Here is a 72,089-nt window from a genome sequence, read left to right as displayed (position 1 = left end):
TTGGAGAGAGGCCTGAAGAAAGGAATTGTGTTGCACAGCACTCTCTGGCCTGGGGGCTGTGGGAAACAATAGCTAAAGGTAGATTTCACTACTGCCTGAGCCAAACTTGCCCCCATCTCCTGAAAGGACTTGTGTTACGAAGGCCCCTCTGACCTGGGCACAATAACTGCTGTCCAGAAGATGGATTTTCACCTGTTGCCTGAGCCAGGCTTGCCCCCCACCTCCTGCCTGTAACAAAGGCCAACGAAGAAGAGCATGCGCAAAGGCTCGCCAAGGGTCTTGAGGTCACTCAATGGACCAGTAAGAGACCCCTGAACCGAGGTGACCCAGGCACAGACGGGTTCTGGCAAATGAGGCGAGGACTCTTTGGGCCTGCGCAGTTAAGCCTGGATTGCCCAACAAAGGTGGAGATTGGCCTCAATCTATGGGAGTGAGAAGGGGTGAAGAAGCATAAAAGACGATTCCCGACTGGACATCATTGAGATCTCCTGAACGAAGGATCCCGGATCACGACAGAGGACCGGTAGGACTCTTCTAACCAGACCTGAGACCAGAGGGATGCCTTTGGGACTCGTTCGGTGGTAGATATAGTCTTCTTTCCCCCTTTATCCTTTTGCCTTTCCTTTTCTCTCCATCTCTCTCTATCGCATGCCGCTTTATGGACAAATTAATAAAGTAACACTGTTTGATTGAATTATAATCCCTTGGCATTTTGGTTGCCTTAATTTTGCACTTCGAGATCAAGGTAAACGAACCATCACGAGTCCATCACCGAATGGACCGTGACAGACTGCTCACATGACTGGAATGTGGTCATGCATGGCTATGCCCTTGTCAGAAAAGACAGGCCAGCAAGGCGAGTTGGTGAAGTTGCTCTTCACCTGAGAGAGTATCAAGTAGTGTCCAGGGGCGGATGAGGAGCGGGTTGAGAGTCTGTGGGTGAGAAGTAAGGGCCAGGCTGGCATGGGTGACGTTGCTTTGGGTGTCTGTGACAGGCCACCAGATCAGGATGAGGAAGTTGACTAGGCCTTCTACAGGCAGCTGAGAGCAGCCTCTCAATTACAGGCCCTGGTTGTCACGGGGGATTTTAACTACCGTGATGTTTGCTGGAAGGACTACTCAGCCAGCCGTCCACAGTCCAGGAGGTTCCTCCAGTGCATTGATGATAATAACTTCCTGATGCAAATGGTGGATGGGCCAACTAAGAAAGGAGCGCTGCTGGATCTCATCCTCACTAACAAGGAGGGTCTGGTTGAAGCAGTAAAGATTGAGGGCTGCCTTGACTGCAGCGACTATGAGATGGTGGTGTTCAGGATCTCATGTGGCAGGAACAGAATAGCAAGCAGAATTGCAACCCTGGACTTCAGCAGGGCGAAATTTGGCCTTTTCAAGCAATTGCTAGGGGAAATCCCATGGGCAAGGCTGCTTGAAGGTAAAGGGGCCCAAGATAGTTGGTTAGCATTCAGGGACTGCTTCTTCCAGGCTCAAGATCAGAGCATCCTGACACGTACGAAGTCAAGGAAGGGAGCCGGGAGACCTGCTTGGTTAAACCAGGAACTGCTGGGCAAACTCAAGTGGAAGAGGAGAGTTTACAGATCATGGAAGGAGGTGCTGGCCACTTAGAAAGAACATAAGGCTGCTGTCAGAGGATGTAGGGAGGCAACTAAGAAAGCTAAGGCGTCCTTAGAATTAAACCTGGCAAGAGGGGTCAAGGACAACAGAAAGAGCTTCTTCAAACACATGACAGATAAAACTAACACCAGAGGCAATGTAGGACCACTGATGAATGAGGTGGGTGCCCTGGTGACAGAAGATACAGAGAAGTCAGAGCTACTGAATGCCTTCTTTGTCTATGTCTACTCTGCCGGAGGCTGTCCTGAGGAGCCCCATGCCCCTGGGGCCCCAGAGGAAATCAGGACAATGGAGGAGTTTGCCTCAGTTGATGAGGACTGGGTTAAGGACCAATTAAGCAATGTGGACATCCACATAAATCCATGGGTCCAGCTGGGATGCAGCCACGGGTGCTGAGGGAGCTGGCTGAAGTCATCGCTAGGCCACTCTCCATCATCTTTGTAAAGTCCTGGGAAATGGGAGAGGTGCCTGAGGACTGGAGGAAAGCAAATGTCACTCCAGTCTTCAAAAAGGGCAAGAAGGAGGACCCGGGTAACTACACACTGGTCAGCCTCAGCTCCATCCCTGGAAAGGTGATGGAACAACTTATCCTTGGCACCATCTCAAGGCATATCAAGGAGAAGGGGTCATCAGGGGCAGTCAACATGGCTTCACCAAGGGGAAGTCATGCTTAACCCACCTCATAGCCTTTTATGAGGACATAACCCGGTGGATAGATGATGGCAAAGCAGTGGATGTGGCTTATCTCGATTTCAGTAAAGCACTTGACACAGTCTCCCACAGCATCCTCGCAGCTAAACTGGGGAAGTGTGGACTGGACGATTGTGGGTTAGCGAGAGCTGTTGCCTGGGCCTGAGGCCTGTATGCTAAGTGTTGGCATGGAACACAACATGCCCGGACAAGGCCCAGGAACAAAGAACTTGTGGTTATCAGCAAACGCCTAAGCCCTAGGACAAAGAACAACACGTGACCACAGGTGGCGACTGATAGTCGCGGGAACATCTCCTAATCAACAAACTTTGTTTAAGTAGTCTTGCTAGTCTTGCGCATGTGTTAGAGTGTTTAACCAATCACCTTAAGACACGCTTAACTTAGAACATATAAATGTATGTGTGTTAGTTCAATAAATCGGACATCTTGCTTGCATCAAGCTGCGTCCCCGTCTCTCAATCGCGACAAATTGGTGACCCCGACGTGATCGCCTACGGTGAGACCGCCGAGGAACGAAGAACCGCCTATCTGGTGGCAGGTCGCGAGTCCCGCAGGACGTTGAATGAGCTGCTGAAAGGAAGCAGGATAAGCCGGCCGGCTACTTAATCCCTCCATCTGGAACGAGAGGTGAACTGCGGGAAACTAAAAAAAATGGGGAATCAAGCGTCTTCCCCTGAGAGAGACGTTTATGAACTTATGAAAGCGTTGGAAACTAAAGAAATGGGGAATCAAGCGTCTTCCCCTGAGAGAGACGTTTATGAGCTAATGAAAGCGTTGCTTAAAAAGCATGGGAAGAAGACCCTCTCAGGGCAGGATCTTAAGTTAATGCTCAAGTGGGTGCAGGTGAAAATTCCCACAGTAACTGCCTCTTCGATTTTTACACGTGAGCTTTGGGACGATGTGGGGGTTAAATTATGGGATGCGGCTACGGCGGGGGACGAAGAGTCGCAACGTATGCTCCCTAGATGGAGAACTGTTTTTGAGACTGTGAAAGCACAGGAGCAAATGCAACGGGGCTCCTGCGAGGAAGAATCAGCGCCTTCCCAGTTACCCTCTGCCTGTCCCGTAACCTCTCCCGATGCTGCTAATGGGGTGAAGCCTTCTGCGCCACCATTAGCTTGCGCCGCAGGGTATCCCCCTGAAGGTGATCCCTTTGATCCGGGGCCTATCGACCCCGAGAAGGAGCCTGACTTATTTCCCCCTGACCCTCATGATGTTTGGAGAGAAATTAAGCGCCAGGCGTTGAAGGAAGGAGAGCTGGAAGTAACGAGAACTATAGTCGCTCCTGTAATATATCAGAGACGGGGGGGGGCCCAATGGGAAGCACTCTCTTTCTCGGTTATCAAAGAGTTACGTCGTACTTTTACCGAGCACGGGCTATCCTCTCCCTATTTTGCGAGTCTTTTGTCTTCGGTATTTGACACATATGTTATGACTCCACACGATCTGAAGTCTCTTGCGCGGTTGTTATTGACTCCGACTCAGTATACGATGTGGGAATCTCAATGGAGAACAGGATTGCAAACAATTTTGCTGGGGTATGCGGGACATGCTAATGCTGCTTTAGCTGCGTTGACCATAGAACATCTTACAGGGACGGGACGGTTTTCGGACCCTGTCGCTCAAGCTAGGGATATCCCTCGAGAAGCTTTAGAAGCACTCCGAGAGGAAGCGAAAAGGGCCCGGCTGAAAGTTCCTGATTCAGGCAGACCCCAGAAAGCATTTACTACTATAACCCAAGAACCTCGTGAACCGTATATGCAGTTTATAGATAGATTAAAACAAGCCCTAGAAAGGCAGATTGATAATACGGAAGCCCGAGAAATTCTACTCCTTAAGTTAGCCGTAGAAAATGCTAACGCTGACTGCAAAAAACTCTTAAGGTCTCTCCCGAATCCGAATCCTACCCTAATCGAGATGGTGGAAGCCTGTAACAGGATCGGCACCATGGACCATAAATTTGAGGTTATGGCTGCCGCGTTCGCGGCCATGCGTGGGCAGTTAACCCCACTCCACCGCCTCAAAACTGTTACGGCTGTGAGAAGCCAGGCCACCTTAAGAAAGATTGCCTCGCTACGAGTGCTTGGAGGCGTTCCCAAATACCCGGGATCTGCCCTAAATGCCAGAAGGGACGGCATTATGCTAATCAATGCCGGCCTAAGTATGACTCTCAGGGACGTCCGATACAGGGAAACCGGTCACAGAGCGCGGGGCCGCGGCGCGTGCAGACACAAGTTCCGCGGATGGCCCCCCCGCGGGCGCAGGGGGGGCGGCAGCGTTGCCGACCTCTGCCCAGCAACAGCAGGAAGTGCCGGCTTGGACCTGGCAACCTCCTGTGCAGTAACGCTACTTGATTCCTCAGTCCATCTGTTGGCCACGGGTATTGTCGGCCCTTTACCACCCGCAACGCAGGCATTGTTGTTAGGAAGGTCGTCTACAACGCTATCAGGGCTTTTTGTATTACCTGGGGTAATAGATGCTGACAGTTCTCAAGAGATTAAAATCATGGCTTGGACTCCGTTTCCTCCTTGTATTATACCGAAGGGAAGTCGGATTGCACAACTAGTTTTAATGCCCAAAGTTGATAATTCTCTGCCTAGTGACCAGTTAATGCCACAGAGGCAAGGAGCTTTTGGCTCCACAGGAGAACCGCAGATTTTATGGGTCCAATCTATCACGCAGAAACGCCCCACATGTCGATGTACTCTTATTCGTGGGAATCAACGGGTTGTACCGTGCGGAATTATTGACACGGGTGCGGATGTTACTGTCATTTCTCAAGCCAAATGGCCTCTCCAATGGCCCCTAGCAGATGTTTCCCAAGCGTTAGCTGGGATAGGGGGATATGGAGCTAGTCGACAGAGCTTAGAACTAATTCAGATACAGGATGCAAGCGGCCAGACAGCATCTGTCAAACCGTTTGTTTTACCTGTCCCCATGGTTTTGTGGGGGCGTGACGTGTTATCCCAATGGGGTATGTCTCTTCAAACTACCCAGGCACATTTTTAGGTGGGATCATTGAGGGGCGTGAGACCCTAAAATTAATCTGGAAAACTGAAACCCCTGTTTGGGTCGATCAATGGTCCCTACCTATAGAAAAACTTCACGCCCTCCAAGAACTAGTTGCAGAACAACTATCGAAGGGACATATTGTGTCTTCTAACAGCCCCTGGAATTTGCCGGTTTTTGTTATCAAAAAACACACTGGCAAGTGGCGCTTGCTCCATGACCTCCGGAAAATTAATGACGCTATGGAAAGCATGGGAGCCCTACAACCAGGACTTCCATCACCTACTATGATTCCTCGTGATTGGCATTTAACGGTCATTGACCTTAGAGATTGCTTTTTTAATATTCCCTTGCATCCAGATGATGCCCCTAAATTTGCCTTTTCTGTACCAAGCGTCAACATGCAAGCCCCATTACAAAGGTACCACTGGGTTGTGCTGCCACAAGGAATGAAAAACAGTCCCACAATATGTCAGTGGTATGTAGCTAAGATACTTAGTCCAGTTAGAACCATGATGCGTCATGTCTTACTGTATCATTATATGGACGACATTCTAGTAGCAGCAGAACACCATGAAGTCATGGAGGAAGCCGTAGCCCTTGTCATGGTTGCCATTAAATCGGCAAACCTCTGTATTGCCCCAGAAAAAGTACAACGGACGCCACCATGGAAGTACTTAGGGTGGCGCATACGAACTCAAACTGTTATTCCTCAGCCTTTACAAATAGCCACGGAGGTAAAAAACTTACATGATGTGCAAAAACTGCTAGGAACAATCAATTGGGTTAGACCCTTGCTTGGCATTACTAATGCAGACCTAAGCCCATTATTTGAAATGCTCAAAGGAGGCTCAGATCTCTGTGCCCCATGGAATCTTAATCCTGAAGCTGTTAACGCCCTACAGAAAGTTGCCATAGCAATTACCAACAGACAAGCGCATTGATGGGCACCTGAGTTACCTTTTCAACTCATCATTTTGAATCCTTCACGGCAACCTCATGCGCTGCCAGACCCTTTGCTGATTATTGACGATAAGTCTGGACATTGGGACTCTGATGTAGAAACTGTACAGGGCTCTCCTCAAATAGCAGAATTGTCAGCCGTGGTTCGCGCCTTCCGGAAATGGTCTATCCCTCTCAATGTAATTACTGATTCTGCTTATGTTGCAGGAATTGTTCAACGAGCAGAAGCCTCAGTGCTCCGTGATGTTTCTCATGCAGTCTTGTTTACCTTGCTACAGGAGCTTGTCTTTCTCTTAGATTCTCGCCATCATTCCTATTTTATTATGCATATTAGATCCCATACCTCTTTACCTGGGTTTATGGCCGAGGGAAACCGACAGGCTGATATGCTTACGCTACCCGTACAGGTATTACCCGATCGTGTAGCACAAGCTTGACTTAGCCATTCCTTTTTTCATCAAAATGCTGGAGGTTTAAAACGACAATTTAACCTCACCACGCAGCAGGCAAAAAATATTGTTGCTGTGTGTCCTGATTGCCAAAGACATTCTTTTACATCCGTTGCCGGAGGAGTTAACCCAAGAGGGTTACAGAGTCTGCAGCTTTGGCAAACAGACGTTACGCATTTTCCTGAATTTGGTCGTTTGAAGTATATACATTCTTCTATCGACACCTTTTCGGGTGCATTGTTTGCCTCTTGTCATACAGGAGAAAGAGCGCGAGATGTTCAAAGGCACCTGACGCGAGCCTTTGCCACTTTAGGAATACCCTCACAGATTAAAACTGACAATGGCCCTGCCTATGTCTCTTCATCAATAAATTCCTTTTTAAATTCTTGGGGAATCTCACACACCACCGGCATTCCTCACTCCCCCACAGGCCAATCCCTAATAGAGCGCTCGCACCAATCCCTCAAGTGTTTGTTACAAAAACAAAAAGGGGGAGTAGTAGGGACTGCTACCCCAGAAGAGCGATTACAGAAAGCCTTATATGTCTTTAATTTTTTGAATTGTTCTTTGTTGGACAGTAATCCTCCTATAGTTCGACATTTTAGTACAAACACCCTCTTGGAACCCAGAATCAAGCCACCGGTGCTAATTCGGGACCCTGAAACAGGTAAAGTAATGGGACCCTATCCCCTCGTTACATGGGGTAGAGGCTATGCTTGTGTCTCCACAGAAAGAGGCCCCCGTTGGATCCCAGCGAAAAATGTGAGGCCCTTTCGAGAGGCACTACAGCAGCAGCCCTCTGACGACATCTTGAATCCAGATTCTACGCCCGGTGAAGAGCACACCGCCCTCGAATGAACTCTGTTTTAGAAGCTACGGAGATGGGCAAGGGAATAGTTGTGGTTGCCCTATGGGTATTTACATATGTCAGCATGGGATTTGAATTGCACCAAGTTGACCCCCGTACTAATGTATGGCTTACATGGGCAAATCGCACTGGGGTTACAGACTTTTGTCTGTCCCTGGCGCAAGTTGGCGATTCGTTTATGGAAATGTTAGTTAGAGAAGATGTTCTTGAGTTAGTTGGTCATCGACCTTAGGATAGCCAAAATGTTCAATTAAAACAGAAAGGGGGAGATGTGGGTTAGCGAGAGCTGTTGCCTGGGCCTGAGGCCTGTATGCTAATCGAGTGTTGGCATGGAACACAACATGCCCGGACAAGGCCCAGGAACAAAGAACTTGTGGTTATCAGCAAACGCCTAAGCCCTAGGACAAAGAACAACACGTGACCACAGGTGGCGACTGATAGTCGCGGGAACATCTCCTAATCAACAAACTTTGTTTAAGTAGTCTTGCTAGTCTTGCGCATGTGTTAGAGTGTTTAACCAATCACCTTAAGACACGCTTAACTTAGAACATATAAATGTATGTGTGTTAGTTCAATAAATCGGACATCTTGCTTGCATCAAGCTGCGTCCCCGTCTCTCAATCGCGACAGACGATCAGCTTGCAAGGTGGACTGTGAACTGGCTGAAGGAAAGAAGCCAGAGAGTCATGGTCAATGGGGCAGAGTCTAGTTGTAGGGCTGTATCCAGTGGAGTGCCTCAAGGGTCAGTACTGGGACCACTACTGCTCGATATATTAATCAGTGACTTGAATGAGGGAATAGGGTGCGCTGTCAGCAAGTTTGGTGATGACACCAAGCTGAGAGGAGTGGCTGACACGCCAGAGGGCTGTGCTGCCATCCAGTGAGACCTGGACAGGCTGGAGAGTTGGGTGGGGAAAAATTTAATGAAATATAACAAGGGCAAGTGTAGAGTCTTGCATCTGGGTAGGAACAACCCCAGATTCCAGTATAAGTTGGGGACCGACCTGTTAGAGAGCAGTGTAGGGGAAAGGAACGTGGGGGTCCTGGTGGACAGCAGGATGACCATGAGCCAGCACTGTGCCCTTGTGGCCAGGAAGGCCAATGGCATCCTGGGGTGGATTAGAAGTGGGGTGGTTAGTAGGTCGAGAGAGGTTCTCCTTCCCCTCTACTCTGCCCTGGTGAGACCTCATCTGGAATATTGTGTCCAGTTCTGGGCCCCTCAGTTCAAGAAGGATAGGGAACTGCTGGAGAGAGTCCAGCGCAGAGCCACGAAGATGATGAAGGGAGTGGAGAATCTCCCTTAAGAGGAAAGGCTGAGGGAGCTGGGGCTCTTTAGCTTGGAGAAGAGGAGGCTGAGGGGTGACCTCATTAATGTTTATAAATATGTAAAGGGTGAGTGTCACGAAGATGGAGCCAGGCTCTTCTCGGTGACAACCAATGATAAGACAAGGGGCAATGGGTACAAACTGGAACAGAGGAGGTTCCACTTAAATATGAGAAGAAACTTCTTCATGGTGAGGGTAGCAGAACACTGGAACAGGCTGCCCAGGCAGGTTGTGGAGTCTCCTTCTCTGGAGACATTCGAAGCCCAGCTGGACACATTCCTGTGTAACCTCATTTAGGTGTTCCTGCTCTGGCAGGGGGAATGGACTAGATGATCTTTCGAGGTCCCTTCCAATCCCTAACATTCTGTGATTCTGTGATTCTGTGATTCTGTGCACAGCATTCCCCCTTCAATGAAATAAACTGAAGTAAATGCTCAAATATTTCCATGACCAAGGCCTGAATTTCTTGCAGTGCCATATATCTGATGGTAGAACGAAGGCAAATCTGCGAACCTGTCTTTCTCGTGTCTCTGTTTCCTTAGCTGTGCTACCAGCTGAGCAGGTGAGGCTGGCACGCAGAGACCTGGCTTGCGGCAGGCAGGGTGGCCGCCCAGTGCCCAGCAGATGAGACCGGGCCTGGCTGTGGGGGCTGCAGGGACCGGCACGCAGGGCAAGACCCTCTCTCTGCACCCCGACAAACCTGCCTGAGCACATGGAGGTGCAGAACAAAAAGGCTTTATTGGGGAGAGAGGTCAAAAGGGCAGCGGCCCCTCGCTGACCACGGTGAGGATCCTTCCCGCTGCATATGCCAAGTTGTGGTAGGTCTCCTCACGCAGCATGTGCAACAGGAGGCGGTAGAGGAACTCGGTGTCGCAGCAGGAGGCGTAAAGCACTGCAGCAGCCAGAGCAAAGATGGCAGCCAGCTCCGGGACAACAAAGAGCACGCAGAGCATCCTGTGGGGCAGAAGAGGCATGGCAGACAGGGCAGGGTGGACGCCTCGCAAGCCCCTCTAGATATGGGATGGAGGGGCCCCTTCTAGGAGCCCCACAGGCCTCCTTCCCGGCCGTTTCTCATTGCTTCCTTGAGCAGGCTGGGACATGAGACTCCGCAAGCCTGGGAAAACACCCCAGCCCAGGGAAAACTGACGCTGAGCACTTCTCAGCTGCAAAGCCCACAGCCGGCCAGCAGCTCGCCAGCAGCCTGGCTTGTGAGCCCCACCGGTTGGAGCAGGCGTCCAGCCCCCCATCCCAACCACGGCCCAGGAGCGGGCCCCAGGGCACAGGGGACCCAGTGGGGACACTCACTGCAGCCAGTAGATGAAGCCGCGTCTCCTTGCTCTCAGGTCCCTCTCCTGCAGGTCAACACAGAGCAAGGACACTTGTCAAGCAGTGCCGCATGGTCAGGACAGCTGGAGTTACACGGTGCCAGCGGCCTCGGCCTTGCGCAGGAGCCTAGCCCATGGTGGCTGTGACCTGCACGGACCCCTCTCCCCAGGGAGACCCAGGCTGGCCGGGGGGCAGGGGCTGGCACACGCTCTCCCCCTTACCATCTGTTCTTCTACCAGCTCTGGCAGCGCAGTCTCTGGTGTCTCAGCCTCCTTAATCTTCTGCAGTTGGCTGGGGGGAACAGGGTTGGTTGGATGACCTACAGACTTCCACGGCCACGCAGGGGCTCCCCTTCCAAACACACACCACCGCAGGCAGGGATTGCGCTCCCCTGGCACACCCCCACTCCATTGCCCGGCACCAGCACTGGCAGCCCCATCACTGCGGGTGCTGCAGACACACCCTGGAGACCCGTATGGGGCGAGGGGCCCAACTCACCAGGCCTCTTCCTCCTCCAGCTCCTCTTCAAGATTCCTTATTTCCCGACGCAGCACCTGGGAGTAGGAGGGGTTGGCGAGTTCCTGAGCGCGCTGCGGCCCTCCGCCAGCCCCTGCCCAGGGCCTGTGGGCACCCACGCATTTTCCCCCTGCCCTTTCGGCATTACCTCGGTCTTCTCAATAGCCTGATGCAGCAACGCCACTGTCTTAACGTAGCGTTTTTCCGCCTGCTAAACAACGGGTGCATCATGTGGGCGGCTGGGCTGAGACCTGGACACCCCTGGCCCTCTCCAGCCCCAGGGCCGTGCCCACTCGGGCCTCCTTCTCCCCTCTACCTGCTGCGTCTCCTCTTCCCCTCTCACGGCTGCCTCCTGACATGCCGCCTCGCACTGCTCCTGCGGGAGAGGAGGGGATGAAGAGCAGCCATCAATCAGGGCACCGGGACACCCCCACGAGAGCACTCCCCTCGCCATTATCCCCTGCAGCTCCCTTCGGGCACCGCCTTTGCCCTCAAGTCCCCTCTCCTTCCCAGCCCTGCAAGCACTGTGGGCAGACAGAGGGACCCCCATGCCCAACTCAGGACACAGTCCACGTCTGGACATGGTCCTGAGCAACTGGCTCTAGGTGAGCCTGCTTGAGCAGGGGCATGAGGTGAGACAACATCATTTCCAGAGGCCCCTTCCAAGCTCAACCAGTCTGGGATTCTGGGAACTCACCTCACACTGGGCCAGCAGACCCTCCAGCTCCCTGAGCACCTGGCAGCAGTTCTCGTAACAGGACGCCACGGCAGAGGTCTGTGAAGACGAGCCGCATGGAGGCACTGAGCCCCTGACACAGCCTCAGCTGCTGCAGCTGGGGGACCATGGGCAGGGGAGGGGACACTGACCTCATTGCTCAGCAGCTCCTCCTGCTTCTTTGCCTGCGTGGGGAAAGGAGGGGTCAGGGGCTCAAGTCTCGCAGCCCCAGCCTGCGTGGACAAGAGGACAACTCCACACCTACCAGACACTGCAGCATCTCCCTTTGCCTTTGAGTCTCAGCTGAATACTGAGACAGGCACTCCCCGAACATGTAGAGGTCTTCCTCCAGCATGTTCATCTCCATGCTCTCACTTCTGTGTCCGGAGACTGCAAGGTCTGAGGGACACGGACGTGGGCACTGTCGGGAACAGACACGAGTGGGGACGCTTCCCAAGAGCAGGTGCAGCCGCGCTGCCTCGCTCACAGGACACGGCCACACACGTGCACAGTCACGGAAGCCCAGGGCCTTCCACTGCACAGCGAACACAGGACAGGTCGTTGGCGACTACTCTCCAAACTCCCGCCCAGCAGCACCGAAGCTCTCCTCCGGATGCGCCCCCACCTCGGGCAGCAGCCCCTTTTATTCCTACCAGGGTGCCCATGTCACAGACCCCCAGTGACATCGCGGTGACGTGTCCAGCACCGCCCATTGTGACGTGGCCATCGCCTCCCTGGGGCTGGTGCCAGGAGCTGATTTGGGGTCCAGCCGCGGCCACCGGGGGAGCAGGGCATCCCTCGCAGCACCCACTCTTACCGCACAGGCAGGAGCGAGTGCGGGTGCCACGTGTCGGCGTCTCCCTGTGGGCTTTGCCCGTTCCTTGCCCATCCGGCCGCCTCAGCTCCCCAGCCCAGGAGCAAGCAGGAGCCAGGCTGTGCCTGTGCTCCCAGCCGGCACCTGCAGACACTCACACACACGTGCGTGCACACGTGCATGGACGAGCACACCGTGTGGGCTCCAGCACAGGGCTCAAGCATCCAGCCCCAGGAGGGAACTACAGCTCAGGAAGGGCAAAAGTCAAGACCGGGGGCCTCTTCTCCAGCCTGGACAGAGCCTGCACTTGCAGGCTGCCCGGAGGAATGGGGTATCTCTCTTGCTCGGAGAGGCACAGCTGCTGCCCGCGGGGGGACAGCAGGAGGAAGGGGGGGCACACGGCAGGCAGGCAGTGATGCCCGTGCTTCAGCTGCGGCCCCGCCAGCGGCTGCGTGCGGCGGCGCTGCATTCAGCAGGTACGGGCCGTGTCGCTCCGGCCCCCATCCAACAGGGCCTTTCTCCGTGGCAGCCAGGGCTAATGGGAGGAAAAGAGACACCAAGAGCTCAACTCTGCACATGAGCAGAGCAGACTTCAGGTTGCTCAGAGAACGACTTAGTAAGATTCCCCGGGAAGAAGCTTTTGGAGGTGTTGGGATGCTTTTTAATTACCAACAACTAAAAGCATAGGACTAGGCAACTGCAAAATGCTAAAATTCTAGCAGGGGAGGCAAAAAGCCAGCTTGGTCGAGCAGGGATCTTCTTCTTGAAATGTGGCAAAAAAATAAACGGTGTGGTCAGTGGACGATAGGTCAGGCGTCGTGGGAGGAGTACAGAGGTGCTGCTCGCCTCTGCAGGGAGGAAATTCGTGCAGCCAAAGCTCAGTTAGACTTGCAGCTGGCCAGTAGTGTCAGGGGCAACAAAAAAGGCTTTTAAAAACACGTTAGTGGCAAAGGGCAAACTAGAAATAACATTTGCCCATTACTCAGTAGCATGGTGACCTTATTAACAAGGATGTAGACCAAGCCAAATTGTTTAATGCTTTCTTCGCCTCGGTCTTCAACACCGAAGATGGACTTGGGGCCCCCACAGCCCTGGGTTAGGGAGCCATGGCTGCGAGAATGATAAACTTCCAATCAATCCGGAACTTGTGCAGGATTTGCTACTCCAGCTAGAGGCCTACAAGTCGATGGGGCCTGATGGGATTCATCCAAGGGTGCACCAACGCACGCAGCGTGGGGAATAAGCAGGAGGAGTTAGAAACCTGTGTTCGGTCAGGAGATTATGATCTGGTGGCAATTCCAGAGACATGGTGGGACTGTGTAAGAGCTGGTCCGAAGAACAGTATCTGCCTGAACATCGCCATCATGGACCTGGAGAAGAGATGGCCTAATAACGAACTAATAACCATGATACAGGAAAAGGCCCATCCAACCATGGCAACAACAGATATTAAAGACATGTTTTTTATGATACCATTGCGATCAGAAGGCAGAGATCATTTTGCTTTTACGTGGGAAGGGCAACAATACACTTTCACTCGACTTCCCCACGGGTACAAACGTTCTCCCACATTAGCTCATCATGCTTTAGCCCAAGAGCTAGGAAAAAATACCCAACCAAGAAGGCATAGCTGTTTATCAGTACATTGATGATATTCTCGTGGGAGGGAATGAAATAACAGAAGTGGGGGCAACTCAACAGAATATAATTTCACATTTAGAAAATCTGGCCTTGCAAATTCCCCCTGAAAAGGTCCAAAAGCCCTTAGATGAAGTAAAATTCCTGGGAATCTGGTGGAAAGGAGGGATGACTTCCATCCCGCCGGACACCCTTGCTTCCTTAGATCAGATCAAAATGCCTGAGCCAAAAAAGGATTTGCAGCATGTTTTAGGGTTGTTGGTCTTTTGGAGGAAACGCATCCCAGATTTTTCTATCATTGCTAGACCTCTTTTTGACTTGCTAAGAAAAGGGGTCAAATGGGAATGGACAGCTTCTCAGGAAGAAGCTATGCGATTACTAATTTCTGAAGCAACAGGTCATCAAGCCCTTGGTCCAATTCACCCTACAGACACAGGAAGTTCCACTTAAATATGAGAAGAAACTTCTTCATGGTGAGGGTAACAGAACACTGGAACAGGCTGCCCAGGCAGGTTGTGGAGTCTCCTTCTCTGGAGACATTCAAAACCCGCCTGGACTCATTCCTGTGTAACCTCATATAGGTGTTCCTGCTCCGTCAGGGGGATTGAACTAGATGATCTTTCGAGGTCTCTTCCAATCTCTAACATTCTGTGATTCTGTGATATTTCACTTCAGCTAGTTTATATTAACATTCAGTTGCACATTGCAATTCTGCTTAAAAGTGATGAGCAGTTATGATGCAAACTGTATTTAACCTTTTTTTCTGACATAAAACAATGTTTAGGTTATATAAGAATCCTTTATAGTTAAAATCAATCCATATAAATAACACCTTTTTAAGAAGAGGATGAAATTTAGCTCTGAAGAAAATGATTGAGGAGAAGCACAAGTAAACACAAATTGATAAAACTTTCATTTCAAAATAATATTTATTATTAGATTTGTAGAATGTTCTGCCCTTCTTCTAGCTTATTTCTCCAGTCTCCTGGAATAAATCAAATAAACTCTGACTCAGTTAAATATGTTTACCATTTTTTAACAAATAGGGCTTAACAAGTTTACCTCTGATTTTCACCCTAGGTTAAATCCTTTCTTTGTCTAGTTACACAACCCTCCTGGAAGATTTCTTGCTCTCCCCACCCCCTTGTTGAATGACTAGAACAATATTAATACAAGGTCAAGAGACAGAAATGCTTTGTTTGCTGAAACTCTACTTCCATCATCAGGGACAGATGATGATGTGCAGCTGCAAGAGGGTGTTTCTACCAAGTCCGCCTTTGAATTACCGATTTCCCCTTTGGAGAAGATGGCACAATGTCTATTTTCTCCTTGGTTTGCTTCATGCACTGTTGGTCCTTTGCTCTCTGTCCTGAGTCATTGGGGGAAGCAATGAGAGGAAGTGGTCTGAGTCAGGTGACCACAAACTGACCAATTGGAGTATTCCATTCCCTTCACGACATCCTGGATATAAAAGGTGGAGACCAGAAGGACTCTCTCTCTCTTTTCTGCTTGGTGTTCTGCTGCTTCGCTTCGCTGCTTCTTCGCTCTCTGCTTCTTTTCTGCCGTCCCTGCAAGCTGAGGCCTCACAACAGACTGAATCTAGTTCCATTTGGCTGCAGGATCCTGCCAGAGCAGCTGCTGGGAATTGCAAGACTGGTTCTATAATATTTGTTCTGCATTATTTTTCTTTATGCTTGTTTAGTAGCATTAGTAAAACATTTTCAAATTTTCCAACTCTCTTCTCTCTGTCCTTCTTTTCATTTCCTCTCAAAATTGCCTGTCCTTAGTGAAAAGGGGGAGGGGGAGGAGGAGAAAGGAGGAAGAGGGCTAAGGAAAATACATCTGCCATGGTTTTTGATTGTCTCCCGGCAAATGCGGGCAAAACTGGGGCTCAAGAAATTGTTAACATTTTGACACTAAAAAGGGCTAGTCTTTGTGTCGGCACGGCTCGGCTCAGCTCGGTCATGTGTTGCACTCAGTGTTGCATGGCGTGGCCATGAGGTGACGCTGCCTGCTGTTTCTTTGTGTGTGTCTCGGCTCAGCGTGGCGCAAAATTTGGTGATCTTTTGGCTCTTAAAACTGGTCAGACGTACCTTTCAATTTTCTTGGCACAGTGTCAACTCATAGAGTTATAAGACTTGTGGGTATGGGTGCTTAGAATATTATTTAGTGGTATTAAGGCAGAAGTAAATTACATTGGTTTGAAAAGGCTGTGGTATAATTTGTATCAGCTATTTTCTACATTGCGGACTGCTATACCCTATTTATGTTGGGTGTTTCTTGGGAATAGAGTCTTATATCATGTGACAACAAAGAACTGGACAATGCTTGTGATTGTAATGTGTGGTTCGGCATTGGCTTACTTTATTACATTGCAACCAATAATGAGCTACTATTCATTTCTGCTTTACTTTGAGAAACCTCCTAGAGGGATAAAATCCAGCTATGTGTTTGCTAAATGGGCTAGCAAATCTTTGGAAAGGTTGACTAACCGTACTTTTGCCTTCTCGTTAGAGCAGATTACCAACGTTTTTGAGTGCTTTGAATATCCGTGGAGTTTTGATAGAACTATAACAGTGTTCTCTGCCATGACAAATGTGCTAGTATTAATACTAGTGTTAGGAGAAATTAGATTAAATCAGAGGTTTGTGTCCCTTTTGAGCAGAGAGAGTTGCACGGTGTCTGTTGAAGCTAGAAGGGCAGCTAAAACTGCAGCTGCAGCCGCTGCCCCGCCCCGCCCAGTCGCAGACACCACAGCTACACAGGCTCAAGCTTCTTCCTCGACTGCGGATGATGTTGCTTGTCCAAAGGCTAACAGGGCCCCTCCTTCCTCAACACGGGGCATGGTTGCTGTTGTAACAATAACAACCCCTGTGATAATGGTGAGCCCATATCAGCATCAGTTGCCGGTTGTAAGAAAGTCACTAGAAAGGCTACTCGTGCTGCGGATGATGGCGACAGGTCAAACTCATCCCAAGGGGCATCATCAAGGGAGGAAGTGACCACTACTTGGTCCTTTTCTCTGGGTGAGGTGAGAGATCTGCGAAAAGACTATAGTTGTCGTGATGGCAAGAATATTGTAACCTGGATGTTCCGATGCTGGGATAATGGGGCTGAAACGATAGAACTGGAGGACGGAGAAGCAAAACAGCTGGGATCTCTATCAAAGCATTCCACCCTTGATAGGGCAATTGCAAGTGAGCACAACTCCGCTACGCTCTGGACCCGACTCCTGACAGCTATGAAAACAAGATTTCATCACAAGGACGATTGTCAACGCACATCAGGGAAATGGAATACTATGGAGAGAGCTATCCAGTTCCTGAGAGAATTAGCTGTGTGAGAGATCATCTATTTTGGGCCAAACAGCCAAGAGGGATCAGACCCAGCTAGAATCGAGCGTACACAATCTATGAGGCACAGATTAGTACAAAGTGCACCACCTGCATATGCTAAGTCATTGGCAGGAATGGTCTTGTCAACTGGTGGTAGACAAAGTGTTTCTGACATGATTGAGAAGCTCCAGGAATTTGAGGACAGCCTTGCTGGTTCTCTACGGGCTTGTGTCTCTGCTGTGGAGAAACTGCGTGAAAAATCTGATGACCAGTTTGAAAAGCTGTTGCAAGAAATCAAAGCACTCAGAGAAGACACACATGATTCACGACTTGTACGAAATAATGTTGCAGCTATTAGGAGAAGGTGTTTCCAATCTCTGGAGAGAGAACAGAGGTAGACCACTACCAGAAGTTCACTGTGGTCTTTCCTACGTGAGCAGGGAGAAGATATGAATGAGTGGCATAAAAGACCTACTTCAGACCTTCAAGAATGAGTACGTGAGTTAAAAGGGAAAACTCCTAGGAAAAGGGCTGCCCCGGTTTACAGAAGGGACAGAAGAAATTCTGATGCTCTTGAAGGAACTTTTAATTCACACTCAGAGACTGTGCAAGACAGAGATTAGAGGTGCCCTGCCTCCAGCCAGGTGGAGGAAAGGGATAACAGAGTTTGTTGGACTGTACAGATACGATGGCCTGGCTCACCTTTTAATAGCCCAATTTGAACAGCTGTCTGATTTGCCTGGTCTTTCAGACGACTCTTCTGTTGTAGGACTGCTGATGGTTGATGATCAGCGGATGCCAGCTGCTACCAGAATGAATTTAGTTCCGGTTGGCTGAAGGATCCTGCCGGAGCAGCTGCTGGGAATTGCAAGACTGGTCCTGTAGTATTTGTTCTGCGTTATTTTTTTCTATGTTTATTTAGTAGTATTAGTAAAATGTTTTCAAATTTTCCAACTCTCTTCTCTCTGTCCTTCTTTTCATTTCCTCCCAAAATCGCCTGGGGGGAGGGAAAGGGGAGGCAATAAGGGGGAAAGAGGGTTAAGGAAAATACATCTGCCACAGTTTTTGATTGTCTCCCTGCGATCAAACCACAACACTCTCCAATCTAGCCCTACAGTTATTGAGACTTCTAATTTGGGATGTATCTTCTGATATGTTCACTTTTGGCATTGAAATTTACAATCATAGCTTTCAAATGCACAGTTACATTTATACAGTCCTAAAATTACATTCAGCCCTTTGAAGGCAACTGCCAGGCTGATGTAGCCTCTGATGAAAATGAGTTTGACACCCCTGACGTAGACCATTTCATATATGCAGATTTATCTGAATAGATTAATAGCACTGGTGTAATGGTAATCATAGAACTTCGATGCTAATTTGTCTACCACCTTTTCAGTGGAAACTGGGTTAAATAGAGTGTTCATTGGTATTTCCAATCATAAAAATGGAAAAAAATCTTTCCACTACTAAAAAGGTCTCCTACACATTCTTTCCTAATGGATCCAGTAAGTTCATTGTAGTAACTTGGTTAGTTATGTGAAGAAGTATTTGGGCAATTACATGAAAATAATACAATAAATGTATGACTTATATGACCTTATGATTCTTTGCTCTTTGTCATTTTGTTTTTCCTGGTGTCTCCCTGGGCTTAAGGCCATCACATATTTATGTTTACCAAATTTAACCTTATTACCAGGCATACGTAGCTTCTCTTCTCTCTTGCACATTTTGTTTCAAATTTGTCTTTCTCATTCTGAGTGTATGAGCATCTACTGCCTAAATGTTGCTTACGTTGCGGTTTTGTGCTCTGCATAGACATATGTGTCAGATGGACAAATCTCTTACTGGGGAAATTTTGGCTGAAAGTATTTACCAAGCTACATATAGCAGCTTACAAGTCATGGCAACTTAGAGATTCCAAACTGAAGCCCTTTACAAGTTTTTTTCTGTCATCCCAAGTGATAAGCATACAGAACCAGATCACCTCAAGCCGTGTTTTTCAATAGGTGCCTTATCTGGAGATGGTTCTGGGTCAAACTTTGTGGAACACAGGCTGTTTGATGTATAGTCCTTGTTCTGCTGCAATTTGACCTTGAAGTATGGGATTTAAGTTTGCCAGTGAGGATGCAATATGCTAAATAATTTTAAGTTTTCATCCACAGCATGTGCCTAATTTAAAACAAGAGAATGATTTCTACAGTGTTTCAAAAATATCACAACAGCCAGAAAATGCAAATTATTATTAATTATGTTAATATCAGCTTAATTGTCATTGTTAGTGTCACTGAGAGTGAGTCTAAGCCTTACGAGAATATTTTGAATGATTGTATGAAAGTGAATAAGGTTACAATTTTTAAAAAGACAAAGGATGAGGAGTATCTGGTCTTTGGGAGTACCTAACCGTTGCCTTCTGTGATAGCCAGCCAATGAGGAAAGTGGGCACAGGCTGCAGGATAATGAGCTGTATGTCAGGATGTGAGCATAAGAAATCACTAGAAGGGGGATGGGGAAAGGAAGAACCATCTCCTACTTGTGCTTTTCAGAAAGAAGGAGAAAAGTCAAATTTTAGCAAGGAAAGAGATGTCAAGAAAGCTAAAGAGATATTAGGTTTTTATTCTGTAAGCCATTAGAGAAAAAGGATATAGGTGATTAGATTACAAGGGTGTAACAAGCACAGGTACAGGTTGAATGGCCTGGTAAATGTGCAAATTATGCTTGTGACAGTCAAAACCAAAGGAAAGAGTGAGCCATCTGGTTTGTTTTCCTTAAAGAGCCGTCTGTAATGAAAAGAAACTGAAAAGTTTGGGCAAGCACAGGGTAAAGCTAATGTGGATCAATTGCTGGCAGCCTGATTTGATCTGGGTTTGAACAACACTTGCAAAGCAGCAGCAATTTATGAATACATCTTTTGGTACCGAAAGTATGAGTTTCTGCGTGTCCTCCTTTTCCCATTCAATACTTTTCAATTATTCATGTTGCTGCTATTTACTCCCTGTGATTTGAGCCTAGGTCACAGAAAAATGATCCAGAGGACTTCTCAGGGTATGCTACTCATATTGTAAGTGGCTGAACATAACTCCTACATGATTAAAGGGTTTATTTGAAAACTGGACTTTTAGAGAAAGGATGTGCTTCTACAGATCTTTGCTCTTTTGCTTTCCTTCTCTAACTTCAGGATGCCAGTGGCCAAGCCTATTTTTTGTTTCATTTATTTATTTTCCATCCAAAGACTCTCTAGTTTTTTGAAAAAACTTACCCTTTCATCAGGCTAAAAATACTAGTCTAGGTCATCCAACTCAGTTTTTGCATAATAATTTCCTTTGATAACCAAATAAAATAAGACTAAGAAGTGTATGGTGGTTACTTTTACACTGTTCCCACTGTATTTGTTTTGTACGCCAAGGAAGTTCTGGCTTTTTTTTGAGTTTGGGAGTGGTCATGGAAGATGAAGAGAGATATTTCACAGAACATGTCTTAATGGCTGCTTCTGTCCAAGTATCATAGACTGAGGAAATATCTTATAGTCAATTTGCTGGTTTTGGCATTATTTCAAATAGGTTTGCTTCAGATTTTAAAAGAGAGAATTTTAAAAAGTTTTTTAGAGAAGATGAAAACACAGGAAAACACTGTTTCTGAGAAGAAAGGAAGGAAGGATAAAAGAGTAAGAACAAGGCTAGGAGTAGAAGAAGGAGATAGTACTTACAATGTAATTAGGAGTTCACTGCCATTTCACCATTAATCTACAGGATTGTGCATAGAACAACCCTGACCAGAAGAAATGTGTGATGTAACTGAACTGGCTGCCCCTTTACTGCTTTCTTCCAAAATAAAACCCAACCAACTAAACATGAATTTTGTTGAAAGACAAGAAATGGGTATTGCAGATACTCTGAGACATTACACATGTATGAATTATCAGCTGCAACTTTGAGCTAAGGATAATTGACATAAATACAGAAATGATCAGAACAAACATGCACTCCGGATGTTGCAGGTGATGTAAAATCCCATTCATTTGTAGCTCTTGTTGTATTCAACAGTGTGTCTTGTCACTGAAGAGGAGGCAGGGTACAAACAGTACTACAACACTCAGAGAAGCTTCTGATTCTCTTTAATACTATTTCTAGTCAGACTCTTGTAACTGAACAGTTTTATGTGCTTGGAGAAGAGTTTTCAAAAATTATGTTAGGTCCATAGGACATTTTTATGCGAGAGGCAGAAGAGCTTATTTTTGGAAGGCCAGAGAAGAGCAAGAATAAATTGCATCAGCTTTGTCCTAAATACATTAACTTGCTAGAGAGATGAAGAAAATGACAAGAACAAAAACTGCAAGAGCTATATGTAAGTGTCACAAATTTTGTGGCTGTCAGCCAGAAAAACAGTATCCATGGCTGTCACAATAGTACAAGGGAACAAAGAAGACTTTTTGGTTGAAGAGAGAGATTATAGGGCTGGGAATAAAGAGCTTAGGGGGGAGCTGAATATGAAAACCTAACCCACACAAAATGGGGACAAAAGAGAGTTGAGTGTTCAAAGAAGGTACATTCAGAGCCAAATGAAGTACGATGATCAGTGGAAACCTCAAAGGCCTAGTGTGTCTGTGGTTCCTTAGTGAGTACTCTCCTCTCATGCTTTGGGACAGATTCAGAGGTGAGATGGAAGTCAGGCAGCAGTAAGTGGGTGGAAGGAATTCAGCTCCCAACTTTGAAGCCTAGAAAGTGCAAGTTCAAGTTCTATCCATCCCATTTCTTTAATACATTTCACTTCTAGGTCCTCTGTGTATGTGGCTGACTTGACTTCCTCATACCTAGAGCATGAAAATTAACTGTTACTTGAAAGTAATATTAGTTATACCAATGCTTGGGTGTTACTCTGGACTGGTGTACATAGCTGGTGAATCAAAATGAGGCCAGAAAGGGAGAAAAGATGGTTTACATGGATTTTGACTGTACTCTGAATTAGCCGTTATGGGCTCTTGACGTTTACATATGTGTGCATATTACGTACATATGTATCTACATGATGGTGGGAAGTGTCTAGTGATATGTTTAAACTTTTGCTTCTTGAATGTAGCTTCAAAATGAAAGAAATAGCTTGTTAGTGATGAACTACTGTTGGGGAATCTAATTCTGGGAATCAAACTGTAAATATAGACTTATGGGTTGAATTTTTAAACTGCAATTTTAAAGAATATTAAGATTTAGGAAGGAAATCTGCACAGTAGTAATTAATTAATTAATTAATGATCCATGAAAGCTTAGTAATTCAACTAAAGGGAAAAAGATATTTTAGGGCTTTTCTATCTGTCCCGGAGTGTCTAGCTAAAAAACAAGCTCGTGATAGGAATGAAGGTAAAAAGAACAAAACTGCAAAATTGCCAGGCTTGAACAAGTTTCATGCACAATGGCAGTACTGTGATAAGATTTTCTTTAGCTATGTCTGATCTTTTTGTTTCCACAGCTCCTCCAAAAAAAGAATGGAAATTCAATCATGCCAATACCAGAATTCAAAGTTTCAATTCCAAGCAATTTTGAAATAAATATATTATCACCATATTTACTTGATTGTTCAGTAGCAAAATGTAAACTAAGACACATATATCAGGATCTGAATGGTGGATCAAACATACATAAGCACCTACACATCTACATTTCTGTCTAAAGCCAAAGATACATACACACAGAGAGACACACACACACATTTAGATAGCACCTGACATCCCAGCTGTCTGTCCCAGTTCAGCTTTTTTCTTATTTCTTATATTTGTAATTGTTTTATTTATGGAAGTTTTTCCTTTCTCTGCCATAGTCACCAGTTTCACTTTCGATGTTTTGCTCAGCTGTCATTTCTGGTTAGAAAAATTCAAGCCATTTGGCTGGCAGAATTCTCAATGTCCTCAAAAATATAATAAAAATGATGATCAAAATTAGTATCAGGTTTTTTACAGGTAAGCAGAGAAGGGGAATAAATACATCACTGAGCTTCACCCAGATATTATCTAAGCAGTTCTGGTCAAAATGGTATAAAGCTGTCTTCAGTCTCCATGGCAGTCAAATAAGATTGCCAGAAAATGAATTAATTTATTGTTTCAGTTGAGAAATACGTAATTTAAAATCATTGTAGGGAATCATCAGACTAGTTGCAAAACTAGGTCACCAAAAGTTACCAGTTTGACTTTCAATTGCAAGAAATAATAAGTGTATGTAAACAATGCATCAGTAGTATAAGTTTCTAAGGTTTGCTTAACAGTTGAATAGGTTGTTTTAGTCAATGCCAGATACTAAGCCTCAAGGCAGCCAGCTTCCTGAACAAAATCTTGCAACCTTAAATTGGTTTCAGCCGTTCTTTCCTCTTCAATACCCTTGTATGTAATAACCACTAAAAACAGGTTGTTGATGGAGCTGCTGTAGGTCAATGTCAGAAGTATTTTTTATGCAGATGGATTTTTTTCACAAACAGTGGAACCACTTTGTTACTGAATTAAAATGAGGAGTTTTTTGTATCTCAAGTTTAAGCATGTAATAGGGTCCTCCTGTGCTGGCAACTCTTTCTCATTTTAAAATTGAACAAAAGTATTTTCCAGTCTACCTACAGATTCGGAGTCCACTTTTAGTAAATCTGAACAGCAGTGACAGATCCATATGTTTTGCTTTTGTTCGTTTATTCATGAGCACCTGAAGAGCTGTCATTTGTAGGCCCCTTGCACGATTTTACAGAAAGACGATTTGGTGTGTCAAGCATGTCATCATTAAAAATATTTGTCATTTTAGTACCACATATAGACATTTTGTGTTGAAAAAAATGGGGAGTCTGAAAGGCAGAGCAGACAAAAAAGTAGTGATATTCTGGATGACTGAATGGTTGTTCGGAAAAAGCCTCAGTAAAAAAAGGTAGAAGAGAAAGGCAACTGAACAGTGCAAAGATTATTTTCTTTGGAAGATTTTGTGCTTATTTTAAACTCAAATCAGGAAGCAAATAGTCTACATTGGAGCTGATATTGATTTTAAGGACATGACTGATTAGGACTGAGCACCTGCACTTAGCTAACAAGTGCACCTTCTTTTACTTCTGCAGTGCCTGCATTAATACCTCCCATTGTATCCATCCAGTTATTTAGGAATCACTTCTTAATAGACTTCTTGTAAGAGGGAGCTGACACATGCATAAAGTCCTCTTATATTCTTGAATTCTACTCCTTCAGTTATTTTGGACTTCTATTGGCTTATGTCTGAAGAGTAAAAGAAAAAAACCAGTCAATTTTCTGCTTTTTAATTATCCAGATAAACTGTGGAGAGACATGGAGATACTTCTCAAGTGTTCCTATGGATGCCCTTTTCACTGCAAAAAATTATTCATTATTTGAATCTGAGGTATCTTATAATTTGTAAGTAATGAGAAATACGTTTTGGATTTATGACAGTGAATTCTAAAGTTTACTAAGGAAAGAAACATTGTCCAGTAACTATCTTCAACAACAATAGAAATGTTTCTGCCATTCAGGCAGTAAAGGTATAAGCATTAAGAAGTGATGGCCAGGTTTCTATGCTGCTAATATGGATGTGTTTAACTGCAAAAACACAGGAACATTTCCACAGCAAATCTGCATTTCAGCCTCTCAGCAATGGTGTGCTATGACCTTTATAACATTTGCAATTTTTAGTGATTCAACAGAAGTATTGCTGGGCAATCAAAAATGGTTTGAGCATGTTTGCAGGAAGATACTTTCCTTTGCAAGCCTGATCTGTAATTAAATTTGAAAAATAGCAACAACAACAAACAAACAATCCCAGTTCTTGCCACATTTTCTGTTCTGTGCTTTCTATATGTAAAATGTTGTTACCCTACAAATCATGTTATCATGTTGTTATGTATCTACAAATTAGGCTTTTATTTCACACTGATACTACAACAAATGACCATCTAGGGTTAATTTCAAAAGATATAATTCTTATGTACTTCTTCTGGCACTCAATCTCAAATAAATGTAAGAGTGTGCCATGTAGGCAAAAGGCAATAAATAGGCAGAATTCATTTTTGCAGCTCTCTGAAGGTTGCATGTAAGACCATGCAAATGGTCTCTATGGACCTAAGAGCTAATAAAACTTGAATAAAACTTTATAGAAGAAAACTGGGCTGTTCTTTTCCAACTATTCCAGGCTCTAACAAAAATCAAACTTGTATAGAGCAGATAGAAGAGTATTCCCAAGTGGAGGACATGAAAATATTTCATTCTCTTTTAGTTTCTCTATGCTAAACTAGATTTTAATAGGTATATTACTTGCTATTTGCCTTGGTATAATGAATCACAGGAAAAAAAAAAAGGAGATAAAATACTTTATTCTCAGAAAAATGTATTCATTTTAATGTATGTTAAATGGAAATGAAGTGCTTTTAAATCCCAGTGGGACTCACAGGGTGACATCTCACAAAATTTCAGCTTATGTGTCTGACATGATCTTCTGCTGTGTCTCATGGCCTGAGTCTCTGTCTTCACAATAACCAGCTACACTGTTTTCAGATGAAAAGAACAGGTGACAAAGTTTCAGGAGGAGAAAAAAATCCAATTAAAATTTAGATGAATCACAGAAAGAAATGGTCTAAAAGCACTTCTCAAAAGATCATCCCTCTTGACCCAGCTAAAGCTGTGTTTCCAATCTGTAAAGTTGTGTGACAGCAAATATCTTCTTTTAGCTCCAAAACAGCAGTATTCTGCCCTGTTTTCTAGCTGCAAACCAACTGAATTATATAGAGGCAGCAATGAATACTCTATAATTTTTCAACCACCACACAAGTCGGTAAAACAAAAGTCCAAATGTTCTAATGCTTAGAATTTTCTTTCATTCATGGTTTTGTCTTTGTTTTTAATTTAAAAGTTTATTTCATTTATTTACTTGTTATAATGATAATGCAGTAATTCATTGTGGTGTTTTCTGAAACACAGCACTATCCAAGAAAATTAGCAATTGGTAGGCCTCAAAAGGTTCTGACTATTTTAAATTATTCCTGAAATAATTCATGTCAGAGTGTAGCTCCAAGTGCTTTGTGAATATTTGTTATTACTATTTTATGCAGCAAGATAAGAAGGGAGACAGAGGGAACCCAGACTCAGATACTTATTTGCATTAGGTTTAACAAAATCAGAAATTAATCTAATAGGAATTAAGTGAGGAGTGAAATAATCTGCTCTTGCAAAAAATACAACTAGTGTTCAGCCAGACTCTTGCCTTAGCTAAATCCACACACCTTTAAAGTGCTCCATGCTTACATAATTTCATCCATGTTGATTAAAGTCATGAATGTACTGACAAATACACTAGCAGATACACAGTCCTTCTTACATGAAATCTTTTCCTTCTGAAAGAATACTTAGTTGGACATGGTCTTACTGTTCACTTTTTTGTTGCACGAGCATGTGCCAGGCTCCAATATTTTGATTTTTCCAATATCCAATAATTTGATTTTTCCCCGTTTGCATTTCAGCTGTGTGGTTCCATGTCTTAAGAGCAGTGTGAGTACCAAGTGTTGCCTTTAGGTTACTGTAAAGCATTGTGTGAATGGTTGTGTTGTATGTCATAGCTCTTATTAAATCTAGTGCCATTGCTAATGTTTTAATGTATGCATATATGTGCCTTGAGGGACTGGTTTGTGTGTTTTACTAGCATGATACACAAAAATACTCCCTTCCTTTTGCCTCTATTATAAATTAATACGTGCCATCAGGGGACCTCTTATGATTTAAAATTGTCATATTGTGAACAGTATGGATGAGATGCCATGAAAGTGCAGCTGAGCAGCTACCCATCCTACGAACAAAACAGAACTGTCCCCCTGCAAGCCCCTCCTGGCTCACATTAATTTGTTATGAATAATTCACATTTCTTCATCACAGTTACTATTCCTTGCCTCATCTTTTGTTTGCCAGTTTTCAGAGGCACACCCTCTGCCGTAGTGGAGAGCTAGCAGACAAAACCTCATCTCCCAGCCCCCCGGAGGGTTTGCCAGCCCTGGGCAATGCCTGCGTGTCCCTGCACTTGAGTGGGATGTCACACCTGCACAGGGAAGGACTCTGCTAAGTTCATAAACCTGCCTGTGTGTGACTTCCGAATTAGTGTTTTAGTTGAGAAACTAATGGGTTAATCAGGATCCTGCCAGATCAGAGCCTGTGTTGCAGAGTGGATCTGTTGCCTGGCAACAACGCCTGCTGAAAGAGGAGGTTTTGTGCTTCTGCTGATGTTCGAAGCAGGGTCTTATCTTGTGAGAGTTCCAGGAAGGGAGTTGCTCATTCCCTGAGCCTCTGGGTCTTTCTTCACCTGGCTGAAAGTACTGCGGGGCAAACATCAAAGGGTTTCCAAGTCTGACTCTGTAATTATAAGTCTTCCAAAGTTCAGAGGCTTATTTGAACTTCTTGAAGTCTCACTTTTGCCTTGTAACCCAAAGGAGTTGTCCCCCACCCTCCCTCTGTTCTCCTGACCCGCATTCACGTCCCTTCCTAATATTTTTTTTTCCTCAGCAGGCCTCTCCTTATCCAATTCCTTTTACCAGCTTCCTTTTACCAGCTGACCAAAACCCCCTCAATTTTGGCAACACTCAGCCAGGAGAGATTTGGCTCTCTGTCAGTCAGTCCACATTGCTCTGCTGGTGTCTCAGTTCAGGGTTTGCTTTACCTTATGCATCCCAGGATGCATTATCACCCCACAGAAACAGAAGAGCACAAAGCTGTGGACACCTGACTTAACACAGATTACCTGTTGTGTCTCAGGGGTTTTTTTGAGAACGGAAAGGGAAGGTCTGCTGTAGTCATCGTAGAAACTTAGCTGCTTCTCCAAAGGCCTCGCAAATCTATGAAGTTTTGGAAGTGTCGGAACTCTATTCTGAAGCCGAGGCTGGCTCCCTTTGAACGCTAACAGAAATCTCATTAAGAAATCAAGAAGATTCTGTTTCACTAGTTTGGGACAACTCACAGGTGCACAAATATCTTTGGCATGTTAATAGGTTTCCTCACAAATTCAGATCGTTGAGTATTTTCTGTTTATATAAGCTACGTTCTTAAGCTAAAAAGCCCTTCCTATGGCACAAAATGTTATTTGTCAGTTTGCTTAAAAAAATCATTGTTGCTTTGATCATATTTTTGTGGTACTACTGACACGCTTTGCCATGGAAGCAAGATTTGCAAAACCTAAGCATTTCTTAATGTATGCTTGTACATGTACACTTCCAGAAATTTTTTTTAAATCCCCTTCCCATGGCTTTTCCCTGTATTCTATAGCTTTTACAGTTGTGTTAACAACTTGTTCTGAATAGGAGTTCTCTAGCTAGACAGTACTTTTTTTTCTCCATTTACTAGGAAAGAGAACAGCAGGACACTCTGACATTTTTATACTCATGTCTTCATGCACTCTGTCATCTGGCACTATTGTACTGTGGCTTACTTATTTTTATCAGTAAAACTACTGTGGCATACAATGCTCTTCATCAAGCCATATGGGAAAAACTTTCTTCTGCACAAACACAATGGACACATAAGCAGGTGAGCCAAATGTCAGGACCCAGATTTTGCAGGTGTTAAAATAGACTCTCATTTGTTGCATCTTAATGAAATACAATATCCAATACATGGTGGGACAGGCAAATCGCTTTATTGTACCACATTTCATTACTAAGGCCAGTGTAGGATGTACTGTAAAATATTGCCTCTGATTCTGGTAAGATGAGTCCCTCAAATCCAATCTCTGCTTTGTTGTATCTAGCGGCAATTTGCTGTAAAGCGATTAAACTGTCTTTTTGCATGAGAACTGAGACTTCTTTGACAAGCTCTGTGCCTTTCTTCCTGAAACCATGTAGCTAGTCTGGTTTTGATCTCTCGGAAAGACTGTGCTGAGACAGACAAGGCACTAGTCAGATTAGTTAACGTGATTTGTAAAAGGGAGAAACAGATTAGGATCAGGGACTCCATAAGGAAGGAGTTTATGGCAGAGGATATCAGAAGGTAGATCACACAAAGAAATAAATCTGTCTCATTTTATTTGGAACAGAGCAATATTAGAGGACAAAAACACATCCCCTGTATAATGTTGAAAAGGTTGCCTTCCTTTTACAGGAGAGCTTGCTCATCTTTTAAGTGATCAAGGCATGAGGGTTTATGTTTGCTGTCAGGGTAAAACTGTTACTTTGTATCAGAAAACATTTTAACGCAATTTTTTATTCATTAATTAAATTGCTGATGCAGCCAGTAAATGCACTTTAAAAGTAGTACTACAGGGAATAATGAGTTCCTAACCAGACAATAGGGCTGAGGAATTTAATAGGCATCATCCTTACTATAGCAGTATTTTCTAACAATAGCTTACCAAACTTCTGCTTATGGGTCTCTGTACTAGTTGACTTTAACCGCTGTATGAGATGCTGGGAGAAGTGTCCATGGGATGTGGTTTGCTAGGAGTTTGTTGAAGCATTTGTACTCTTGGAGTCAGAAATCTGTTGCAGTGGGACTCTACCAGCTCCATGGGCAACATGGTGTTGGAAATGTGTCTTTGCTGAGATGGTGGTCACCTTGCATATCAGCTTTGTACAAGAGTACAAATCAGAAGAAATTGCACAACATACTTGGTACTTTAAAAGTCTCTTATTTATGCCATAAACAAGTCTTTGTATGTGTATAATATAAAAATATGAAAGTATGTGTATCTATATGCATACATGGATCTATGTGCACATAATTTCTTTTTCACTTAAATAACGTAGCATGCTAGACAACCACAGTGCTCAGGCCTGTGCTTAGATCCTAGAGAATGATGCTGTTTGAAAAGTGGACCAAAGCATAATACAGGCAACAAAGAAACACAGAATGAAGGGACATCTGGAGATCTTCCAGTCCAACCCCCAACCCCAAGTGGGTCAACTAGGGCTGGTTTCCCAGGACCATTTCCAGACAGCTTTTGAGTATCTCCAAGGATGGAGACTCCACCACCTCTCTGGGCAACCTGTGCCAGTGCTTGGTCACACTCGCAGTGAAAAACTATTTGTTGATGTGTCCTTCTTGATGTTCAGAGGGAAGGATAACCTTCCTTTACCTGCTGGCAATACTTTATGTAAAGCAGCCCTAGTTACCATTCATTTTTTTGTGGCAAGGGTACATTGCTGACACATGCTGGCTCCATCAGGACCCCCAGGTCTTCTTCTGCAAAAATACTTTCCAACATTATGTCGTGACATGAGCTCCTTGGAGATTGCTCCTAGAACTGGCAGAGGATAGTGTTTTGGCTAGGCTGGGCTATTGAACTTGCACCATAGCCACTTCTTACCTACTGAACTTCTGAACAGGTAATGGAGAGGAGAACAGTTTTAGCTTGACTGCTTTGGGCCCTATATTAAATGTCTTTTAATTAGATATCTAACTAGATTGCTTAAACACACATATTCTGTAGGCCGTCATGTGAAAATAGACTTCTTTACACACTTCTTTGCTTCTGGATTTTAAGAGGTAGTGGTTCAATGTGCCTGTTCCTGCTCAATTTTTCAGTATAGATGATGAACTAGCGGAAAAAATGTTTTGTGTATTCTTATGGCAGGAATCTTCTCCATCTCTCTGGGCATGTAATAATGCACAGTCTTACTAGATGTAGCAAAGTCATGGTAACTTGATTCGTGCCTATTTTTCATGAAGTCCTAACAAAAAATTTATGATGTGGTCTTCTAAACCACAGCATGTGTTCTTGCATGAGGGTCATATCTGGTGGCAACCATACTGCCCTGACAGCTGCAGAATGTGCCAAATGGTGGAGTTTGGTAAAGTTATTAAGGATTATGAAGCTCGGTTTTATCTACAGCACTGTAGAATGTCTTATATGTAGAGTAAAACTGTTGTGCTTCAGGGTAATAAAAGTGTGGGCATTAGTAATAGCTTCAGTGTGTTATTTACAACATAATAGTTTTATGTCATTGTTAACTTAAAATGGTTTGGACCAGAATTTTTAACACTTTTATTTAACTTTTTTATAATGTATACTGATGCTCTCTAATTCTCTTTGGATAATCTGAAGCTGAGGAAACAAATTCCATGAGGGAACTGGAGGGTATTTAGCAGCCAGTCAGAAACCTGAGCCGAATATTATTTGCATTTAAATATTGTAAAGCATACACAATTTAAGTACAAGAGAATTCTTGAATTAGAGAATTTAAACTCTGTAGGCTTTTGGGCTCATTTCTTCTAACCATGAAATGGGGTGCCAGGAACCTTATAAATGTGCATAGTGGCATGCCTTCATTTGTCTTCACTTTTAACACTTGGAAACACAGGTTGGAACAATGTGTTATTTAGAGCTGGGTGAAATACTTGGTGGTCCCTCTCCCGGGAGCCAGACATGGAAAGAGAAACCTGCTTTGTGCCCAGTTTTGGACAGGAATTTCAACAGAGACTTTGCATCTTTGATGAACTGGAATGAACTCCCCAGCCGTCTTTGAACTTGGTGAGGTGGGGCTCTTTCAATCATTTCTTTGGGTCTGTGCCACTTTGCATAGAGGCTAGAGTCATTAAATGACTCTGAAAATGACTCCCTAGGGTGTCTCTAAACTACTGATTAGAACACTCACCTCTAGCTGCTTGGGTAATACTTTATGCAACGGGGAAAGTGTTGACTCAGGCACCTTTCACCCAGTGGAGAACAGGTGGTGACCCGGGGCTCCTATAGCCTGGTTTGGCAGGCAGAGGTTTACAGCAGGAATTATGAAGAGGAAAGAGGTGTAGGTGTTTGTCTCCCAAGGGACATGTGTCCTTTGGTGAACTGCACTGTAGCTGGACGTAGCAGCATCCACTTTTGATGCTGGGACTGAGGTGCAAGGACTGCTCAGGACACCAGCTGGCACATCAGGTGGGAAGGGAAGGGTCCCTGTGCCACTCCCCCTTCCTTGGGTGACTCCAGCTTTTCCTCTTTGCTGCCCAGGGTGAACTGTTCCAGTCAGAGTCCAGCAGGACATTCCAGGCTCGATGAAATGCTTCCTGCCTCTGCTTTTTTTCATTAACACAAGAAAAAAGAGAAAATTTAAATTCAGCCTGGATCAACCCTTTTTTTTTTTTTTTTCCCTTCCCTTCTTTCACTTCATCTTTTCAGCTGAGAAATCAATTATTTGCACAGCCTCAATATCAGGAGGGAGATCTTCTGTTACCATTTCCTATACTGAAGAGCTTATTATGACTACATAGGGGTTATTGTATTCAAAAGCAAAGGGATTACAAATATCTCAATGTCTTCTATAACTGCTAGTAATTATTTTTGCTTCCAGCTATTTTACAACTATTAGAGTTCATGTTTAGGTTACAACATTCCTTGTGTGAATGTTTGCTTTTAATTAACAGAAGGATGTGCTGGGCTTGTCCTTCCACAGTGTAGACCCTGACACTAGCAGAAATAGCTGACAGTAATGGAAGAGCCCTGAAACGCTCTCTCCTGTGAGAAATGTGGCCGGAATTCCTTGACTTCTGTACTACTAGCCAAAGATACGAGTGCTTGGGTCTTGGGGTTTTTTTATGCTATTAGGCTGTATTAGGTAACTTTGTTTTACTCTGCATGAAACGCAGCCCCTGACTTTTGGCAGCTGTCTGTATTTTTTCCAAGCCGGCAAAGAAATAGCTGCTAACAGGCAAGCAGCAGCATAGTTAGAATTCAGAGTAGATGATAGCTGGAAACATGCTGAGGGTAAAAGGGCTGCAGCCACTTCAGCTCGCTGTTCCATAACCAACTATATAGATTCTGACAGGACCAAATGTCCCAGCTCTTCTACTCCACTGTGGAAATGCTCTCCCCCTCCTCCCCATCCCCTTCTTGTAGGGATGAGAAAAACTCCATGCAATCTAAACATTTGCTGATATCATCTGTCGGAAATAATCCCTAAAAAATTACTAAGGGAGAGGGGAGAACAGCAAACCTCAAATCAATGTTTAGGCCATAAATGCCAAAGGCATTTGTGTTTGTTTCAAGATAGTCGAGAACAGAGTGGAGGTCTGGTATTTTGCTGGTGACCACTGAAGAAGAGGGATTTGGCTGCTGGCCATAAAGCAAAGCTGACAACAAAGCTTTCCTTTCATGCTATCCAAATGAACACATTTCTAATCTGAAATTCAAATACTTGACAACAGAAAGCCTGTGAGCTGGGCTTTGAACAGGAAATTGCTTCATGGTTTTAGCATAATGAATTAGGCAGTTAGAGTAAATCCATTTAGAAGGCAAAGAATGCTTTCACATGCCTTAGTAAAAGCTAAAAAACCCTACTAAATTCCTAAATTTCTCATGACTTAAAAAAATGTCTGAATGTTCTGTGCAAATATGGTTGTGCATGTTATGTTTGGCTTATTGCAGTTATGTAGTTTGATTATTCAAATTTACAACACAGTAATTATTTAGATAAGATTGTACCTTAATTAAATGCCATAAATAACAGCTAGGACATTCTTTGAAAACCAATGCTCTCGCCAATAACGAAAGTACATTAATTAGTCCTGACATGCTGTTCTGGTCAATTATTTATTACACATACTAGAGATGCAGCATTAGGTTGAGAAAACAGCCAGGGTGGAGTTGCAGCAAGAAAATCAATAGAGGGATTCTCTGTACAGTTGGCTGTGTACTGGAAAGTGGCTGCTTCTGTCTTGTGTTTTGGACAACACCAGACCCATTCCACATGGCAGCCTTCGTAACCCTTGAAGGGGACCAAACAGAAGCAGTGTCACAGGTAGCATGAGGAGAGATGCTGTAACAGAGTACAGACTGAGGAGCTGCTGTTTCTTTTGTGCATATGCCTGACCTTTGAAATAATTTGTCAGGCCTCCTGGAAATGCAATTTTCCTTTCTTCTGTGCTTTGCTTAAGCAAACAGCTACAAATAGTACCACTCACAAAGTCAAGGTTAAATGCATTCCAGTCATGTCTGCAAAAGGGAATTTCTTTTTAAATTTTGTGATAAGCCTCAACATTTTATTATATATTTTTGAGAAAATGTTCAAGTTCTTGTTCTTGAGATTCCGTTCTGCTGCAATGGATAAGCCTGAGAAGACACGCTGAGTGTATAGGCAACTACGTAATGACTTTTCAACAAAAGCATATAAATAGATAATAAGGCATGACATGCTTGTATTCAGAAATGCACTAGGTATCACAACAAACCCACTTTTTTCCCATGGAAACAAACTGAGTAAATAAATTGATTTTGTTTTAACACATTGTTTTTAACTTTCCCATCAGACATACCATGGTGTAATGAAATAGTTCTTCGGGTTGGCATAGTGATAAAAGAATTATGATGGATTATTTTACAAAGAGTTTTTTAATCATTAATGAATGTCAAGCACCTAATTAATGTTTACAGTTTGGAATGTAAAGGAAATCTGTCCTCACTTTCTCACAGCTGCTAAAATATGAATAGGTCTTTTTAGGTCCTTGGAGATGCATACTGAATATAGGTATATAAGCATCGGAACGTATGCATGATGAATTAAACTGAGAAACACTGACATTTAAATGTATTAAAACTATACTGACTTGGAATAATAATTATCACCAGCAGCACAATATAAATATTTAAAGCTACTCTACCTATGCAGTAGTCACAGAAGCACCAGGCTGAATTTATCAAAAATCAATTCTGAATGGTACCTCTAGCAAAATAATGGGATATGGAAAGAAGGCATCTTCAAATCATTAATATGGAGGAAAATTTAAGCCTGCATTATAGGCTTGTTCCTAGGTACCAACACAAAGGGTAGGTTTCCATATTAAGCCTTTATGTATACAAAGATGGCATAAATATCAAGCAATGCAGCTAAGATCTGCCCCACTGCAATGCATTCTACTGCTCGAATTACTTCACTACGTCAGAGACGGATATTCAGATTTTTCAATTTAAGAATTAGTTGAGAAGAAAACAACTTTTTTTTTTTTTAATTTCTAACTTGTCCAAGAGCATGTTTTTTCACAAAATATTGTATGCTATGTAGGAAAAAAATATTCTGTGAAAGAATTAAAGATGGATATATATATATGTTTATAAACTCAAATTACAACAAGATGTCCAAACTAGATATTGGTGAACTATAAAGATACTTATATTGTGCCATGGTAAAAAAATGTTTTTTCATTGATATTCACCAAGTGCCATTCTTTGTAATTTTATGCTCATGAAAAAATATCATAGAAATTTATGAAATTGTTTGGTGGGAAAAGAGAATTTTGCCCACAGATGGACTGTGGGATTGAGTCCAGACTCCCATGCCTTGCTACAATACAAAGCTCCCTTAGGAGTGATGGAATTTAAAGGTGGGGCAAGATGTCATGAAAAAGTAAAAGCTTAGGCTGAAAGAAGGACATCATGTTATTGGATGAAATAAATATATCCTGCTTAACAGTACCTCTCTGGATGAGAACTGATGGCTAAGTACTATTTCAGTGAGAAATAACAAGACAAACCAGGCACACTTGCTGACTACTTTCAGAAAATAGTTAATAATTTCTGACATCTTAATTCTAGATTCTTGGTCAACTTACTGTATCAAAAGACTTGTGGTTTGTTTGTTTGGTTGGTTGTTGTTTTGTTTTATTTTTCCTTTGTTTCTTGCTTGCACAATGTGAAAAAAGTGAAGAAGGGAAATAGATTAGTCTTTCCCTTCCATCTGAGAGAAATAATTCTCTTTTCTGCTCTAGCTTATAAATTATTTGTAACAAAATTTCTACCTAAACCCCTGCCAATAACACCATCCGAAGTGTGTGACTACTCTTACACTGCCTAAATCATAGTATCTTATCTTGGGCATGCCTAAGAAGCACAAGTTTCGTACATGGTATAACTCTTTAGGTCTGCATGGTATAACCCTGTTGCTCTTCTCACTGGAAGATTTAGGCTTCCCCGTCTAGATTTACAGTGTAAAAATCGAAGTGAAGCAAAAGTTTTGCAGTGTATTTCTGTCATCTTGATCCTGTCCCTCTCTGAAGTGTGAGTTACACCCCTTCTTTCTTTGTAGTGACGTTGGCTAATGTTGGGAAGGGGAGAAGCTATTTAAATTATGACAGGTGTCCACTTTAATTGAAGGTTATCAATGATGAACAGGAATTCACATGGTTCACACTGCAGTCTAGAGCAAAACATGATGAATTAAACTGAGAAACACTGACATTTAAATGTATTAAAACTATACTGACTTGGAATAATAATTATCACCAGCAGCACAATATAAATATTTAAAGCTACTCTACCTGTGCAGTAGTCACAGAAGCACCAGGCTGAATTTATCAAAAATCAATTCTGAATAGTAACTCTAGCAAAATAATGGGATATAGAAAGAAGGCTTCTTCAGATCATTAATATGGAGGAAAATTTAAGCCTGCATTATAGGCTTGTTCCTAGGTTCCTAGATACCAACACAACATGCCTCCAACATATGTTGCTTCTTGAATTAAGGCTGACAAGGGACTGTGAAGGTACAGCTCTTCCACACCACACCTGCTCTAGAAGAAACTTCTCTCAGCTGAATATAGTGCCGTAGGCCCCTTTCACAACGATGTGGTCCTTTTGTGCAGGAAAAGATAAGATGTTACATTACACAGATATGAGCTTCAAGATTTGATCTCAGATCACCCATCTCATGTCACAGGTAGAACAGAATTGCACTACATTTTTTCATAAATGTGAATCATGCCAAGAATTAAATTACTAAATTTTCACTGCTAAATTTTCTCTATGAAGAAATGTCTCCAAATTAAAGAAACAAGTGCATTTTCCACAAGTTGACTACAGTGACTTTTAATGTTGCAATGTGAAGAGTTTTAGCAGAAATACAGGAAACAAAAAAATCTGTCTCTTTATCAAAGATTCAAAATACAAGGTGAATTTATATTGTAGTGACCAGCTTTCTTCTCTTCCTTGACCCTCCCTGTATTAGAAAATATTTGATCTCATTTCTTCTGCTGATCCCCACCAATGCAGCCAGCTGTTAACCTTAAGTGTAAATTCTTTTCTGTTGCATTAGGTTTCAGAATTATTATACAGGAAAGGAAGCTCCCTAAAGGCAATCTATTCTGTGAGTGAAATATGAGCTGAGTTGAACTGCATTCTGATTACACTAAGGTACTGAAGCAGGTTGAAATGAGATTCAATAAAACAACTTTTTCAGCAAATTCAGTGCAGGGATGAACCACTGCTTTCCCAAACTGATTAATTTGTTGAAGGGAACACTCTTACTGTCTGCTAATTGTCAGATATGTCTGATTGCTTGGAAATTAAATACTTTCTGTAGCAGAGAAAGATTCAAGAAATGCTATTAGATAATTAAAGCATAAAGGTTAGGCACAAATGTCAAATCAATAAGGATAGTAAACATGGTTTATCAACCATGCCAGTACATTTTTTCAATTGCAAAATGTAAATAGGTTTATAATAGAGCAGTCTGGTGGAATGATGGATAAGACACCCGTAACAGTTCAATTAACTCCAGTTTTCTACATGTTAAAGGTTTCTTCAGTCCACTGGCTTATGTAACAAACCCTCTTAGGATTTCATTAGCTGTTGCTCAATATGAAGAGCAGGATGTAAGGGGTTACATTTTGCCCTGCCCTTCTGTTGAGCTAAAAGTCTTATCAAAATACTATCTCTGTGTTTTCTGAAAATGTCCAAATATTTTAAAGTATTGGGTAAGGATGTTGATTTCGTATTTTGCTTTTTATTATCAAGAAATATATGGCATCAACCTCTAGCAATGAAATACAAATGCTTGTCTAACTACACGTAATTGATTTTATACTAAGAAACTATTGTGTTTTCTGAATGACTGATGTAAATTTTCTCCCTAAAATCTGGGCTTAAATTTAACTGTTTTTTCCAATTTCCCTTTCCTTTCCACTTTGTAGAAGGAAGAAAAATTGCTTTTTTTCAACTCAGAAGATGAGAATAAAAGACAATCCACACTTGGAGTCGCAATAAGGTTAATTTTTTTTTTTTTTTCTAAGGCACATACAGTATTTTTCCTTACATCTTTTTGTCTGTCAAAGGATATTCACATGTTCTATTTGAAATGAATACATTCTTCCATTCTGAAAGCAAGGATTCTGAAGCTGTGACAGGCTTTTCTAGCTATGTTTCCTAAGGAAGCTTTTTTTTTATCCCCACAGAAAGAAAAACATAAATCAGCTTGTATTCCATTTGGCTTTGGGCAATTAAATTTATCATTAGCAAATAAAAGAGTTACTTAACCTTTAACCCTAACAGAATAGATTTATTTTAAGTTTAGAACAAAGAAAACCTTTTTATTTAAAACAAAATACTATCTAGGTTTTCATGCTGCCCCTTTAGAGCTGTAACACAGGAAAACATAACATACAACCTCATTTAATAAAGATCTATTTGCTTACAGAAACAGGCTTTAATAATGCTCATTAACACCATTTTCTAATGTTCCTATGGGAAATGTTATCAAGCTCTCTGTTAAGGACTTATTTCATTTAAATTAGCAACTGCTGACCTATGTTGTACATCAGAGACTATGAGCAAGTGCATTTTGATTCTGTAATGACATTTTACTGATAAATATATGACAACTGTATTTTGTATGCCTTGGAAATGACTTTCAAAAACATCCACTGTTAGTGCATTTTAAAACTACTCTTTTAAGATGCTTCTTAGTGTCTCCAGACTGAGTCAGACATGCATGACTATCCTTATAAACAATGATTTAGAGGAAGAAATTCAACACTCGAGATTTGCTGCTTCCATTTCTCAATAATTTTGTGCTTTCCTTGCCCTCTGCCGTGTTATCAGTCATCCATGTCCCAGGGGAAATACTGCAGGCTTGAGGTTAAATTAAGGTTCTATCTCCAGTGATTGTCTTCAGCAAACCCTGTATATTCCCAAACAAACCTTATCTGCATTGAATGCAGCTTTAAATGCCAAGGGACAACAGGGACAGCTCTCTTCCTTGTTGGCAGGAGTGCGATGATTAATATAGGATAGTGTTTGAAAGGCAGAAAAAGTAACTGAGCTTAAAAATAAATTGTACATATATTAACCTACTAATCAGAGCTGTGCTCTGAGGTAGAGATTAGTTTGGGAAAAACATTACCAGCCCTAATCTGTTACCTGAGAGAAAAATAGTGGTGGGCTTGGAAGGAAGTTTTGTTACTACGTCTCTCTTATTTAGTTTCGCTAATTAAAATATCAAGCCTTATTTTGTGCTACATGTGGGGCATTCTGCGTATAACTCAAGGAGATTTCTGGCTCAAAAATGGTATTATGTGGGCTTATCAAATAAAAACAACACAAAATTATCAATTAATTCAATAGAAGGCTTTTCCCAGCTGCTCTGAGGTAAGGTGAAAAAAATTAAGCTCTTAGCGGTCGTATAGTAGTGTATGTGTTGAATGGCACAGATGTGTCACACCATTACTGGGGTGAGGAACCTTGCAAAGAATGGACTTGCATCATGTTTTAAAAGGAAATGTTTTTAAAAAGCTGTGGGTAAGTGGTTAACCATAGCCTATTAGGAGTGACCTTCAGGGTTGCTGCTCCACCTGACCCTAAGGACAGGTTTCTGATGGGGTACAGAGTGTTCTGGGGAACAGGAGTCTTCACAGGGACAAGCTTCAGCAACACCTTCAGAACGACTTGCTCCTCTGTCTCCATGGTGCCAGAACTGCCACATTTGTTTCTGCTGGCTGGAAAATGGGTATGGGGCAGCCCTTTCTCAACCATCACTCTGGGTTGAATGTCAGGGGTGGACCCTGAGGGATATTTAGAATATATTTTAACAAAAGATTTATTTGTTTAGCTAAAGTTAAGAACAAAATTGTAAGGGTTAAGGCTGAAGAATCAAATCCAAAATCTATCATTGTGCATCTACATGATGAGTTTGAAACTGGGCTTGGCACAGTGCCACATTTTTATTCAGTGTAAATTATGTTTATTTTTAAAATAAAGAATTACCTCCTTCACAAGCTAAAAGAATAACAGAATAATTGGGGTTGGAAGGGACCTGTGGATGTCATCTGGTCCAACTCCCAGGCTCAAGCGGATCCATCAAAATTGGTTTCCCAGGACCATGTCCAGACAGGTTTTGAATATCTCCAAGCATGGAGATTCCACCACTTCTCTGAGCAAGCTGTGCTAGTGCTTTGTCACCCTCACAGTGGAAAAGTGTTTGTTGATCTTCAGAGGGAACCTCTTGGGTTTTGGTTTGTGCCATATGGTCCTGCTACTGGGCAGCACTGAAAGAAGCCTGGTTCTGTTCTCCTTGCACCCTCCCTACAGGTATTTATACACATTGATGAGTTGCCCCTGAGCCTTCTCTTCTCCAGGCTGAACAATCCCCCTCCTTTAGCCTTTCCCCATAGGAAAGATGCTTCAGTCCTTTCATCATTTTCATATGCCTTTGGTGGACTCTTTCCATGGTTCCCTAGTAGTGGGAAACCCAGCACAGGACACAGTATTCGAAGTGTGGCCTCACCATGCAGAGTAGAAGGGAAGGATCTCCTCCCTTGACCTGCTGGCAACACTCCCTTTGATGCATCCTTGGATGACATTCGTCTTCTATGCAGCAAGGGCACATTGTTGACTTATGTTCAACTTGATGTCCACCAGGACCCTGAGGTCCTTTTCTACTGAGCTGCTTCCCAGCTGGGTGGCCCACAACATACATGGGTACGTGGGGTTTTTCCTCCCCAGGTACTGGACTTTGAACTTTTCTTTGTTGAATGCCATGATATTCCTGTCCTCCCATTTCTGCAGCCTGTTGAAGTTTCTCCAGTTGGCAGCATGAATGACTGGCATAGCAGACTCTCCACGTAGTTTTGTGTCATCAAGAAACTTGGTAGTGCACTCTGCCCCATCATCCAGACATGGTAATGACAATGGTAAACAGGATGAGACCCAAATTTGATGCCTCAGGTAAACTCTGACTGGACTTCATAATCAAAGATTAGTGAGAGTGACCTCACAATGACATCTGCCAGCTCCCTCAGTACCTGTTGGTGCATCCCATCAAGGCACACAAACTTACGTATGCCCAGTTTGCCAAAATATTCTCTGACCTGATCCTCTTCCACCAAGGGTACATCTTCTGTACTTTGCAAATGGTAAATTTTAAAAATTTACAATAAACGGCCATTTTTTATTTTGGTTATGTCACTTTTTTCCTCTTTTTAAAAAAATTTTGTTATTTTTTAACAGGAAGGAGCTATTTCCTTCAATGTACTATTTCAATGTGGCTGCATTATGGCATTTCAATTTTAAACTTTTGACTCTTTCAAAAATAGTTATGCCTCTTTGTCTGGCTGAAAGCTCACCTTGAGAGAAAACTTTTATTGAAGGAAAATATGACTGGTTTTGAAAAATGGCTTGAGTTTCTTGCAGTCATCTTAAATCTGTGGGGTTTAGGTGTGGGAGAAAAGGGAGTGTGAGTGTAGGGATCTGAAAAAGAAGGTTCCAAAGAGTTATAGTATTTATATTTGCTACTTTATGTCTTCTTCTATCCTGTCTTTTTGTAGATTACAGCTGCCTTTTACTGCTGCTTTATCAGTTCAAATGATATTACTTTCCCACTTACTGCCTTTTTCTCATTCTTTAACGTTGGACATGTAACTCATGCTAGAAATCTTGTCACCAAAGAATTTAGTGTGGAGATATCTGTGGGAGCAATATTCAGAGTACATCTGATTTATTTGAGATTTTTTTTTTCCTATGAGTGGGAAGTAATAATGTTTTTTGCTTTTTTTTTTTTTTTTCTCCCAGTAAAAGAATAAAAATGATCTGTGCTGCTGTATTTGAACAGAGTCCCAGACCAATGCCCATGTTTAACAGGAAAAAAAAAAGAAAAAAAAAAAAAGAAAAGAAAAGCATATTTGAATAGAAATTACATATGAATACTTTAACATGAGTTATACACATTTTCCTTTTTATGGTCATACTGTCACCCTCTAGTAAATGATAGCAGAAGCTGGGGCATTGCAAGCTATGCTCCTGCTGGAGAAATTAGAGCTGCTGAGCCAAGATGCTCTCACTGGAATTAGTTTGTGTAGTGTGTGCACTTGTCCCTCAGCAGACATGATCACAAACCTGACTGTCCAGTTCCAACAGAGCACTTGTGTTGGGGAAATAGGATCAGCCAGGACACTGAAATGCACAGAAAGCTACCATGCTCTTCCCAAGAAATGTGAATCAGAAAAATAACAATTGCTTGGTATTTTTGTGTAAAGCAAAGGCTGCTCACTTGTCTAGTATAAGAACTTGTAACATAATTTGTGACAGTGCCACCAGGTGCCCCCTGCAATAGCAATGTATTCAGACAGATGTGTCTTAATTGAAGCAATTAATCTCAATCAACCAAGCTGAACAACTCAAAGATGAAATGATGTGGTGAAAACTCCTCAGCCTTTTCCCCTGTATGTTTGTGGTTTTTCACTGCTGTGCAAACTAGGGTGTACTTTTTATTCTATCAGTAAAGAATTTATCTCTTCCTGGGACCAAAAAATATAAGTACTTGTCAACATAATAGGTATTATTAGAATAATTAGCAAAATTTTCTCATTATAAATTTGTTCTGATGTATGGAACTACATAAACACATTAAATTACATTAAATAAGTTCCTAGGAGATCTTGTTCTCATATTATCATCTCTGTCACATTTTAGATTGCCATCCGTATTATAACAATAGCAGTAAAGAGTCATAAAATACATTCAATCCATAACAACAACGTTTTCAACAAAAATAACTATTTTATCATTCCTTGACTTTTGCCAAAGGATGTATGTGCAATGACCTAGTTCTTTACAATTTTCTAAGTTTCTCACAGGTTTTCTGGCTAATTACATTATGCTGAAGAAAATATTTTCTTTGCATGGTAGTCAGTTCTGTTGCTCTACATGAACAGAAGAACCTTTGCCATCTCTCTGTCTAACTCCTCTGTTTAAAGCACTTGCTTCTTTTGCAGCTGCAAAGGTTATCGACTTGCTGACAACAATAAAGGAAACTGCAACATGATCATTTGAGCAGTGCTGTTTCTGAAGCTGGAAGAGCCACTGAGTGAATGGACCCAACTGATTCCCTGATGCTTTGTGCAGTATATTGCTTTCCTTCCACTTCTTGCCAAAACTTTTATCTCAGTAGTGCTAATTTGAGGAAAATATGATGTTTATCTTGGTAAGAATAATATTTTCTGTAGCCTCAGTGTATGTCAGAGCATCGATCAAAATATTGTAATCATATCGTGGCTAGGAAATTGTTCTAATTGGACTTAGGTGTGTCCTATTCTGTGCCTGCTTATGGGATTTGTTAACAGAGACAAAGACACTGTGTAACAGGTTGTTTTTCCTCCATCAACTCAGTTGTTTTAAAATGAAGTTTTGAGATTTTGGGAGGACTGGGAACAAGTTTTGTGGTGCTGTTTCAGGACTGAAAGTCTCAAGTAATTACAGGCTTTGGTTGGCAGAACTGCTCTGAGATCTGATCTGAGATTTCTCATGAAGGAACGATGCCTTTGGCATGCTTAAGTTAAAGAAACACATGCAACAGTGACAAACTTCCATCTCCAATTTAATTCTCATCAAAGATTTTTTTTTTCTTCCAATCTACTAAGGAGAGTATTTTTTAAAAACCACAATATTTTGAATAAGGCCTTCTATGTTTAGCATTTGGTGTGATTTTTTTCTACCATTTGTTTTTACTGCGGTATACACTAAATGAATATTTACTTGTCTCTATTTGTAAATATTCAAAAAATAAATGCTAATTGAAGACAAGACTTCTCTTTTTCTGGTGATTTCAGATTTTTTTTTGTAAAATTGTCATTAAAATGTTGCATCCAAGACAACTAGCATATCCGTCTTACCTTCAAGATTATGACTGATACTGAACTGGATGTTATATGCTTGGCAAAAAAAGATTCCTGGAGCCAGAAAATGCCTTTCAAATATTAATTTTTGGCAATTAGTGGCCTGCTGAAGTTCATTTGTCATTACCTTCTGATCTTAAAACTTACCCCAACAAGGAGTAGAAATCTAGCTGGTTCTTAGAAATGTGGGAGACCAGCAGTGACCTACCAACTAGCTATGATGAGTGTTTGGCATAATTGTGGTAATGTACAAAAATATTAACTGTCAAACTTGAACAAAGCTGTGGTTGTGAAGTAATTTAAAAAGACACAAGGTTGTTTCCAAGTCACCTCACACGTTTGGAGAAGGAAAGGTTAACAAATCATTATAATTAGGATCTTCTCTTTATCATATCCACATTTTTCAGCTATGAATAGTTTGCTAATTCCACAGAAGTTACAACTTCAAAGCATCCACTGCATGAGTAATTTCTATCCCTGAAGAAACTGAAACTAGGCTCTCTCTTAGATATTTTAGTGACATGAAATCACTTCCATATTTTGTCAAGGCTACTATAACTGACTTTTTCAATTTGAAGGTCACCAGTTTAAGAATAATTTTACCAGACACGTTCTAGCAAATGGTATTAGCAAGGGCTACTCACATTGATTTTTAAGCTGTGCTTGCCAAATATTAAGGTAAAAACAAATCCAAGAAGACACTGCTTGACTTATGCAGAAGGTGAAGACATTCCAAATATGTATTCTGCAAATAAATTATGCAGCTCTGACAATGAAATCAGTTTCAATTAGTTCATTTTATTTATTGTATGGTCTTAAGCTTGAGGGATAAAAGTATACCTGTGTTTCTCTAGAGATTTTCACTTTTTTTCTTTTGGAGCTTTGTATGTAGCTGATGGGTTGACTTTTACAGTGATTACACAAAATACAGTTATGTTTGTGTGTATGGATGGTACGTCCACTTTTGTATATTCGATTCATAAAGGTTATAACTCTGTTGTTCTTTTAAGACAGTGCTCACTAAGTGATGGTTCTTCTGCGTTTTGAAAGAAGCAGTCTTTTTGTTTGGTTATTTTATTGGGGTTATTTGTGTTCTTTTGCTGTTTAATGTGAAATGTCACTCTTTTTTTGTCCTACTTTCACCCCCCCAAGCTTCTCACTTTCACGAGTATTTTTGTCATATGTAGATTAACATTTAAACTACTCCTACACTGGATTATTCTGGTTTTGTGTCTGTGTGAAAGGAAGACTTTTAACAAGATAAGTGATGTAAGCTGCTGTCCAGAACCACATAAGAGTGAAATGCAGCCAAATCTTTTAGGATGGTAATGGAGAAGTATTACTACTTTACTCTGAGGCAAGTTTCCAGGCTCTCTAGTGTCTATGTATATTGGACAAAAACACTTAACATTCTACTGACCACAATTTTGTTTTCTCTGTAATGAAGATGTAGCAGTGTTATAATGTTTATTTGTAATGAAGATTACATAGGGAGCTCCGAATAGGACTGGAAAATGCTTTATGTAGCTCCTCCATATGTTGTCAGAATCACTGTGAAGAGTAAATCACTACATGGTATTGAGATTCTTTCCCCTACACAGCAAAACCCACTGCAGCTCCTCAAAAATCTATTTCTTGCTAGCTAGTGAAGTCTTACAGGTAAGCTTTTAATGTGTCTGATTAGGTTATGTCCAAGGACACAATACAGGTTGACCCAATCAAATGTTCGTGAAAATTTTGATTTTCGTAGTTTTATTCAGGCAGTTTTCATATGCCTGTTGTAACTCGCGTGACATCTTTAGTTTCAGATATGCTCTCCAAGTGCACTTTGCTGCAAATACAATGTATCTAATTATATCTCTACTTGTAGAGAATAAGTTTGAGTGACTCCAGGCATGCATGTTTTAAAGATAAGTATTAAAGCAGGACAAAGACATGCATCAAGAATATAGTTGATACCATTGACACTAAGGTGTTAGGGAATTTTTTATTGTGAAAACATTCCTATTTGGTAATGTTTTACTAAATTCTAAATTTAAAAGAGCTATAAAGCATATTAACTAAGACAACAGAGAAAAGAGGCAATTTTAATTTAATACAATTTCCCAGCTTTTTTGTCTCAGGTTGTTTGTTTTTCACTAAAAATACAAGGTAATAAATGTTTCCTCTAACTAATTAGTTTATCTCTTTGAAAATATTACTAATAAATTTTATGATACATTGTGGAAGCATATGTACATATACTTGGTAATGACATTTGCTAAAATGTGCACTTTGGGAGATTTGTTGCCACAAGTAATTAGAAGTAGCCAACAAATGTATTTCCATTACTGAATGTCTGGAAGTAATTTTGGACCAGTCCAGCTCTGAATCAACCATTATTTGCATTCTTTGGACTGTGGACAGATGTGGGCTGTAGGTTGACATTGGAGAGACAAATAACTGTGATAGTTGTGCCATTTAAATGTCACTTTTTATCTATGGAAAACAGGGCTTAAGTTATTGAAGTGGGAAATGGAGAATAATTCTGTTCTAATAGTGACTTGAATTTAATAGCTGCTGTCTTTGGGGTATAATGCATCACACTTAAATATTTCTGGCCCTGTGAGTGACTTTGAATTCCCAAATGCAACCATGAAGTTTTAGAGACTGGTTATCACCAGAATGTGTGTTTACACATTCCTAGTCAGTTGGCAGGATGAGTTGTTTTTGTTCAAACACTTTGTATGCATTAAGTAGCTGAGATGACACATTTTTAAAGCCTGTAGGAAAATTAAAATAATTTAAAGAATTATATTGATCTTGTTAAAAACCCTTATGGCTATTTTTTTGGATGGGTTCATTAGCAGAGATGAAAAATTTACTTTACCTTAAACTCGTGATTTAAATTTCTCCTAGAGCTTTCATTTAATGACAGTTCACTGTGCTGTCCTTAAAATTCTTAATTTTCAAAGACGTTTTGGATTGTGCTGGATACGATTAGAACTCTTCTCATGAAACTAACTTCCCTTGGAAATTTCCATATGCTAAATAAAAAATGTTTTGCAGCAACATCCACATTGGCGTAAGAGGAGGAACAATGTCATCCGAGCTGCCAGCTGTTTTGGGAGTTTACATTCCCATGTTCAAGCAGAATTCAGTGTCTAAATCTTTTAGGATCAGGCACTTCTCTGAAACACCTATTTCTGCCATTTGACTCCTTCCTTGTGGTCTGACCAGGACTGAAAACCTGCTGCTGAAGGGACAATACAGTGGCATCAGACAGGACAAGACTCTCCAGGTGACCTGGCAAAGGTCCAGAACAGGCCTCCTGACAACTGATCTACCAACATCAAATTAATTCGCTCATGCCCCATGTTGGCTGTGGGTGCTCAGCTTCCAGCCCCTGGGAGCACAGAACTCCTGGGACCCAAGAAAAGCTTCATGGTGGTGTTTGTCTGCTGCAGCTCCTTGTGAGCTCTGCCCAGATGATCTCTGCTTACTTTTTCTCCCATAAGGAAAGCTGTTTTTCTGTGCTGAAACTGTGCTGCCAGTCATCTTGTTTCTGCAGAAGGGGAAAATCTGTCCAGCAGTGCTATGGCAAATATGCATGTGTTGTTTAGTTCATATTACAAAGACTACAGTGTTAAGTAATGGATCATTGGTGTTGCATGACAACAATGAGTAATGCTTTTGATGATGTTAATGGATAACAGGAAAAGATTTCAATAAGTGCATTCATTGGACTATGTTTTGCTCCCCTGCCCACAAATTTCTTTAATTTCAAGTGGGCCTCCTACAATACAGGAAAAAATCACAGTTGCAAACACTGAGCCATGAAATATTGGCTGGGAAGTTGGGGCAGTTAATTCAAACAAGTGCAGAGCTGTTTGGATGTTATGATTAATAAGGAAAATATTTTAAACCTGCATGACAAACTGCTGCAAAAGCCTTTCAATGAGCTGTATTTAAATTGCTGTACTTAGAGTGAACAAACTAGATAGATGTTATGTCCCCATGTAGACATGCCATTGCTCTGCTTGCCCCCCTGCTTTGATCTGAGATCAGGGACTGAGATGAAAGCAAAGCAGAAGAGTGCTCCCTATTGTACCTCTGTAAGTGATCACATCTATCTTCATGTGATGCCATGGCAGCTGAGGCCAGCTCAGGTGGCAGAGCTGATTTCCCACAGTTATAAATGCAAAGGGACTGCGGACAAGGAATTTCAATGAGGGGCACTTGATTTTGAAACTTGTTTCCAAGGCTAACCAGCAGGCCCAGATTCAGCCAACTGAACCTATTGCACTGCCTATCCATTTAGCCGTGTTTTGGGAAGGGGTTGTGTTAAAGACAACGGTGGAGATGTATATCCCCTCTTCATTTCACAGAACAGGACACATTGCTATATAAGTGACATATGAAATTAGGAGTAGTTTCTTAAAAATAGTGTACTTGTTCTGACATAAGAGAGAGAAAATGACCAGAGCATAATTGAACATGTTAGTTATTGATGTGATATATGCAAAAATGAATACACTGTTGATATTTCTCTATGCACACAAGAAAGCATTACTTATTTGTTTTCCACTAGTAATGAGGAACAGAAGTCATGATCCCAAATATGTTGTGTTAGGCATCATATGGAAAGACTGGCTTCATCTAAAAGAACTTACAACACTAGTCATACATATATAGTCATCCTGCTTGGGTAACTTGCAGGGATGCAGTGTGACTTGTTCTCATTCAGGATGAAACTATTTATTCTTTGGTGAATGCAGTGTGGAGGAAGCAGTAAAATCTTGTTCTTCTGAGCTTCCATAACCAGCTGGAAGCAGTAATGTACCAGCTTTTGCTGGAAAGCTGCACTGCTGGAGCACTAAATAATGCCCTTTTTGCAGAAAATGTTGAAATGAACTCAATGTTTATAACTTCCATACAAAAAGCCTTATTTTCTGCTGTCCATGGATTTTTATACACTCACATAGAACCTAGTATCGTTCTCTACTTGATAAGTTGTTGCTGTAATTTTTTCATTGTTTATGTGATAAAGGGGAATTACTCTTTGCAATCTTTAGAGGTAACTATCCTTCACAACAAGAATCTTTGCCTGCTCCAGTAATGTAAATGGAAATAGGAAAGCATATATCATTTTTAAATTAGATCTTTTATGGCCCATAACTGAATAAGGGTCAAAAGCTTCAAGTATGTTATAAACAATTTGTTTGTGCCAGCAAAATGGTACCACATTCACTTACCTTGTCTGTAGATTCTTGGTGAGAATTATAGACAGAAATCTAGAAAGGGAGTTTATTTTATGTTTAGAAAAACCTTCATTAATATTGCAAATTAATTCCTTCAACTTAATGATTTGTTTTCCTCTTACCTCCATTGATCAAAACTTTCTATGTCAAACCAGTAAGAACTGAATGAGAACGCAGTAATTTGAATCAGTCCATTCAGACTGTTGTTCTTTCTATGGCAGTGGTTGATGATGGTTGCTTAAAATACTCAAAATAACATGAATTGGAGGCATTCCCTGTTCTACACTGTATTAAATGTTATTTTGATTACTAGAGAATAAAAGAAGATCTTGAACAGTCTTGATGTTTTTTGTGGTTTTTTTTCTATTTTTTAAAAATTTTCTTCTTTACCGATCGAGGTGCACACATAGGAAGAGATGAGTTGCTTGAAGGATATTAGTTCAGTTTGACCCTGGCCGTAGACTTTTCCTCAAGACTTAAATATTAGTTTTTGTCTTCTGGAGACTTAGTCCTGTAGCTGCAAGGGCTGTCAGTAGCTACTGCAGTTGTGAAAGCTGATTCTGAGTTTGCATGAGAATGAATAGCTTTCTACTCGGGCATTTCAACATTTCTAGTAATTTAGTGCTTTTCACTGAACCATCCTTTGGATTTCTGAAAGTGGGCAACACTAGGGAAAAGGCCAGCCCTTCTTTATGCACTAGAAGATGGATGGAATGGAGGCAGCCAACAAAATTATCTACCTCCCTGGAGGCTATAGGAAATAGTCTCTGTTGTAGTTCAGAGCTGGACTTTCATGAGCATAGACAGACAGTTGCATGAAATTGAGTTGAATTATGGGTAGGTAGTTTAATAAGATGGACTACTGCCCACTGGGGAGAATTTTGGAGCTGTGAAAAAAATTATCTCTGATAATGATAATGGATGTAGAAGATAACAGTTTATCTTTAAGTGAGATGACTTTCCACAGTTTTGGCCTTGTTTCTTTTCCTAAGCATCAGATTAATCTATATAGAACAAAAAGAGAAATGCAAGTAAAAAAGCAGAGGAAAAAATTTAAATATGGCATATACTTACGCCTTTAAATAACACAAACAAGCACATTTTATGTAATTTACCTACTTCTAATCTGGATTATGTTATTTAAAATGTTTAGAATTTGCAATGTTTATGCAGGAATCTAGAGCTAATAACACAACAAGTAACTCTAAATAATAGCCCAGTATATAATTCAATTATAGCATACTTCAATACAATCAGTTTATACAAAAACATATTAAAGAGACAATCTGCCTCATTAAAATTCAACAGACATTTAGCTCAGCTGGAACAGGGCTTATTTCAGTCTCATTCACACTGAATTTTCAGATAGATTACAAATACACAGGCTTAAACAAAATTAAATTCAAAATACTTTAAGAGCTACAGCACCAAAAATATTTGAGTGGCAGCATCTGTATATTTTTATGACATACTGTATCATTGCCTTTTCAAACTTGAGTAAATTACAGTTTTGCAAACCATAGTTATATTGGATTGTGCTTGCCGGTCACACTTTGTAATACTGAGCCCATATTAATCAGGTTTCTCTAAATTTATATCTCCTATCTCATTTTGGTACTTATGTGCTTTGGGTAATTATGGTCATCTATAACATTTGTATGTGGTTGCGTGCCACTCCTACAAACCTATATATATTTGAGATCCAAACTTCCACACTGTGGTTCTCATCACAGTTCTCTCAACTGAGCAATACTTTTCATTCATTTACCACCAGAAACAAATAGGATTCCATTTAAGGCAAGCATCTTCAATTTAAAGGGTTAAAGAAAAAGGGAGAGATTATTTACCAAAACCTCTACATGCTGCACTTCTGAGGACTAAAGCACTAGGATGAATATTATTTGTATTGAAAATAATAAAAAACAACATCAAATGATAATTTTACGACTTTAGAGCATGTGGTTTTTGCAAGCCTCACTAAGAGAAAAGACATAAGTCTCTGTGACAAGAGAAGCTATCTTGGTAGTCTGAAACCTACCTTTAGGAAATGTATGTCTGTGCCTGTGTGGTATATACATGTCAGCTGCTCCCTGAGCTCTACCTCATGGAAGCTGCACATTTTAATTTGGATTTGAGAATGAGATGAGAATGAGATGCTGTACATGCCATTTGAACTCCTGCACTGTGATTGACTAGATTTCCTAATGATGTTCTTCCCCTTCTATCCTGCTGTCGTGGTTTAACCTGAGCTAGCAATACAACCACTCATCCCATTTCCCTCCTCCATGAATAGGGGAGAGAATCAAAAGGGAAGGGAGAAAATTAAACTGAGATAAACACAGTTTAATAAAATAACAAAATACGAATACACTACTAGTAAATATATATATGAAATAGAAATAAAAGTTACTCAAGGCAATTCCCCATGAACTCCATCCACACTAAGCAGTCCCAGGAAGCGATACCCCAGCCCTGAACAGACAATCCAAAAGAGAGAAAAAAGGAAAAAGGCAGAAAAGCCCAGAGGCCTCTGAAAAATGGCAAAAGGCCAGAGTAAACATCCCGATCAAAACTCCCCCAGCTGCGTCCCAGAGAGAGAGATCAGTCTGGGTGTCAGTCAAGCTCTGCCCCATCCATGCCTCCCCTTCCTTGATGCCTCACACCTGTGGGCAGAGCATTCAGAATGTCCTTGGCTCTCAGGCCAGAGCAATTAAAAACATTAACTCTGTGCTAGGGTGTTATCTTCTTGTTCTCAAACTAAGTCTAAATAATGACTGTGCTAGCTATGAAAAAGAAAGGTTTCTAACTGCATGAAGAAAATCAACTCATTTTCAGTCAACCAGCACACCTACAAATTCTTGAACTTTTAACTAATTTTTTGCTACCTTCATGTCAACAAAGGATCACATTTCTAATCAGTTTCTCTTACTGGAGAATAGTGCAGAGACCGGTGAAAAGATAACTCTTTCTGGACCACAAAGATGTTTCCTATTTAATTTAGAAACTTCTTTCAGCATGTTTCCCCATCCTCCTCTGTTGCTGAACTGGTAAATTTTTCTGCTTCTTTGCTTGATAGCCAAAGTTGTCTTTGTTTTGTATATAAAATAAAATGAGGAACTGAGATCTCCATGTGCTCTGTTACAGTCCAAATTAGAGAGGGAAGCAGACCTGGCTTTGATCCCCAGTTTTTCATTTCATCTAGTAGAGCAAGTAGTTAAAATCTCCCTATAGCCTGCTGTCCAGCAGGTGAGAGCAGCCTGCGCCTTGCCTTAGGAGCTGTTGGCTCTTGTGTGTTTCAACAGTAATGAGTACCTGTGACTACATCTTTATCGCTAGTCCCTCTGTTTTTGCAGGAATACTTACTTCTCACAGTGATCCTGGTTGCTCTTTAAAAATAGTGAGGTGGCAGTTAGATTTTACTGCCTCTTTTTCTATTCTTTCCAAATGTAGATTGAATGATTGTAATTGGAATGCAACTACTTCAGCCACTTTCTCTTATGCCTAATAAATCAGGATATTCATAATTTAGCATTAGTCTCTCATTCTGTTTCCATGTTTCTCCCACTCCTTATGGGTATAAATATTTCTGTGAATTAATAATTTTCTCTTTCTTTACTTTTCATTTCAGAGTTTTTCCATTTCTGATTTTCTTGTCATGTCGAAGGTAGATGGGGTTTGCAGTAAGAGAGAAAGTTTTCATTTTCTTCCGTTTATTGTTCTCACCTCCTTTTCATTTATTTGCAAGGATGGGTTTTGAAATTTGTTCTAGGAGCCTGTGTATGGAAACTCACAACCTGAGAAAGGAAGCACAGACTCTGAACCTGGCCTCCTGTTTGTATATCTGGGTGAACTTTCCCTATATTCGTTGTCAGTTTTCCCTGTATTTATTGTAAGTTGTGGATGAACTTGGGATCAAAATGTAAGCTAGTTTTGCACATCCCTGAGCTTTGAGAGTTGCATTAGTCCTGGAGGGACCAAGATCTGCTGTAACCTGCAGATCCAAGGAAAAGCATACATCTTAATAACCACAAAGGGGCAAAATGCAAATGGCTTCATATGTTGGTCCATGACAATCTACCTGACTTCCTCTCTTGGGAAACTGCCCCTTCACTCTCTGAGGAGAAAATCCTGTTCAAAGAAGGACCGTGGCCAAGATAGCCAGGCTTGAAGAGGAAACATTGGATCAGAGGCTGCTCAGTGACGGAACTGTGTCACTGGCAGCAAAACCTTGTGCAGAAGTAATGCAGGTTGAACTTCATAACAACAGAGTCATTTTTTCCTCCATAGAAAGAACAAATCACTGAGAAGCCTGTGTTTTTAAAATTATTATTGTTTTTATTTCTTATTCTTATCCCAAAAGTTATTGTTGAATGATTTGCTGTTTACTCCTAAAATAGGAATAATTTAGTTGACTGTTTAAGCTATGAAAGGAGATGTTTGTGGTTAATCACTGTGCTCCTGGGAGAAAATAGAAAATACGTGCTCTTATTGCTGTGGTTCTTGAAGAGTGTTCTTGGTGATAGGCTCATTCCTGCCTTGGATCTTGAGTTACTTTTTTCTTTTTGAGTCCACTCCACCCTTGTTTTGAAGGACTGGCAACCTGTAGAGTTTAGCAGCTGCGGTAACAACTCTGTAACATCTGCCTTTCAAATGGATGATATTTTTTTAACACAAGCCCAGGATTTTACAGTAGGATTAAAGACCTGCAATCTGTCATTTGTGGTGTACTGTCTTTACTGTCATTAATTTCAGCTAGACTATACAACCAGAATGCTATTATGTAGCTTTAAAAATGTATTAAATGCTAAGTTTTCTTTTAAAGGCAAATAACTCATTTAATGGAGATATTTTACCTAATCACACACATTAGAAAGAAGTTAAAAACACAAACAACATAACATCTCACTTCTGATATTTTTTTTATGTTTCATTCATGGACCATTTGTCTTAAGCCAAGAAGAGGTAAAGCACATCTGACTTTTATGTCATTAGCCTTACCCACAAGAGCTGCTTTGGCATGTTGCTAACATTGTATAGATCATTTTTACTGGAGAGGAAAGAACTGAGAAACCCATGAATTGCAACTGCTTTTAAAAAAAAGAGCTGAATATCAATAATAAATTATTGTTTTCTATAGCAGTTTAGGTTCCTCATGTGTCTCCTCTGACATATGGATGTAGCTATAAATTAATTTAGTTTGAGGCCATAAAGAACCTAACTTTCTCTGGACTGACTAGCTGATGTGCATTAGTGGTATAAAAATAACACACCTTGGCAGGATAGCTTTTGAGGAGTGCCGAACACTGCAAGTTATTTTTATAGTTTAATGAGATATAGGCCCATACTTCCAGAGGGAGATACAGTGAGCAGAGCACTCTATAATTTACTGCTGTAAAATGATCAGGATTCATACTGTCTATAAAACATGAAAACCATTCCTCATTCCTTACCAATTAGATCATAGTTACAACTCTCAGCTCCTTTGAGCTTAAAAGAAAATTCTAACTGCTAGACATAAATGAAAGCTGCAGTTAAATTAAACCCTTCACCAGCCCAAACAGGCTTGAAAGAAATGCCTTCTGGATGTTATTAACATGCATATTTAAGTGCTATTTTTAAAATTTAACTATAAGCCATATCGAGCACAAATGTTTAAAACTGCTATTTCAAAATTGAAGCTTTACTTTAAAAAGCATTTTCATTGCTGCTAATTTCTTCCCAATAATTTTATTTCAGCTTTTACTTTTGCTGATTTTTTTTGCATGTGATGACAGAAAATTTGCACTGAAAACCCAAGATATCATATTTTTCCAGCTTTGAAATGATGCTCCCTTAAAATATGTCACACACCAATGCAAGGCTCAGTTCCTCAAACATGTCTGATTTGCTAAGTGAGCAATGCTATTTATTTCAGTGGGACCTCAATGTAGGGAAGGTAGATGCTTATGTTTGCAGAGCCAGTGCTTCGGTCTTGTGCTTCAGTTCACAGATGTATCTGCTTATATTACTAAATCACCTGTGGCTTGTCCTGCAGTGTAGGGAGCACAAATCAGTATGGAAGAGCAGGAGGTGAGGAAAAGAACTGATAGCAAAGGGTTTGGTTTTCTGCTGCTGGTCACTGGTGTGGTCACTGGTCACTTCACTACTTCACATTTTTTCATTCTTTTGCAATTTGGTCACACTGACAAGACACAAACATTGCTTGTTCCTTACAAGAAATGTTGATTTCTAGACAGAAATGAGTTCAAGGATGGCTGAGAGGTGACTTTGCAAGACTTTGAAATATCAAAGTATGCTTTTCTGATTTGCATGATAAAAATGTCATTTAAATAACCATGGAAACTGGCTTTTACATTCAGCTCAAGGGGTTGGGTCATAAGCAAAATACTGGACTGTAACAGGATTTTAAAGATATACCTGATCATTTTTGTTTCTACAGCTGATTATTTCTGTCAACTCAGTCCTTAGAAAGGCTATTATTGAACGTATAGCTAAGCTAAATATTCGGTGGGAGTGCTGTGATCTGTTTACTGCTTTGATGTTCTCTATAGGCTACTGTGTCCTGTGAACAAAGAGTGTGTGGCAAAACAAACACGAATCCCCTCCTTTTCTTTAAAAATTAAAAGTGAGTTAATCTCTGTACATGTCTATATTTGCATGTGATATGTGGGAAGCAAGCTAAACAGACTAGGAAGGTATTCAAAACCAGGCAGCAAGATCAGCAAGAATTGGTTTCCCATTTTTGCTGAAAGTTTGGAAATGTGTTTGTGCTGTGCACTGTCATTGGGATTTTCGCCAATGCTTTATTCATGTAAACAGTATTTAGGTGTAGGTGATCGTTTAACTAATATAATGAACAATGGAACTATCGACAGAATAAGTGGATTAAAGATTATGAACAGTATATATTCTTTGTTTTCTGATTTTGCACCAGCTGAGTGAGACAGATATTTTTACAGCATGGGGACAAAGTTTACAGTATCATTTAATATAGAGTTTTAAGGATCATCACTGTAGAAATGAGAGTTATCCTCTTACTACGTTATTATCTTGTTTAGCAACAGAATATTTGTAAAACAACAGTTGGTTTCTCTCACAGTTAATATAAAATATTTTTCCTTTCTTTTAAAATTTCACCACAAATCTTTGAGTAATGGGTTGTTGCATCTTGGTATTCAATGCTATAAGAAAGTCCCTGTTATTAATATTTGATGTTTTTTCTTCATAATTATCGAGTAGATAAGCATTCAAAAAAACTTTTAAACCAAACCAAACCACAAGGTTTTTAAAGTACTTGACTACTTTTTTCATAAGATCTTAATCAGAACTTTTAGATTTTCTACGGGATTGATCCTCTAATGTCTTCCCAAATTTTTGGTCTTTTTTCAGTACTTCATTAATTTTATTTATATTTTTTTCAGGTTTTACACCATATATGATATACAAGACTTCAGTAAGTTTCTTGAGAATGTAAAAACGATAGGCTTCTTTTCACTAGCTGCTCTGTTTTATAAAAGACATATATAAGAATAAGGAATAACCCCAGGCACCACCACAGGTTAGAGGTGGACCTGCTGGAAAGCAGCACTTCAGAGAAGGACTTGGGAGTTCTGGTCGACAACAGGTTGACCATAAGCCAGTAATGTTCCCTTGTGGCCAAGAAAGCCAACAGTGTCCTCGGGTGTATTAGGAAGATCGTGACCAGCAGGTCAAGAGAGGTTGTCCTCCCCCTCTACTCTGCCCTGGTGAGGCCGCATCTGGAGAACTGTGTCCAGTTCTGGGCTCCCCAGTTAGAGAAGGACAAGGAATTACTGGAGAGAGTCCAACAGCAGGCTACAAAGATAATTAGGGGTCTGGAGCATCTTTCTTATGAGGAAAGACTGAGACAGCTGGGTCTGTTTAGCTTGGAGAAGAGAAGGCTGAGAGGGGATCTTGTCAGTGTTTATAAAGATCTCAAGGGTGGGTGTCAAGAGGATGGACCAAACTCTTTTCAGTGGTGCCCAACAATAGGATGAGGGGCAACAGGCACAGACTGAAACACAGGAGATTCCATCCGAATATGAGGAGAAACTTCTTTACTTTGAGGGTGACAGAGCACTGGAACAGGCTGCCCAGACAGATTGTGGAGTCTCCTTCTCTGCAGACATTTAAAACCCACCTGGATGCATTTCTGTGGGATCTGCTCTAGGTGAACCTGCTTTAGCAGGTGAGTTGGCCTAAATGATCTCCAGAGGTCCCTTCCAACCCCAACAATTCTGTGATTCTGTAATGTCATGAAATTGAAATAACTGATTTGGAACAACTAATGCAGGACACTCTTACTTTTATGTGAGTTTCGAAGTTTTTTTAAGTGCAAGTTAATTAAGCCTACTCACACTTTGGGGTGAAGAGTTAATTAATATTATCCCTTCCATCACAGGCCCCAGCTGTCCTGGGCTTCTGCTGGTTAGTAAAACCAAACAAAATACAGTTGTCTGGTTTCTGACTATATGGGACTGATGCTGCCTTTGAAGATGTAATCCTGATGATGTTATTCAAAATAAAATGCAAGGAAATACCTCAGAGCACATGAGAAAGTCCTCAGAAGACGGCTTTAGATATCCAGATATGTGCAATTTCTGTTCACCATTGGTCTCCTCTACGGCTCTGGTGAATTTTCCTGTGGCTACAGTAGTCATCCTCTCTGTCACATCAACTCTGACCATGTAGCAGGACATGTCACTACAGGAAAAGCAGTGAGAAGAACAGGACCACATGCTCCTGCTGAAAGTGCTCAGTCCCATGTCATAGCCTTATCTTTGAGGACAGCACATTTTTGTAAATATGTTGATTTAAGGACAGGAATGGTCATAGCATGAACAGAAATTCCCTTCTGCAGTAAATGAACTCTGCTGTAAGGACAAAAGCATCCAGTTTCCAAAACCTTCCATCTGTTTTCTTCCTGCATACAAACGTTGGACATATGGAGGGAAGAAGGAGAAGAAATGGACATTGTCATACAGGTAGCAGCACAATGAAAGTGAATTGAATTTCTACCTCTCCCAAGACTCGTATAACAAAGGAGAACAAGAAAGTTTTGGTTAAGGAAAGAAAACAGTCGTGGGCCAAAGATAACAAAACATATAAAGCCTATTGTCTTTCACTTGGCTTATTTATTTTGATTTTGTTAATGTGTAGGAGCTAGAGTGCAGTAATCTACAAAGAAGTCCCATAACATGGCCTGAATTGCATGGCAGCTGTGTGTGACATTAGATTCGACTTTGCTCTGCGTAAAGGAAAAATATCACGCCCCAACTCTTGGAGCAGAGATGAGGAAGAAGACCAACAACTGGTAAATCCCAGGGGAAGTTTGTGACAGTAAGGCTGATGGCAACTGGAAATAAGAAGCAACCTAACTACAAGTCTTTAAAGATTTGACATGCAGAAATGGTAGGTGGAATATGGAGGGGTTTTGCCCATGCTCTTACCTTTCGGAGAACAGTCGTGTTTCATGAAAAGGTCTAGAGGAAAAAAAAGTTTTTTCTCAATTGGCTGTGGTGTTAGTTTCTTTGATTTCCCACTTATTCAAGCATCCTCCTAGTGCTCTACTTCAAAGCAGAGTTTTGGAACTCCAGGGCATTTTAATAGAGTACCCTCAAAACTGCTGTGCCTGTTGGTCGTGGTGGTGGGGGCCTCACAAATCATCAGATGATTCAATGCCGCAGCCACCAAGGAGGTTATATGAGAGTGGCAATGAAGCAATCTGAGCAGTAACTCTTGTAAATGCATGTGGTCAGTTATATATACATTATCACACATTGCTTTACACTAACTCTCTCCTTGCAGAAGGGAAAACAAATCAAAGTAGCCTGAAACAGTGCAAATTTTGTGTGTGGGGACAGGGGGTGGGGGAAGAAGTCTTTTTGATATCCTAATCTAAAATAAATGTATGGTCAGACAAGGAAAAAAAATGATGATGATGAAATAATCCAAACACTGGACAAAATAGCTGCAAACTGATTGATTAGGCTCCTTTCAAAGGACACTGTGGACACACAGTATATACAGTGCAGGGAGAATTTTGAAAGGGATGGAAGAAAGGGCTTTACTGTTTCAGAACTCAGCAAGATCAAATTAAAGATTATACCCTTTTCTACTGACTGAGGCTATAACTGAGCAGCACAGTTAGATCAGAGAGCTTGAGATACGAAGACTTTTGCATGCCACATAAATAGGGCTTTTTGTGTTTTGAGAAGACCCTGTGGATTTGGAGCAAGCCCAATCTGTCTTTTCAGCGATCTAAGAGCCAAATCCTCTCTGTGGGTGAAAGAGCACTGAACCTGCCACATTTGTATTTACAAGATGGGAGCTGCCCATAGACATTCAGTCTTTGGATCCTGAAATGGCTTTTTAAGGTCTCTAATGTAGTCTGGAAGCGAGAGGCTGTTGTATCCCTGGTGAATAAGTGATGACCAGGGGAGGCTTAGATTGGATATTAGGAAAAATTTCTTCACAGAAGGGGTTGTCAGGCACTGAAATGGGCTGCCCAGGGAAGTGGTTGAGTCACCATCCCCAGAGGTGTTTGAAAGACATGCAGATGATTTTCTTGGGGGCATGCTTTAGATGTGGACTTGACAGTGCCACGTCGATTGTTGGACTCAATGATCTTAAAGGTCTTTTCCAACCAAAATAATCCTATGATTCTATGATTCCATGAGTATGGGGCTTCCTTTGTAAGAAATCTACATATTTTAAAGAACAGCATCCTTTGTTAGCAATGTAGTCAGGCATAAATTCTGCATAATTGTAGAAGCTGCAAGGCTGCTGCCCTGGGGCTCCCTGAGCATTGTGGAGGATTTGGTTCCTCTTTTTCCTTCTCCATTCATAGATGGCTGCCATCAAGGCAGTGTAGTGTTGGGGACCTAAAGCTTGATCAGAAAATGATGGAATAAACGGTCTACTGTAAAGTTTCCAAGAGTCTGTCCTTTCTCTTTCACCTCACATTGAGTTTGATTTTAGTCCTCCTTGTTCATTTTGCTGCTCATCTCACTCTCTCTTTCCCTGTCCTTTTCTGCTCAGTCCCTTTTCTGCCTTTTTTAATTTATCACTCTTCAGTTGATGACATTCTTTCTCCTATGCCTTCTTCTTCCACACAGCCTTTTCTATGTCCTTTCTTCATCTTTCATACCCAGATGTCTTACTTAATCTACTCTCTCTTATTTTTTTCATCCATAAACCCTACTCTTTGACCTTTCACTGCTTCTGTCTAGTAAGTAATGACAGTTTTCTCTTTATTTGATGGAATTGGAGATGTACAGTTAAAGAACATGCTCCTTCGCACATTATCTCCTTATTCTATTAACTCAGCAACTTTTTCCCAATCTTCCTTCTTACTCCCATGCTGCACACCCTGAAGCTCAGTCTTTTGCCAGTTTTCTTCAGGAGTCTGTGGTGATTATTGTTTGCCATCTTGTGGGAGCTTTTTTTTTCCTTCACTTCGCTTTCCTAGTTTCTGCTCCTCTTTTTCTCCTCTCCCACTGTTCTTCTTTACTTTTTTACTTTTTACTTTTTTCCTTCTTTCTATTTTCTCTTTTATTCAGGTGAAGTTTGTTTGACAAAAAGGGAAAGGATTGCAAAAGTCAGCTAACATGAACAGCCCCATACCCAGCCTTTACACACATTTAAACTAACTGCACAAACTCTCAGAGAGTATAATGAGGTGAAAACCAGCAGGAATCTAGATTTCCCCTGGCTGTCTAGAAGTTCTTTGTTTGCGAGAAGTCTGACTTCTGGTGAACAGGAGGTTTAATCTCTAAGTCCGAGTTTATTTGCAATTCATGAATTTCTTTGTGAAATGGACATCTGAAATAGTCAAAGGATGGTTCACAATGGGATTGGGGTACTCTAACTGAAGTTCAGCTTGGCCTTGGACCACTTCTGAATCACGAGTCTCCTTTGTCCAAAGTCTGATTTTTTTCTGTGATTCTATTTCATTCCTGTGCTGCATCTACTGTTTTTGTCTGTGAAGTCAGGTGGTGAGGGACTTGATGATTTTAATGGAAAAGTGAAGGAGCTAGAGGGAAAGCAGTAGGGAAGGCATTTTTTAAAAATGTATAACTTGGATGGTATTTTACAAGTCTCTTTACTATTGATTTTATTAGTTTGTTTTGTTTTGTTTTTCTTGTTTTCCTAATTGTTAAAAGTGGAGAATGAGAAATACTCTTGGCAGGTCAAGAGATAGAGTCTGCAGTGGCCTGGCATGCATGATAACTTCTTATGACTTACAGAAATTTCATCATAACTGAGTCAGAAACTTCTAATAGGTAGAAAATTTGCCTTCTGTGGAATCATCAATAAATCAAGTTCTTCTTGTATATAGAGGTGAAGCAAAATGTAAAAGAGAAGGAAGCCAGAAACTGTGAAAACACAAAAGATGAACTTCAACTGTCTGCTGTTGAAATGTTGGTCTCAGTACTGACCTAGTCCTCATTTTCTAACAAAATATGTAAATTAGGGCCTATATATGATACTGGTTTGTAAAACCAGCAAGTTTTTTCATAAAGCGGATCTTTTGTTTTAGCTATATCTCCGGGGCAAATAGTAACCTACTAGGTCATGCTTCTTTTCCCTTTCCTTCCCTACTGCTCTGTGGGAGGAACAAACTCTCAACATACAGTGCATCCTTTCTTTCTTCCTTGGAGTTAGTTGGACAGAGGTGAAGAATGAAGCATCTTGGTGTTATATCCCTGCAACTAAGTGGACATGGGCAGTAGGACTCATTCCCTCCTCAGTGCAGTTCAGAGGATGGCAAGTAATCACTGCCTTCTGGATTAGCAAAAAATGCTGTTCTTAACTATGGACAGATAAGAAAACTCATTCTTCTTGTGCATGATAAGAGTCAGGTAAACTGCTCATTGACTTCTGTCATGACTTAAACACATAAAGTTGCTGTGTATCAGCTGAACTGCAGTAGCTGGCTGTGTGCTTGCTTCTAGTTGTTGGCAGCATAAGGTAAAAGACCTTTACTTAAACTTAAGTAAAAGAGATTTACATTACCTCATATTTGCAGTGGGCTAAGAGCCATCATACAACTTATTATACTAGTGCAGCTGATAGGGAATTCATCATGCTATTGCAACTCGATCATGTAACTGACCCCTTCCATAATGTCTTATAGTGATAAGACAGCTCATAATGGGATTTGATGTAAGTATCATCCAGTATATCCTGGTAAAAACACCTAAAACCTGAAGGTACCTCATGGTACAAAGGGCAGCTTCATTAATAATTATTGTCTACAAGTAAGAAAGGAAATCAGTCCCTATGACAGGGAGATGAACTAGACTGCATTAGCGCAGACAAACTGCTTTCACTAGCAAAGTCCAGAGCCAGCACTGTTTGATATCATGAGAGCCCTTCATCCTATACAGCCCTGGTTACAGGTCTATATAGGTATCCTTAAGTCTCCCCTAAAAAAAGGTGGTGCTGTAGTTTAGTAGTTTCTAGTAGCAAGTTTCTGAGGACTCTTGCAATTATAAGATGCTTTTGCCGTTCACTGCCATTCATTCTGTTTAAATGGATCTGAAACAACACAGTTTTTAACATGAAGAAATAACATAATTTCAAAACAATGAGGTTTGGGGCAGAAGGGTATTGCCTCAACTTTGTGAAGTTACCAGCAATCATTGAAATTTGGCTGTTTTTCCTCCAGCGTGGCTGTCTTTTTCCTCCAACTGGTGAGGCTTAGGAGTGATGCTGCATTGGGATTCTCATTGACATACACCATAATCAATGTCTCCAATCAGTGTTGCTCTGCTGGCATCACATGTGGAACAGACCAGAGTGCCCGGTCAGCACAACACAGAGACTAGAGGAAATGAAGAAGGGAGGAAGAGAGAGGCAGGGAAGAGGCTGGAAACAAATTAAAGAGTCAAGCTTGAAAAAGCAATCTTCAGGTATTTGTTGCTATTCAACAGGAACATGGTTAGATTGTACACTTAACTTCATGCCTTCTGTCTCTGTGAGCACTTCATCATTCTTTTATTTTTTTGTCATCAGTGTCCACAGCAGCACGTGCTTGAACTTGATGCACTCAACTATTCACTAGAAGTACTGTCTAAAGCAAACTAGTGATGCAGAGCATAGTTTAGCAAAGATGGTCACTCACAGAAAACCACCTGGAATTTGGTGCTGTATTCTGTATTGGAAGTTGATTTGTGACCACCATGCAATTTTTAGACTAACAGTGAAAATAAACACAAGTTTCAAATAACAAAATTATCTTGAATGCTGTATTTTACTGAATAAAATTGTACCAGGAAAAGTGTAGCTCAGTAACTAGGCTAATCACAGGGGACTACATTGAGAGCGAGAGCAAGTGAGCAGAAGCAGAAGAAAAAAACCTGTATATAATTATGAAAGCTGGAAGTAGAAAATGTTGATGACAAATGTTTGTCTTGAATTTATGTAACAAAGAAATGTTTCAGGTACCAGTACCCTTTGTAAGACTGGACGAAAACAGGTGCCTAACTGCTCACTCTGCATGGTGTGTTAGAGAGTTCATTGTATGCCATGAAATATACAGTCTTACTAGCCTTTCCAGGCCACATTTAACAAGTTAAAATGCTTCCTCTCTGATCTGCCCCTGAGTTTCTCAAATTTCTACCTCAGGTCTTCTGTCAGCCATCTTCTAGTCCATGAAAACAAGCATGAAAAAACTTCATTTGACACAAAGCTCCATGTAAACTAAATTTTTTGTTAGTCCTTCCTAGATCACATGTGGTATATTGATATTTTGTTCCTATTGTTATTCACAGCATTTTGGTTAAAGTTTATTACTTAAATTTTATATTTGTACTCTTTTTCTTTTCAAAGAGTGAAGCTCATTTACTTTTATTTTAGTAGTCAGTGACTGATGTTGTGAACTAATACCAGTTCACTACAATTGCTTCAGCTCAGCAGCAAGTGGGAAAAAGAGCGTCTGTATTGATGCTCTGTGCCAAGTAGATTATGCTTCTTTAAAAAGATACATTGTCTTGCTCTTGTGTGTGGAAGGATGGTTCAAAATTTTTTCATTATATATCAAAGGCTTTCATCCATCTTTAGATCTTTATCAAATATTTTGTGAGACACTTTTAGAAGGTTTTGACTTAGGGAAGGTGATAAGGTGGTTACCTTTGAAGAAAATCTAAACCCACATATGAAAGAATATATCCTTTTGAAATGCTATAAGAGTTTTTATACTGATACAGAGGACTGTTCGTGAAGAATATGATCTGCTTGGAAGCAATTACCATTTAACAGTTTAAACAACAACATTTACAGAACATGTTTAAAAAGTAACAGTCTGTTTTACAGTTGTAAGGTCATAAAACTCTTCGACATGGCAGAGGTATCACTGCTTGAAGTTAAAGACTGTATCTGCAGTAGTCATGGACTTAATATGTTTGTTGGATGAAAGGTATTTCACTTACGAAAATATGCACTTTCTTTAGGGGAACAATAATTCATAAAGAACCGACCCATTATTATTCAGCCATTGGATTTGAGATTGAAAGTGGAAATAGACCCAGCAGTAACAGTTAATTTTTTTTTTCTTCTCATGAGTTCCAGGTTAGCTTGTAAATAGCTAGGGTTTGTCATGTTCCTCAGCTGACTATGTACAGGGTTTACAGTGACTGTGAAGAAGACATATGTTCAAGTAGTCTGTGCATTAGTTCCAGGGTAAGTGTTGAATCAGTGATCATACTTATCTCTTGTTCCCACTTGCAGCTTCATCAGCCTCAAAAAAAAGTTTAGTGAAGTAGAATAGGGACATTGATATCTAATTGCCATTTGCATTTAATGGACATGTTCCATATTTTGTTGAATACATAGCTTGCATTTTTTCATGGATCTTTAATTTTTTGTTTAGAGTGTGTCTGCATTATCAGTTTGGTTTGGAGCAGCAGCATGACTTTGAAGTAATGTCTCTCTTTTTTTCTCCATTTACTTCATATTTTGTTTGGTCTGTAAGTGGTTGTGAGGGCACAAATTTTATTCCTGTCAGGAGAAGCTAACATACTTTTGTATGTACTGGGGACAGAAGATCTCAAATCCATGTGTGGGACACTAAAGTGGTCTAGGTGTGACTGACACATTCATCACTAGAAGACTCTTGAAGTCTCCAGCTCCTGTGAAACAGTGAGTGGTACATGTACTATGCAAGGGTGTGGTGGATGCACTCAGCCCTCCCCCAGCCAAACAGCAGCGGTTTGGTTCAGGGTCCAGAGGAGGTGAAGGCCTCAGCCATAGCCGGGCCAAGAGCTCCTTTTGGGAAACCCACAAGGAAGCAGAACGGCAACCGAACACCGATAAGTTGTGGGCACAGGGAGCCTCGTGCAGACCTTTTGCACTGTAAGTGATTTGACTACGAGTTCACTATTTTCTTCTATTAATATGACAGCCTGGGTGAACCTACTTTGGGCGCTCTCTGCTAAATAAGCTGGCTGCGTGACAATGGTTTTTTTTACTCACAGGTCAGTGGATGAGCCCAATTTAAGTTTCATATTAATCATTTAGCTGAAGTAAATGCATACTGAATATAATGAATCATCTAGACATATAAAGTTGTGTGATTTTTAATATACTTTCTGCTTCATGTTACTTCATAAGCTGGATTTGCTGAACTCTTAAGCTGTGAAGTTCTGCTCATATTTACCAAAAGCAACTACAAACTACACTGAACACTCGCAAGATTGTTTTGTACTTCGCTGAGAAGAAGAGGATTTATTGAGTTAAAACATCACCTACGAGGCTATGGACTATTAACAATATCTACAGCTAAACAAAACAAAGTCACATACGAGATCAGTGAAAAGAATCCAGTGAGAAGCAGGAAGACCCCAAAGTGAAACATTGCTATTGGGCTGACTCATGGTATGAATGGTCTGTAAAGATAAAAAAGTCTATGTTTTTCTATGGTCGGGTTGGATCTCTGCACAGGTACCCAGCTTGAGCCAGACCTTCTGCTATTCTACTACATTCAATTTTTTTTCTGAGCATTTTGTTTCCTGAAAGTTTGTTCTCCATACGGTTATCAGGCCTCACATGAAAGTTCGCCTCTGGAGTTCTAAAATACAGGCTCCAGAGCAAACGGTTATCAGGGACAGAAGAATCCTGAAAGTTTGCTTTCACGAACAGGTACAGGCCTTGCCTGGAAGTTTGCCAACAGAGCTCCAAGACACAGACTCCAGAGTGAATGGCCATCAGGGAGGGAAGATACCTGAAAGTCTGTTTTGTGAATGGGTACAGGCTCCTGGAGAGCAGGTCAGCAACATTCCGCTTGGCATATTTCCCCCATGCAGTAAATAATAGAGTGAACAAGCCACCAAACGCTTTTAAGTTGCACTACTCTTTGACAAATCCAAACATTGTTCTGCAGTAAGCAGAACCCTAAATTACTCCCTTTGCGACAAGGGGACATGCGCTGTGTGTGCTTTCCCATTTGCCATTGACTGCCAGTCCTCTGCTGACTATCCACCAACAGATAAAACTCCCTGCAGTCTCTTCCTCAGCTGCCTACTTTTCAGATATAAAGATATTTCCCTGCTTTGTGCATCTGACCTTTTGCTCCATCCCTCCTTGCTGCACCTTTTTCTTCCATTTTATTCCTGTTCAATTTATTCTTAAAATGAATTGTGCCATTTTGATAGATACTCCTTCCACACAGCATAAAATTCAAAGAAGAGAAGTCTAATGGCAGACTTTTATTGCTGTCTTCAACAACCTCACTGCAATCTGAAGATGGAGACAGAATGTTCTCAGAAATGTACAGTCGTAGGATGAGAGGCAACAATCATATGTTACAGCAAGGAAAATTCCAGTGAGATATCAGAAAAAAATAACTTGGAGGTATTAAAACACTGGATGGGGTTGCCCAGAGATGCTGTAGAGTTTCCACCCTTGGAGTGATTCAAAACTTGACTGGTCAGAGTCCTGAGCAACTTGAGGTTTATTGGCCCTGCCTTGGTTGGGAAGTTGGACAAGGTGTGCTGCGGAGGTTTATTCCAACCTCTGTCATTTTCTGAAAGACAGGCTCCCTGCACTATTGAGCTAGGATTTGCTTTTGAATCTCCTTGATCTGGACTTCACTGAGCACTTGCTCTATTGCAGTCTGTGGCCTAACTAATTCTCACACGGTACTTAACATCTGCTTTTAGACCAGCTGAAGCAGTGGTAGTATGCCTTGAAATAAGACTGTGTTTCCGTGGATTTTTTGAGAACTTAAATTCAGAGAATATATCTTCAATGATTTGTAGGTTACACGAGTTACAAGTTTTACATATGAAAATACACGATACATATTGTCACTCTTAGCATGAATGCATTTCAAAGATAGCTTCCTCAGACATACTGTGGGAAGACAATTTGGTTATATGAGTTTTTATTTCATTTGAGCCAATGTTTCGCATTAGCTTAAACTATACTAAGGTTAACCATTCTTGAGAGAAATATGTCTATACAGAGATTTCCAGAGTCTTAAACAGATTGATTTAAAAATCTCATGTGGTAAAGGCTTTAGTAGCTCTAGAAGAGCCCTGGATCAGAGATACAACCATCAGATAAAAAGGCAGCTGACTCAGATGGAGATGAAGAACAACATAAAAACACAGATGTGGCATACAGAGTAATAAAACACATCAGCACCTGAAAAAGAGTTTACCTGCCTCAAAAGATGACTGCCAGTAGGAAGAACAAAGTTCCTTACCTTTGAAGTAAAAGGCAAAGTTTTTGCTCGTGTTATTGAAACTGAGATCTACCTTAAAAGGTTTGTCCCAGTAAATCTGTTAGGCATTTGTTTCACTTCAAATCAGTGGATAGTTGCATACACTTTTACGGACCAGGGCCCAAGAATAATCATGTTAAAATTGTTATAAACACAACAGATATTATGGCATAATTACCACAGTTGCACCCACTGAAAATGATGAACAAGTTTTAACTTCCTCTATTGAATTCTCCTCCTGAAATGTTGCTGCTATATTTTCACTTTCATCTCACCTCCATTTCATATGATGTCAAGTTTTTGCTGCTTATCTTTCGACAAGTATGTTTTAAAACTGGTGTCACACAATCACTTTTGGTATTTTGTTTGAACTGATGTCGATATCTGTCTAAAAGCTTTACTCTGAGATGTGACATAAACATACTTTGATTCTGGCATATTTGTATCTAAAACCATTAGTACCTGATGTTTCATTTTTGCCTTCTGATATTAGAAAAAGGCAACTTGAAAAATAAAACTTCTCAAATCCTAAAGGAATAAAAATGTTTTAGGGCTCTCCTCACAAGTATATAAAAGTGATATTTTAATAGATATTAACAAATACTTGTCTTGCAAATCAAATAATTGCAAAAATTTCAGCGTTATGAGTAGTTCTCAGGCATCATGTTATATGAAATCTCATTTTTTATAGATAATATACTTTAATAATTTTGGGGACCTTACCATCTGTGCTATGGGAAAAATACTTTGATTTTTCTTAATTATTCCTGTGATTCACTAGTTATGACATTTCTCAGGGACAAAAATAAATGCCAGTTCTTCCAAGAACAAAATGTGCACAATGGAAATAGAGAACCTGCCCAGTGGTATTAAAGCAACCGGTGTCCTGAAATGAGTAGATCAGCTGAGACACCAGGGGGCAAATATACTGCTTTCAATTTGACAGTTGGAGGCAGTTGGTTATACATTGTAGTGGATAAATATCCCAGTAATCAAGCAGGAATACCACAAACAGTTTAGATGGAAATAACATCAAAGTTTTGCTCTGGCCTAACACAGGAAAAGTAATAAACCACCAGAAAGGTGTAGGACGTTTTTTTGGAGTAACACGCTGGGGCCTGACAGCTGATTGCAGACTGCTGGTGTCCTTCTTTAGGAGCATCTTCCTCATGACAAGTCAAAGTCAGCAGCAGAGGCAAAGCAGAGTCTCCATGTTAAACATCTTTTACTCAGGACAGACAACCACGGATGGGGGAAATGTTGCCCAAGGCACACGACAGGTCAAAGCAGAGGAGGCTGGATGGGTGTTGGTTCCTTCAATGAAATCTGTTCTTTTCTTCCTATGCAGAAGCAGCAGGCCATTATGTGTGGTACATGCATTTGAATCCCTCCATCAGTTTTTAATTTAGGTGAAATGGGTTCCCCTAACCGAAGGTTTCTAATACCGAAACTGCAAGGGGACTGCCTAGGCTGAGAGGTCACTTGTCCTGCACAGTGGGTGCAGGTCTGGTCCTGCAGCAGCCTAGGCCTGAATGTCTCCAAACCAATGTGCGAAGACACAGCAGTGATGTAGGGGGGTTTAAGACATCTCTTTCCTTCCTAAAGTAGGTACCCTTCAATTGGTTTACGTTGAAGCAACTCCGAACACATTCTTCCCATCCTCAGCACATTGCTGGAGAGCTGGGAGGTAAAATTAGCTTTGCACCCCAAAACATTCTGACACTGCCCAGAAATAACTCTGCTGTAACACCAGTGAAGAAAGCAAGGGCTGAGCAGAGCTGAGAGCAAGCTTACACCCCTGCAGGGACTGATTTCAGGGGAGAGGCTTATGGCAGTCACCAGGGCACTGTGCTTTCTTGTGTCTGTCACAGTAGCTGTTACTCAGATTTCCTTTTCCTACTCTATTCTCCTTTCCAAACTAACAGCTGTCATACTCCATGGTACTCCTTTTCTGGTCCTTTCCAGCTACTGGTTAGATGTTCCTGTTTTCCAGCATATGCACACCTGGGTGTGGGGTGGGAAATTCATCTGGAAAGTGGAGACACAATAGGGCCTCAACTGGGGCTGCCACTGTCCCCTATCACAGGAGCTGTACACATGTAACTGCACCAAAACTGGGCATATGTTGTTCAGCCACCAGCTGTGGCCAGCACCTCTGAAAACCTCAGACCTCATATTTGTGTGATCTGGCTCTCAAAGTCATCTTTCATTTATATTCAAAATACATTTCTGGCTTCCTTATTTGCAGACAAGAGCCTAAAAGGATGAATTTTAAAGGATCCGGTACCAGAAGTTAAATAACCAAATTTTGTCATATTTAAATATCTGAAGACTTGTAAAAATGCATGACACTTCTCATGGCTCAAGTTATGATTCTTCAAATATTTGGCAATATTGCTCTTTGCAGGTAGCCCCATTCTTACTTGTTGGTATACACTGTCTAGCACTGAGGAGACTTCTATACCTTATCTATGGTGAGGGACTTAAGTTTGGCGTGGCTCATTCATTTTCTTTCTTTCCTTCTCCAGTTCTCTGTCCACAGTGTTATATTGTCCCTTTCTCTGTTACACTGCTTAATGGCCTATTTTTGAGGTGCTTTTCAATGCCCGAAGAAAATCTAAATAAATTCTATTCACCCAGTTACTGATAACAACTCCTTTAAAGCACAAACAACTGACCTCAAAAGGACTTTGATGTGATTTCACGTTTAAGATCTGCTCCTGGTCTTGTACTGTTTTGTCCTTAGGCTCTCAGTCCATTTCCTTCAGAACATACAGATTTAGTCTATGAATCTATAGTTTCTATGACACTCTTTGTTCCGGTTTCAAAAAGAAGTCCCTGATTAATAGTTTTCCAGTTTCTTTGAATACTTGCTGTTTCTGTGGATGCAGCACATGGGGTATCCTTGCCAGTGTTGCTACTGTCAATGCTATAATTTTCTGAAATGTCAAATGACTTCAATTTCTCAAATTTGTCAGTAGTTTTCTTCCTCATAATTTAAGTATTTTTCAAGGCAAGATTCCCTAGTTTGTCATGTGCTTTGTAGTTAGGGATTTCCTTATCTTTCATAGTAAAATGGGGGTTATGGACAGGAACAAATTTATTTTCTTTTCTGCTTTAATGAATGTTCCTACCTGTCATCAATAAGAGCTTTACTTACTTTAGAACACTAAAGCCTTCTCTTTTCAAATTACATTTCTAAAAAATTTTGCTCTGATATGAACACCTTTCTACTTAATTTCCACTTTTTCATTACTTTACCATAATTTTCTGGGTCCAGTTTATAATTCTAATGTTATCAGCAGTGAAATAAAGACAATAAATTGTTACTGAGGTTTGAACTACATTTACAGAACAACATTCAAACAGTATTTTTATATGGATATTTTTTAATTAATCTTTTTTTATATGGCTATTTAAAGTTGCAGGTCACCTCAGGCAAAAGATTTCCGCCCTCCAAATTAATGTCTAAACATTATTAGTTCTCGCTTGGAGATTTGACGTGTTTTTTACTAGATATACATCTTTGACTCTTTACCACCGTCTCTTGTTACTTTCCCTAAAAGGAAGATTAGAGAAATTTTCTAAAAGTGCTGAAGTGTCAGTTTACGTGTTCAGGCCCCAAAACTTAAGTTGCATCCTAAATACTTTAATGTGCCATCCGAATGTATTAGAGTTATGATAGAGGTACATTAATTTGTAATTTTCCTTTGAAAGTAAGATGAAAGCCTGGAATTCTTGACACTCTTCTGCAACACCTTTTTATTGCCCATGATATATGATTTTAACTCTGTCATCTGCTGCCCTTCAATCCTCCATTCTTTTTCTTAGTAAGCCTTTTTTCTTTGTCACTGTGATCTCAAAATAAAAGACCACAAAGATTACATTAGTTTTGACTTAAAAAACACCTTAGCTTCTATTTTGGAGGGGGAAAAAAGCA

This window comes from Caloenas nicobarica, chromosome Z (assembly GCF_036013445.1).
Source record: "Caloenas nicobarica isolate bCalNic1 chromosome Z, bCalNic1.hap1, whole genome shotgun sequence".
NCBI lineage: Eukaryota > Metazoa > Chordata > Aves > Columbiformes > Columbidae > Caloenas > Caloenas nicobarica.
This window is presented reverse-complemented; position numbering follows the sequence as displayed.